Source organism: Pecten maximus, chromosome 10 (genome assembly GCF_902652985.1).
Source record: "Pecten maximus chromosome 10, xPecMax1.1, whole genome shotgun sequence".
Classification (NCBI taxonomy): domain Eukaryota; kingdom Metazoa; phylum Mollusca; class Bivalvia; order Pectinida; family Pectinidae; genus Pecten; species Pecten maximus.
In genome coordinates, this window is record NC_047024.1 from 37667972 (window position 1) to 37740060 (window position 72089).

The window sequence follows — 72089 nt, forward strand, 5'->3', positions numbered from 1 at the left end:
AAAAATATCATGAACTTTATTTACCATTTCTGGGGTTGCAACATTGACAGGCCTTCCAGGACGGGTGTCATCCTCAAGGCTCTGTCGGCCGCGCTTAAATTTCGCCACCCACCTTTTCACTGTAGCATATGAAAGGGCTTCTTTCCCTAGTGTTACTACCGTATCATTATGGATATCCTTACGTGTTAAACATTTTTTGTGCAAATATTTGATCACTGATCTATCCGCTTGTCTTGTTTACTTTAAAGTGCTACCTCGTCGATATAAACTAACCAAATGAGACCAGTCCTTGGGTACACGGCCCTATATAGTCAGAGAAGAGGACTTAAACTGAACATCGTTGAGTACCTCATTCAATACGAGGCTCACAACATATCAATCATCCCTCGTATATAAAGGTATACGTTTTTTGCTCTACAACAGATATACAGTTTAACCCCAACGAATACTATATACGGTCTCTCATCGAGTGTAAATGTTTTTATCTATGCAAAATAGGTCTCCTTATTGAGTTCTCTATGTACAATCGTGTACCATCATGAACTCACATTTAATGTAAACATTGGCAGATATATTACGTGAACAAAAGTATAAACTACATGTTCTTCCATCTTTGCTCTGTCATTTGTTCAATATGTACAATATTCTAGCTGCTTTCGTGTTTGCACGCCGAGAGACCACCAAAAACTACAACTTGATCATGACATAGCTCAGTACATTAGACCTGGAAAAAAGAATTCTATCTAAAATTGTGTGAACATTCATATTCAATGTTTGAAATAATTTCTGATACATGTATCTTTAATGCTTACATGATATATCTAAAACTGTCTCACTTAGAGCTAATACATTGTATTCCTAGCTTTCTTCCTGGTTTCTTATCTCCTTGTCTTTGATAAACAACAATCCCTGTTAAACACCGATGCCGATATCCACGTTCTGTCGAGATAGGACATTACGTAAACAAGAAACACTGAGTCATTGAGAACAGTGTCGGATCGGTTCTTGTTTATGGATACAACGTCATTCCTGTATCATTTCGAAATTCCGCGACAGTAAGTACATTTTGATCAGTGCTTGTCTCATCCTTGTATCATTACGCTGTGAAAACATATTACCAACACCTCAGCGTTTACTGTATATGTATTGCGAAATTCACATTAAGACACTGCAGTTCCATTTTTTCTCTTCCATATAATTCATCTGTTTCGCCTTCAAGTGTGCTTCACGTTATTTTAATATCTCGGACTGACACTCTGTAACATCTCGTTAGAGTTTGTTACAGAATATCAGTCCTCGACTGAGATCTGGAACACACAGTATTCCTGCAATCTATGATCAGACACAAATGTGTTGATAACGCAAGTAGTGTAGAGTTTAGGGGATGGGTAAGCAATAAAAAACGATCATCCTGTCGCTACCAATATATCACAGATTGACGTGCAATGCGACCCACAAAGCCACTCATCTTCAGGATAAAGGGTGATTTCCCTTGACATCTTGTTAAGGAGGGAACCCCAGATTAAAAGCCAAGGCGACCCTAAACTCTCACCTACTCTACAGGCCAGATTGGGATGGTTACTCCTACGTCTTTGAAGGGGACGGTGGAGAACCCTAGAAAAAGGTCTGCTGTATTCTACTGCATGTTGATCGGAGGCAACTAATTATAAATTGGGTACACCGGCGGAATCGTGGGTTTTCTTCTGTGTCTTCCGCTTTGGGACTTCAAAATAATCAAAACTGATTTGCTACCACCATTGCAAGTACTTAACTTATTTCTTGTGCGTTCTCTCATGTTTTCTCTTTTCCCGACCATTTCCATTCTTTCGTTCCTGTCTTCGTTTTTTTTTTTTTTTTTTTTTTACATTTTTCCTTTCCTGTATTTTTTCTTTCCCCTTTCTGCCTTTTTCTTGTTTTTCGTCCCTTTCATTCCCATTTTTTTCCTTTGTCCTACCTGCTTTTTCTTTATTTCCCGCATTTTCCTTTCTTTCTTTTCTGCTTTTTTCTTTTTGTACTGCCTGTTTTTTTTTGTTTTTTTTTGTTTATTTCTTTCTCTTCTGCATGTTCTTCATTCTTGGCTTTATTTTCTTCTATTGACATCTTCTAGACACCCGTCTTCATACGAGCCTGACTGGTGGTGTTTCTAGAACCGTTCTAATATGAACCAGGCTCTTGGTGTCTCATAGACATAAGTCAACATGGCCCTGGCGTTTACAGAATATTAAACCCGTTTATACAAACAAACTCACATTTATATCTATAAATGAATATTTTATTTACAAAATGGAAGACATATTTTATGACTCTATAAACAATGCACAGCATTGACATACACACATACATCATAGAATAGTATTCTATACACAACAGTCCAGTTGTGTTTAAACAATTTCCGTCGAGAACAAGAGCACAGATAGATACACTACCAAACTCGTAATTCGTTTGGCTGTTGTTATAATTGCGTGGTGTTGAACTGAAATTGTGATTTTACATGATCTTGTTAGCGGGGAAGGTGATGATGCTGGTGTGTTTTTTGGTAGCGGAGATGTCGTGTTGCTGGTGTTGTGTGTTAGCAGGAGATGTGGTGTTAGTGGTTTGTTGTTTCTTAATGGGGAATATGTGATTTATTGGTGTGTTGTTTGTTAATGGGGAATATGTTATTGGTGTGTTGTTTGTTAATGGGGAATATGTTATTGGTGTGTTGTTTGTTAATGGGGAATATGATGTTGGTGTGTTGTTTGTTAATGGGGAATATGTTATTGGTGTGTTGTTTGTTAATGGGGAATATGATGTTGGTGTGTTGTTTGTTAATGGGGAATATGTTATTGGTGTGTTGTTTGTTAATGGGGAATATGTTATTGGTGTGTTGTTTGTTAATGGGGAATATGTTATTGGTGTGTTGTTTGTTAATGGGGAATATGTTATTGGTGTGTTGTTTGTTAATGGGGAATATGTTATTGGTGTGTTGTTTGTTAATGGGGAATATGTTGTTGGTGTGTTGTTTGTTAATGGGGAATATGATGTTGGTGTGTTGTTTGTTAATGGGGAATATGTTATTGGTGTGTTGTTTGTTAATGGGGAATATGTTATTGGTGTGTTGTTTGTTAATGGGGAATATGATTTTGGTTGTGTGCTGTTTGGTAGCAAGGATGTGGTTTTGCTGGTGTGTTGTTTGGTAGCGGGGGATATGATCTTGGTGGTGTGTTGTTTGTTAGTAGGGAACATGATGTTGATGGTGTGTTATTTTAGCGGGGGATATGTTGTAATTGGAATTGAAAATTGTGATGTTTAGTGATTTGGTAACAGGGGCTTTAATCCTGCAGATGCATTGCATTATCTTTGTGATATAGGAGTAATTTTGAAGCTCTTTCAAGATGTACTGTGAACATTAGGAACCACCCAGTTTTTATGTTATAGCATAAAATTTAAACAATACAGACACATACCTGTCTCACATATAAAATAATAGCTAGAAAGAAATGAGTTCAAGTATTATTGTAGTTATTGCAATGTATAGTCACAACAGTAAAAAGAAATAAAATAAAAAATAACAGGAAAAATATGTCAACACATTTTGCATTGTTTAACAACAATCAGACATTACAACAAGTCTTGATACACAAACACCATGTACATGCTGACCCTGTTCTCAAATAAGTCATTCATAAATTCTTCTTCAGCTTTTATCAAATTATTCTTATATTTCATAAAAATGCCCACAGAAAAAATATATATAAACAAAAATACAGCAGAATCTTCAATCAGCTCACTTGCACCAGAAAAAAAGATTTGCAATAGCACTTTAAGCAAATTACAACCGCCAAGATCATAAAAAGATTTCAGAGTGGATTTTTTTTCAAAAATGGTTCCAGCAAGCAGTTGTGGAATGAGGGTATATTTTAGTTCAGTGTTTTCTTTTCTACAACAACTTTAGATACCATAAAATCAATGTATACATCAAAATCAAAGTGATTTATACCATACTCTAACAACGTAGGTATTTCTTTATAAAGGCCAACACTTTTATCATAAACAATGAAAGAAATTCATGTCATCATTTAAATTTAAATCAACCTGTGATAAAAAAAATGTAGAATGGATAATTTCAAAATTTCCAAAGCATCATGGGAAAATGTCTGATGGAATGTACTGGCGGCCATATTTGTTCATCTTTAAGTTAATAAGTCGTGAAATAAAATTAGGACAATCATAATTTTTTCAATTAATACATTGAACTTAAACAAAATTGCTAATGTAAATTTTAAATGGTTAAAATAACATCAGAACTATAGTTAAGTAGTACATTTGACCTAATAAAACCATGTAATCAAACATTAGGAATGATATTTTATATTATCATGTAGATTTGAAATAAATAATTATTTCAAATTAAAAAAGATTCAGACAATAAAAATTCAGGTTAACTTTATTCCAATTTCTTGACCCTCTGGATATATTATGAATGGCCATGATACAGTTGAACCTGAAGTGTAAAGGGAATGTTGATGGACCCAGGCTATGTATTTGTTGGGAATTTAAAATAAAAAAGGTGAGGAATATAAAAGATAAAACAAGATAAATGGTGGTAACACATGTTTCAGGTTTGTTTTTCAAAATTGAATTAAAACAGAAAATACTGATGAAAACATGTTAAGCCCAAAAAAAATGAAATTGACTTCATCAATGGAGCGAAATGCCAAATGCAGAAACTAAGGAATACAAAAAAATGAATGGTCAAGATAAAGTACATTGCTAATGGGCTGTTCTCTAGTGATGGAAATAGTATACGTTGTAAAAAAAAACCTGTTTACTGTCTTATTTACTTGTTTATATGGAGACGCTAACATTCTAAATGTTAAAAAAATACTACAAGTACCTGTTAATACAATAACAATATATATAAAGCATCAATAGCTTCCTTCTAGAAATTTCTAAAATCACACATAAAATGTGAAAAAATATCAAAACAATCTAAGTGCTAAGATTGTAACAATTCTTTCTTCTACTTCCTTTTATGGTTATTCCAGGACATAATCATGATACAGTCAAACCTGTCTATAAAGACCACTATACAGGGAGCAGATGGCCTTTGTATAGAGGTTCCTATAAAATGGATTGCATTAACTGGAAACTGAAACAGGTGGTCTTCATAGCCAATTAAGTTTTTCTTACATAGAAGATAACTTTATAAACAGGTTTCTGTTATAAAGGGGGTGGCTTTTATAGAAAAGTTTGACTCTGTACAAGTGATAACAGAATTGTGCCACAACACAGAACTCGACATCCCTCAAAACTTAGCACTGAGTTAAAAACATATTATAAATGTGTCAGTACTCATTATATAAACAATGTAACTTAAATGTTCATGTAATATTGTATTTTTCAAATGAGTACGATATTATTACAAAACATTTGTTTCATAATTAGGATTTGCAATTTTTGCAACCATAAGATTTATAGCCGTTGAGTGCCAATCATAGTTATGAGATCTACTGAACAACTGACTAAATTCAACAAATCATTGATAAAAAAAGTCAGCATTTTGTCCTTTTTTAACCAAAATAAAATGTTTACAAAATGTATTATATATTTAGTGACTGTTTTTCATTGATACAGAAACAATTGACATAAGGCCACATACATTTTTCACTGCTGTTTAACAGGAGTGTGACATGCTATATGTCTTTAACAAATATACGCAATCGTGTTATAATAGCACATTGTTCTAACAGAATGGCAATACAGCTACTTATAGTCTTTCCTACATAATGATTATGAGAATGTGTTTAATATCAATGACAATATATATCCTATTATTGTGAATATTATTCTCTTGCAAGATTACCACGTATCTCCTACACAAAATATTCAAAACTGACCATCTATAAGCAAATATTTACCATTGTATGGCACTGCCACTATATAACCCTACCAATTCAGTTGCGAGTTCACCAGCCTATGAACTGCCAACAGGAAGTGATCCCTGCTACTGGTAAGCGCGGGAAATTTGAATTTGAAAATTTCAAAACAAAAATCGCATGAAAAAATAAAAAATCGCAGATGGTAAATAAAAGAATTGAACGGCTTTCAGTTGGCATTCATAGAATGCCAACTGAAAGCCGTTCAATGCTTAAGTGAACAGCCTCTTAACAATTCAGTCACAATCTTTGGCAATCATTGTAAATTTCATTCCATGGAAATGTAAAATCTTCATGAAAATGTTTCATTCATGAAACCAACCATTCAAGTTTTTATTCATTAAAAACACTTATTTTCATTCTACCAATGGCACTTTATGTGTTTTAAATTCTCAGCAGATTGTTCATCACAGTCATGGCTAATTATACAACAGCATTGACTATACATATGCTATTATAATATTTTGATGTGTCTTTAGCTGTTGTTTCTACACACATATACAGATGTCAATGTGTTCACATATTCCCTACAAGGCAATGGATACAGATATCCTACCATTTCTGCAGATATCTTCACATTTCAACAGATATGATCTTAACATTTCCATAATAAAACCAGATGATAAAAACATATACAGAGAGAGTTCTGACAAGCAAATGGAAAGAACAATAGTCATGTTATCTTTCAATACCTTTGCCATAGATCGAACTTACAACCTCTGGCTTTCAACTAGATTTATATGGCATTATGTATGCTGTACTGAATTTGCTGAAGAGAAATTCTCCCTTGCGGAGTCAAATGGAAGCAGCTAGTAAATAAATATACAAAATGTACCTAGTGATTGCAACAGTTTTCTTATTATTATGTATATCATAAGATCTTATTAAATTACTATGATGATACTAGGTAAAAATGCCATATTTATACTGAAACTATTTCGTTTTTATCATTAGTAAAAAGACATGGATATCTTCATCTATATAAATATTGCTAAAATATCAATCTTATACTGGTACACAGATAAGGTTTTGTCTTATAATTACAACAAAACTATCTTGAAATATATCAGAATGTCCATGTAGAGTTATCTACCAGTGGAGCAATTCATTTCTTAGATCCCCTTTTCTTGTTGATGAACACATGTTGTAGCAGCTGAGTGGCAGACAACCTCTTGGTTTGATCCCTGTAACAGAAAATAGCAGGTTATATGATCTTTAATTTTGTATAGAAAGACATCGCTAAATATTTTTGCATTATCAGTCAGTGTTTCGGAAAGTGATTTCCATTTCTTCTGCTCAGTGTTGTCTAGTTACAACATAATCTGACTGGATTTATTAAGTTTACATAAACTGACTGGACTTATTAAGTTTACATAAACTGACTGGATTTATTAACTTTAAGTGCTCACTTCTATTTTAACTGTAGAACTGCACTAACCTTGTCAGACAAGCATTCACAAACGAAATGGCATCTGTTGAAAATTTGTTCGGTAGCTGGGGAACTGGCTTGTCGGAGCCAATTGCAAAGATGGCTGCCATAGGATTCATGTCGGCCCTTAAAATGAATGTTATGTACCTCATGTGAAAACATTTTAAAAACATCCATCAGACATGTATAACATGGTATAACTTTAAGTCTCTTTAATCTTTTATATAATATCATGTTCACCACCTCTCAGCTAAATACTGTATCCATCCAAAAACTTTCTGAGATGTCATTCCATTAATTAACTGTTACAAATACAATTACATATGACATAAATATATCAATAAGTCATGTCTAAGCAATATTACAAATGGAATGATAAAAGAATGTTAGCTCTGCATTCGCAAAATCATGCCATATATCTTCTGGAAGCAATAGCCTGATAACTAGCATACCATGGTGGTTTCCTTGTAGCCATCTCAAATATTGTACACCCAACACTCCAAATGTCTGACTTCTTGCCGTGCCCTGTCTCGTTGACGACCTCCGGAGCCATCCAGAAAGGTGTGCCTTTCATGGACTTGAGGATCTGCGACTGGCCCATACTTAGGTTGATACACAGACGTTTGGCACATCCGAAGTCTATGAGCTTGATAATCCCATTAGGCATCAGCATCACATTACCTCCCTTGATGTCCCTGGATGATATAGAAATGTACCTTACAGATTTGTGGGTAGAATGTAATCATTTACAGAAGTTTTTGTCACTATAAAAATCTCCAGCAAGTTTGAATGAAAATGAGATTAAGGTATAAACAAAAAGAAATCATGATTTGGTCATTCTTGAAGATTTCTCATGTGTGCACAAGGTGCCAACTGCCCTCTGGTGGATAACTTGAAACAATGACTTGTTCAGACCAAAATATAACTAACTTAGTATAATTCCATTTTCTTCATCCGTAATTATGTGCACATACATTATTATCCTAAATCTGCAATAACATACCTGTCCATATCCTAAATCTATTATAACATTTTTACCTTTAAATATCCTCAATCTGTGTAAAAATTTTTTTTACCTGTGAATGACATCATTAGCGTGAAGGTACTCCACGCCCTCTAGCACCTGTTTGGTGTAGCGACGGAACACAGCCTCATCTAGAGCTCCAAACCTTGCCAAAATGCTTGCAATGGATCCACCAGGGACAAACTGCATAAAGATGCTGACAATGTTCTCCTCTAGACTTGTACCTAGGTACCTAAACATAGTAAAGGAAGGTCAGATCATGTGTATTAGATATATGATATATATTAACATTTCTAGTAATTCGTATCCTGCAGACAAACCTTTGCAAGGATTCAGTGTTACCCGGATTATTACCATTAATATTGCTTCTTTGACCCATATAATATATAGTTAGTTTATATAATATAGTTTGTATATATAATATATAGTTAGTATATATGATAATATAGTGAGTCAAAAAGTTGTCTTCCTTCATCATTTGTGTTACTATGTTATACATAATATATAGTTATTATATATAATATGTACATTGTGTAGTTAGTATCTTTAATACAAAGCTAGCTAGGGCAATATTTTTTTGGGGGGGGGGGGGGGGGGGGCTGAGATTTATGATAACTTAAAATGAACCTGACAATTTGGTGTGGTTTTCAGGAGATCTACATGAAAATATTTTGTGGTTTTAAGGAGGACTACTTGATGTTTATTGTGGCCTACATTCAGGATATGACTTACCCTACAATGTTTTTGTGGTTTAAGGTTTTCAGCAGTTCCACTTCCTCCTGGACCTTCTCGTACTCCCTCTTGGCCTTGTCCTGGTTCCCAGTGTTTAGCTCGATCTGTTTGACTGCTATCAGCTGGCCCTCACTAGTCAGTCCACACCATACCTTTGTAATGTAACAATGCAGATCATAAACAATCACTGAATACTGACATGTATACAAAATCATAGCTCTAACTCAAAATTGATTAACGAGGGAGAACTATGTATAAATAAAGATTTACATGGAGATTCTCTAAATAGTACAAGGAGACTAAGACCAGGTGTTCCATGAGAGTAACCATCCCCTGCTTCATCGAGGACACGGGCCATAAAGGTCAAATCCAGGTAATATAATATCCCCCGAGAACCAGGCTTGTGACTCTCATTACTTTGTTGCCATCATGGACATACATATTAAATTGAATTCTTAATCTCCAATATTTGATCATCTTCTCATGACGGCATCCATTTACACATTCTAAATAGGACATAGTCGGACCTACAACAGTGTGGGACCCCTAATTTACTGACTGTGAACAGACCCTATAGATTACTTACTGTGCCAAAAGCTCCCTTGCCTAGGACGTTGCCCTTCTTCCATTGGATGGTATCCTCAACACTTGACTGGGTACTGATCATGGTACAGGCACTGTCTGGTCTACTGATGGTCCCTATAAAGCTCACGATAGTCTAGATAACACAAGAATTATGTGTTATTAAGTGTCTTGTCTGTCCTGCTTTGTCAGTACATTAAGTTTTAAGCAAATTCCAAATTTCACTAAAATTTCTGTATTTTACGAGAAAGAACCCAAAATATCTCCATGTTAATAAGATCATAGTATGGTCCAAAGCACCTTATATCTGTTATAGACATGGGAAAATACTGATGCATTGCAAAGAAATCATTGCACATTCATTTAATCTCAAAATTCATCTTATATGACATTTTTATCAAAAAATAACTCTTTCTGAAAAATGACTGGAAAATGATCTGATATACATGTATTACCAGAACTTGTTCCCATTTGACTATAAACTAATTTGTAAATCAAGTGGAGAAGCAATAATTAAAACGATCATAATATATCAACTTAAGACTCTAGCTCAAAATACACCAAAATATTAACATTCATGGAACTGATATATGATATGTTGAAAGGTCTGTACTACAATGCAACTATAATCCAGATTTGTTGGGTTTATAACACTCAAAAATTGAAAGTCGGCTACTTTTTGAGAAACTGAGCTTAACTCAAAACTTTTAAGTCCCGATTCCCAGCACCCCTAATTATCAGCCACTGAACCATAAATTCTGGATGATAATCGATAAATGAAGAATGTGTTGAGATGTCCAATATCTGATTTAACCAAAAATGTACATACCAAGTTTGGGTAAAGTTGAATCTATAAGCCTAAAACTTACTGAAAAGAAAGTAACGCTGTAGTCTCACTTTCCCGATATTACCAACCTACATTCATTTAGGGTCCCAACCAAGCATGCGACATGTTTGTCCATTAACTAGCTATAAACTACCAATGCTTTTACCTATATAGTCAATGATAACTCTCAGATCTGATCAGTGATATCACTTGTCTATAAGACAATACTTACATCACCATCAGCTGTAGCATCGTTTAGGTCCTGATCACCTGTGTCTCCAGGTAAGACACCACTCTCCTGTACCTGTAATAATGACAACCCAGAGATCTAGAGTGAGAGATATAACATATTTAAGGGCTTGGAAACTGAATTTTATTATCAACTATTTTTTCTGAATATTTTTTTTTTTTATTTTTAAATTTTTTCTTTTATAATTACATCTTATTTTTTCCTTTTTTTTTTCTTTAATTTTCAAAATGTAAATTTCAACATTTCTGTCAAATGTTTTGATAATACTGAAACACTTTTTTAAGTGTTTGAAGCTATCACACATACAAGACATGTAAATTCATCTTGTGATCTGTTTGTGATCATCAACTTACCCTGTAGTCTGTGCTCCGCCTCAATGATTTGTCTTTGGAAGCCGATACATTTTTCTCATTCTTGATCTCTGTGAACCTTCCAGCGGACCTGACCTTTCCAGCCCCAGCAGAGTTTGGTCTGGTCATCCCCAGAGGAGGCTTTCTCCCTGGAACTGGCTCCATAGAACTTGTCTCTGGTTTAGGGATATGCTCATGTGTTGCTGGCGACCGAGAACTGCCCGCATACAACTCCATTTGTTTAAAACTGTTCATGATTTTTGCTATTTGTTTGGCCTCATTATCAACATCAGCCATGGCCTTGACCTTTGACCTACTTGCTCCTGCATCAATCATTGCCTTGACCTTTTTCCCCAGGTTAAAGTTTTCTGCATGAAATACATTCAAGAGATTTGGATTTGTTGGATGAGGGACCGAAAGGTCCTCATATGATTCCGACTGCCTGACTGCAGACAGAGAACTCTTGGCATGGAAAGGAGAATTTTGGGGTGCTGAGGACAGTTTCCTTAACACTGCTGTATCTGCCTCAGAGAATGTACTGGCCAAAGACTTCGAACCTGATTTCAGGGATCCATGTGACTTCAATGTGGAACAAGCTGACGGAACCGTATTACTCAAAATTTCCTCAATTACTTCTTCAATATTCTCATGTTCATTATCATTTCTTTCTTCACTCTTTGTTTCAGAAAATCTCCTCTCTCTTCGAGTGGTCCTGCTTTCTCTTTTACTGTGACCTATGGTGAAGTCAAAATCATCATTATCTGAGTATTCAAAGTTATCAAGGTTTTCTAGTCTTGGAACACGAGGGGTTCTACGGACACTATCCACTACCTCTATATGGACTTTTTCAGGAGAGTTAGGTTCTTGTGGTTTTTTGTCTTGTGTTTTTGTAACAGTCCTTTGACCAGAAGTCTGCCTGTTTTCTGGTTTTTCATATTTCTTTGAGGTTTTCCTACTTGAAGAAAGAGATCCGGAATTCCTGTCAGACTGTTTAAATGAAGAATCACTCTGTGAACTTCTCAAACCTCCCATAACAGAAGAGTCCCTTCACAATCCTATCCTCTAAGTCATTTATACTACTACGGACTGTGGCTCCAGACATTACCACTGACCTCTCCTCTAACCCAGCATTCCTCTCCTCCAGCACATTTCTGCTACGTACAGAATTTCCTGATGTGACAACCACCCGTTCTTTAGAGGATGATCTTGTCCCTCTGGTCTCAGAGCTTTGCTTACGACTGCGAACTGAAGCCCCAGACATGACTTCAGCCCTTTCCTTTGAGGAAGAAGGAGCACTCTTTTTACCATTACTGTGCCTCCCACTTTGTGCAGAATTTGATAAGGAAACACTTTCAGGTGGATGTTTAAACATATCCACATTGTTTTTACTTTTGGCACCTTTGAAAGGGAGATCAACTCTGGGACTGGGCTCAGAACCGTCCTGTTTTACAACTCCAAGTAAATTACTTAACACTTCAGCTTGAATATTGTGATCAAATTTCTCTATAGCTTCAATTGTCTTGTGGAGAACATGACCACCAGACTTTAGTGAGGGTGACTCAGGGATAGGTGTGAGTTTACCCATCAGAATATTACGATGGATTTCTGCCATAACTTCATCATGCTCTGAGGGTAAAGCATCTGGAGGTTCCATTATACTCCCGTCCATTTTATTGAAGTAAGCATTCATATCTAATTGCACAGATGACGGAGGAAGATCTGACCCCAGAGCATTATACAGGCTGAACCCAGGAGTGAAGGATGCCTGTGTCATGTCTAAATTCATTGGTCGGTAGCCATCTTGTAACATGACAGGAAGTTGAGCTTCAGCACCCTTGACCTCTGGTTTGACCTCTAGGAACCTGGGCGTGGAAGAGTTGGACGTTGGATCAATAGGATGATTTGGTATCCGGAGCTTGTACGTCATTCCTTCCCTAGGAGTGTCATTGTCAAGACTGTCACTGTCTGAAGAATCTGAGGAATCTGTGTCTGTTCGTTTGACTGCTATCACATCCGAAGTGTCCACACAATGAGTTGCCACATGCCACCCGATCCCAGAGATCAGTGCCACATCCGACTGTGCTGCTTGCTTACTGAGTACCAGGTCAGCCTCATTCCGTTTCTTCCTCTTCCCCGATTTTGTCCGTTTTGTTTTTCCACTTTTAGGCCTACCACTTGTCCCTTCATCAGAGTTCTTCCCTTCCTTACTTTTATCCCCACGTCGCCTTCCTTGTCTGTTTAGTCCAGCAGATGCAGGTTTGTCCTTTGAAGTTGGTCTTTTAGCACTTTTCCCTCTACTTTTCATTGAGGTTTGAGTTTTAGACCGATCATAAGCAGGTTTTCCAACAGTATACCCATAACTTGTAGCTGACACACCCCTCCCATTCACCTTCCCATTGTTCACTTTCTCCTCAGACTCTGTCTTGTAAGGCTTCATGTCCTCAAATGGGTTTACAATGACAGGTGTCTGTACAGGGGCTGTTAGTGGAGACACCACATGTTTGGGTTTTGATACCCGAGGTGAATTTTCTGACACAATCTCCACTAAGGGTCCTTTACCAGCACTGGCAGGTTTGTACTGAAATGTCTTTTTGTCAGATAGCCCATTCTCTCCACTAGATGACCTTTCCTGGGGATCTGTTCTGGATGTTAATGAACCTTTAGTATTTCTGTCCCCATTTTTCACTTCTTGTAGCGTACTTAATGATGATGATTTCAGTGTTTTTGAAGTATTATCTTTGCTCGACTTGTTGACATTATTACTTGCTGTTGATCTAGGTTCCTGTGGAACATTCGTGTCACTTTGGGACTTCCTCACTCCCGATGTTTGTCTTGACCTTGAGGCTGAGTTGCTAGGTTGAGAATTATTCTGAGAGGAGGAGGTAGGCTTTGAAGATGATGATGACATAGGCTGTGGTACAGAGGCTCTTACAGAAGCATCAGACCTCGGCTCTCTAACTGAGGCCCCTGATCTGACTTGTGTCCCCCTGCTAGAGGGTAGAGTTGTAGCACTTTTCCGTACATTTTCAGACACAGCACTTGTTCCTCTGTTAGAGGAGATAGATCCAGCACTTTTCTTTACACTATCACTGACAACACCAGTATTCCCCGACAAGCTTGAATGAGATTTTGTCACTTTAACATCAGAGGTTTGCCGACGTGTAGCTGATGACTGTGTTGGATTTAGATAAGAAGGAGTAGGGTTATTCCCCTTGTTAACACTTCCTGTTGGCAGAGTTTCAGACTTTCGAGCTGGTGAATGAGATGCTTTCCTTGGGTTTCCAGCTGCTAGCTGTCTATTTCCAACGGAGTCATTTATATTTTCCTTGCCAACAAAATTACTAGATGCCCGTGATGCTATGCTCACATCTCCTTTCTCCATTCTCTGCTTTTTTACCTCTTCCTTGACATTTGATAACAGTTTTGTGGACACTACATGCAGTCCAGTAGCATTAGGAGAGGAGCTTACCACTGGCTCCTCCCTCAATGACTGTGGACTATATCCACGTGACCTACGCTCACCAGATCTACATCGACCGTCTGATTTGGCACTTTTGGCATCCTTCAAAGACTTCTCCGAAGCTTTGGCATTTAGAAGGTTTTGCATCATCACTTCCTCTGTGAGTTCACTACTTGACGTTTTACTGGGAAGTGATGTACAAGTCCCTATTTTCTGTGTATGGACCACAACCCTGTCTTTCACAGGCTTTGTGGATGGCTGATCCTGCTTGGCACTATTTTTTGAACTTGGACTTTTTTTGGAACCGGGACTACTTTTTGAACCAGGACTACTTTTAGGTTCAACTGTTCGTAGATTTGACACTAGTTTGTTTTGTGTATTAACACTGACAACTGAGTATGACGATGGCACCTCCATTGTCTCTTTGTTAGATGAGATTCCTTTTTTGTTGTTGACTCGTTGCCGTGGTTTCGCTGCAGTTGGTCGTATGACTTCTGACATCACCATGTCATCACTGGACACAGACGACCGATCCTTGCTTCCAGTTGATGATAAGTCACTTCCCGATGAGTGAATTAAAATGTCTTTAGGACGACTTTCCTCCAAAATAAACTCCTGTTTGAAGATGGAGGGACTACGTAGAAGCTGTCTGGAGGGATTCTGGAATGCCTGCTTTATTTTTTTGTGATTATTCTCATCATCTGATCTGGGGGATGGATCCTGTAATATTAAAAGTTACTTTACATTAGTTATTTACTTAAATGTATCCAAAACACTAACATTATCAAAATATCATGAAAATTAAACAATACATTTGAAATTGCTTCTTCTGTAGAAAAAACAGTTTGCTTTTATTATGTAGTGTATGTCAGAAAACATCTATCTACAAAATTGAAGAATTTTCCTTAAATCATAAACTTAATGGTTAAAACATGACTTTTTACAAAGATATAAAATGTCCTTGGGCCTTATATATAAGGTCATCCTAGTAAGTTCTGCTATATATTTCAGTCAATTTGACCCATTTTGACCCTGCATGCCCATCACTGATCAGCCCCTGGCACTCCAAAACTCACTCAAAACTCAGATCATTCTAACAAGGTTTGAATTACTTCCAATTGCAATTAAAGGAATGAAGCTTAAAAATGTGACTTCCCTATATAAACTGGACATGTTCCCCCTCACCAGGAGGAACTAAGAGACCCCAGGGTCATGTAATTAACAATTTTGGTAAATAACCTTTTGACCCTTCTGTCTATGAAGAGTAATTGATTCTACATGCATATCTGGGTCTTGAGAAGAAGATTTTTGAAATTTCAGTAATAATACTATTTTTGCCCCACCTCTCTGTCCCCTAAAGGAAGTGGGGACCATACTATTAATACCTTTTGTTGAGTTTTGGCCTTGGAACATTTCTGGAAATTTTCATTGAAATAATATAAGCTCAAGAGGTTTTGAAAAGAACGGACAATGGATGACAGACAACAGGAGACAATGGACAATAGGCAATTGCATACCTGTAGGTCACTTGAAATTTCATCTCAGGTAGTTTCTATAATTATGAATATCATATTTATTATAATAATAATTTTTTTTATGTTTTTCAGCTTTTATTGTCACCTTAATTTTTGTAAACAAATACAAAATTGTATAAAACCTGATTTTAATGTTACAGACTTATTAATAGGAGTTCCAATAGTAAATACTTGAATATGAAACTTTAAATTGAACATTACTGACCTTGGAATTCCAATCAGCATTGGCCATACACGACTCCAGACAGCTGTGGGCTTTCTCCCCCATCATTGTGGGGGTAGGGGGCAGCACTTTAGAGGAGGTAGGGAATAGCGGAGCATTCTGTACAGGTGTTTGGCACTTGTTCAACAGGCCCATTCGATCTGACATAAAACAACACAGGAAATGTACAGACAAAGAAAGACAAAGCTATAATGAAATTCAAAACAAAGTACCTTGTTTACAACATTATATGTACATTGTTTACTGGTTATGAACAGGATTCTCTACTGAGAAAAGGAAAAGAGTTGTAAGTCTACAAACATATTATGTCATTGAAACATGATCAAAAGCCAAACTAATATTCTTGAGTTATCTCCCTTAGTTAAGTAGTGTTGAAAGCCAGTTTGTTTTCAGTTTTTGAAAATAATATTTCCTGTAAGTTGTAAAATTAAAGAAGATTTATTTAGTAATAACATTTCTTGAACAAAATATATTTCTTAAATAACCCAAAACAATGCATTATCTGAATCAAAGCATATCTCTCATTACAAGCAAAAAGTTTGAATACAATTCTTTTACTGAGTGATTAACCTCAAAACAAAATAGACTTTAATAACTATGCTATCATTTTTATGTATATATATCTACTGGTGTAGCATTTACAATTAGTAAATTCTGTGTTATAATTTGAGGTATCAGCTGGCACATATCTTGAATGTTGTAGGAAATCAAAATGACACACTGGAGAAGAGACACATCTAAAAAAGGATATTAATTCAAAATGCATGAAAATTAATTAATATGATGAAAATTGTTACCTAAATCCAACACAAGGTTGTTAGAGCTACACACACGTCCCTCACACGGCTTTGTGTGGCCAGTTGTGCCCCTTTCCAAGGGAGTTCTCAATGGTGTTAGTCTCGGGGAGTTTAAACAAGCATCACCGAAGTCATCTGACTGACTTAGCGGCTGACACATAGATACAGATCGACCTGGTGAGAAACATAGACACAAACATGGCCGTCAGTTACAGGGGAAAAACACCGAGGTAATTATAGTAACACAGAACACACATCAGTTACAGGGAAAAACACAGAAGTAATTATAGTAACACAGAACACACATCAGTTACAGGGAAAAACACCGAGATAATTATAGTAACATAGAACACACATCAGTTACAGGGAAAAACACCGAGGTAATTATAGTAACACAGAACACACATCAGTTACAGGGAAAAACACAGAAGTAATTATAGTCACGAAGAACACACAACAGTTACAGGGAAAAACACCGAGGTAATTATAGTAACACAGAACACACAACAGTTACAGGAAAAAACACTGAGGAAATTATAGTCACACAGAACACACATCAATTACAGGGAAAAACACCGAGGTAATTATAGTAACACAGAACACACATCAGTTACAGGGAAAAACACTGAGGTAATTATAGTAACACAGAACACACATCAGTTACAGGGAAAAACACTGAGGTAATTATAGTAACACAGAACACACATCAGTTACAGGGGAAAACACAGAAGTAATTATAGTAACACAGAACACACATCAGTTAAAGGGGAAAACAACGAGGTAATTATAGTAACACGGAACACACATCAGTTACAGGGAAAAACACCGAGGTAATTATAGTAACACAGAACACACATCAGTTACAGGGGAAAACACCGAGGTAATTATAGTAAAACAGAACACACATCAGGTACAGGGAAAAACACTGAGGTAATTATAGTAACACAGAACACACATCAGTTACAGGGAAAAAAACAGAAGTAATTATAGTAACACAGAACACACATCAGTTACAGGGAAAAACACCGAGATAATTATAGTAACACAGAACACACATCAGTTACAGGGAAAAACACTGAGATAATTATAGTAACACAGAACACAATTCAGTTAAAGGGAAAAACACAGAAGTAATTACAGTAACACAGAACACACATCAGTTACAGGGAAAAACACTGAGGTAATTATAGTAACACAGAACACACATCAGTTACAGCGAAAAACACAGAAGTAATTACAGTAACACAGAACACACATCAGTTACAGGGAAAAACACCGAGGTAATTATAGTAACACAGAACACACAAAGTCATCAGTTAGACTCAAAACACACTCACAGCTATCAGTTACAGGAAACACACACAAAGATAAATGTGACAGGGAAAACACAAACAACATTTTTAGGGAAAATATATAGAGACAAGAGTTACAGGGAAAACATACAGTGCCAACAGTTACAGGGAAAACATACAGAGACAACAGTTACAGGGAAAACATACAGAGACAACAGTTACAGGGAAAACATACAGAGACAACAGTTACAGGGAAGACAGACAGACACAACAGTTAAAGGGAAAACATACAGAGACAACAGTTACAGGGAAGACAGACAGACACAACAGTTACAGGGAAGACATACAGACACAACAGTTACAGGGAAAACATACAGTGACAACAGTTACAGGGAAGACATACAGACACACCAGTTACAGGGAAGACATACAGAGACAACAGTTACAGGGAAGACATACAGACACACCAGTTAAAGGGAATGACATACAGAGACAACAGTTACAGGGACAACATACAGACACAACAGTTACAGGGAAAACATACAGAGACAACAGTTACAGGGAAGACATACAGAGACAACAGTTACAGGGAAGACATACAGAGACAACAGTTACAGGGAAGACATACAGACACAACAGTTACAGGGAAGACATACAGACACAACAGTTACAGGGAAAACATACAGTGACAACAGTTACAGGGAAGACATACAGAGACAACAGTTACAGGGAAGACATACAGAGACAACAGTTACAGGGAAGACATACAGACACACCAGTTAAAGGGAATGACATACAGAGACAACAGTTACAGGGACGACATACAGAGACAACAGTTACAGGGAAAACATACAGACACAACAGTTACAGGGAAGACAGACAGAGACAACAGTTACAGGGAAGACATACAGAGACAACAGTTACAGGGAAGACACAGAGACAACAGTTACAGGGAAGACAGACAGAGACAACAGTTACAGGGAAGACACAGAGACAACAGTTACAGGGAAAACATACAGAGACAACAGTTACAGGGAAAACATACAGACACAACAGTTAAAGGGAAGACATACAGAGACAACAGTTACAGGGAAGACACAGAGACAACAGTTACAGGGAAGACACAGAGACAACAGTTACAGGGAAGACAGACAGAGACAACAGTTACAGGGACGACATACAGACACAACAGTTACAGGGAAAACATACAGAGACAACAGTTACAGGGAAAACATACAGAGACAACAGTTACAGGGAAGACATACAGAGACAACAGTTACAGGGAAGACATACAGAGACAACAGTTACAGGGAAAACATACAGAGACAACAGTTACAGGGAAAACATACAGACACACCAGTTACAGGGAAAACATACAGAGGTATTAGTTACAGGACAACACACAGCTATCCATTCCAGGGAAAACACATACAGCCTTCAGTTACTTAGATAAATCACAGGTATTGTTTACAAGTGCATTAATTGTTATAGACATGTAGCAGTTAGAACTTCAAGGTTAGACCATTTAAGGCAACAAATTAATTAGTGCAGCTTCAAAATGAGGATTAACATATAAAATGATTTGTTATAGAATCACATTGGTATGTATTAAGTATATGGTTTTTTAGTGGGGATAGAAATAAAGAGAACCACTGGCATTCTCAACTTTTCTGTGGTAGAAATCACACATTAATGATATACAGGTCACAGATTGGCACCATTTGTTACCTGTAGTATAGTAGAGGTCATACAATTTGTTACCTGTAGTGTGGTAGAGGTCATACAATTTGTAACCTGTACATCATACATTACCTGTTTTGTGAAATGGGTCACATGAAGCAGCTATCTCAGCTAAGTTTGTTGTGGGTAGGGTATCTGAACCAGAACGCTGGTGTCTTGGTCTCTGGCCCAGAGTGGGGGAACACTGGGTTAACCTGAAAGGGGATATATTAACAACAAATTCAATATACTGATTTTAATACTGTAGTCTGGAAACACTTAAATACATGGGGATATTATACAATTATCATCTGTGGCTGAGGAGAGTAAAGAGAAGACTATCTATTAACTCATATATTACAATATTGACTGACGAGAAGAGTTAGTAATCTATCAGGGAATAAAATATCTACATGAATATTCACAAAAGTTCATTCAATTAAAAGATTTTAATTTACGACCAAAAAAAAACCAACAAAATGAAAATGAGTCATATCACTCTCTTTTATGATCTTTTCAAAAATATATCCAGACATCTATAGCGTGCATTAACAACAGTATAATAATGGATGCTTTACGTATAATGTCAGATTTATTGTAGGAAACATGTGAACATATTATGGTCAGTCATGTGTGGTGGTAGTTAATATACCATTGTCGTCTAACTTGTCAATCCAATATAGTTTGTTCATATTTCACTGTTAGCATTTTTTTATAGTGAGTAAAAATTATAATTTGAATGTCAGTATAATCTCTGTTTTTTTAAAACATCATTATTATACTTACTACTAACATTGAATTTTCTTCTTGTCTTACCTGCTACTACCTGGCCCACTGTCATAATCACAGCTGAGAGGGGTGAGGCAGCCATCTTTACTAGACAGGGGTGACACCCTCCTCTTGGATGGTCCAGGATTGGGAAAGGAGGCTGTAGCAGAGATTATCAATTATTATAGTCAAACACACAATTATCTTTTACCACTGTGTGACTTTAAATTTTAATTTAACACTTATTCCTTATATCATCACTGACACTTAGAACAACATGGTTTAGATAATCATCTTCTGAATTTAATTCCTTTTAAGTCATTATTGCATACCCATATTTGGAGAATTTCTGGAATAAGAAAGCCTCGTTTCGTCTAGAGATCTGCGGAAGCGACTGTTACGGGTGAAAGGTGAAGGACAGTCCTGGTTACGATCAATACTCATTCTATCTGGACTAATGGCAGGAAGTCTCTGATAACCTTTACCCTTAGGTAAAGGTGTCGGCTGCTGATTCCTTGTCAGGCCCAGTCTCCGCACACCCTCTCTGGAAATAGTTGACAAAAAGTAAGAAACAAAAAGGAAACAATTTCTGACCCTATATACCAGTGGTCTAGGAAATTTTTGTCATCAATAACAACTTGATCCTATAATAAAGTACCCAAGAGAGTAGGGATTACTAGAGAAGGAGAGTAGGAAGTTAAGGACACCCGTGGTAATTTTACCCTCTGATAAGAATATGTAGTCATCAATATCCCCCTCACCCCGCTAAAGAAATTGAAACTACCTAACACATGAACAAATCCTTTCAGTTCTTTCTGAGAAATAACGATAACAATCTTCAATTGTCAAAATCCAAGATGGCTGCCTGTCGGCCATGTTGTTTTCTGATCGGTCCCAAACTGCAATATGTATAACTACAGACTAAGGGGAACCTACATATGAAATTTCAGAAAGACCCCTTCAGTACTTTCTGAGAAATAGCACTAAGAAACTTCAATTGTCAAAATTCAAGATGGCTGCCTGTCAGCCATGTTGTTTTCCAATCGGTACCAAAATGCAATATGCATAACTACAGACCAAGGGAAACATACATATGAAATTTGAGAAAGATCCCTTCAGTATTTTCTGAGAAATTGCGATAACAAACTTCAATTGTCAAAATCCAAGATGGCTGCCTGTCGGTCATGTTGTTTTCCAATCGGTACCAAAATGCAATATGTATAACTACAGACCAAGGGGAGCCTGCATATGAAATTTGAGAAAGATCCCTTCAGTGCTTTCTCAGAAATAGCGATAACAAGAATTGTTTACAGACGGACGACGGACGGACGGACCACGACCAAGAACGCAATGATCTGATGATGGTGGGCTAAAAAACTAAAAAACACTTCATAGCAAAAGGCACCAAAGTACTAGAGCAATGAGTTTACCAAGTTTCATTAAGTTTTCTCTTACCCTGGACAGGGATATCCGCAGTTTTACCAGGGTGAGATTTTCATATCTCACCCTTGGGAAAAGACAAGCTACACATGCTCTTTGAATGTGCTCTTGTTCTCGATAGGGCGACATCACTATGACCTGACCCGGAACGTTTGAATGTTAAATATTAATATTATTCACAAAAGAAATTGAAATAAGTATTAATTATCAAAGTTAACAGAGTGTTTAGTGTTCTTTTTGACAAGCTTATCGGAACTGTATTTTGTATGAAATCAACATCGTAAGGTGTAAAGCGTTTGCTGCAGCCTTATCACAACAGTCATCTAGCTGCCGTCCATGTGTTGTCGTTTACATACGTTTGGATTTGGTTCACTCTATGATTGGAAAACTTGGTAAGAGAAAAATAATCATTCACCCGTTTTTGGGGTGAGATAGGGGGATCTCAACCTTTGGGGGAGATTGCTAAGTTCCCAAACACTCGGCAAGCCTCGTGTTTGGGAATTTAGCAATCTTCCCCTCGGGTTGAGATCCTCCTATCTCACCCCAAAAGGGGTGAAAGATTCTATTAATCTCACATAGTTTTAGAGTGACACCTTGGAAACTGCAATATTTAGGGTTTTCACCATTGATTTTCATAGTAACAGGAAATAACGAAAAATACAAAGCAATCCATAACAAGAAATACTACTAGACCACTTGTCTAAGAGCAATGTGTGTACCAGGTTTTGTAAAATAATCTTGAATGATTTTGGAGTTAAACTTTAATAATGTTAATATTCTGGGCTTTCATTGTTTCCATGATGGTAACAGAAAAATTATGAAAAATATAAAGCACTGTGTACCCATTAAGGCAATACTCGACCTCTAGAGCAATGCTTGACCCTGAGGTTTAAGAATCAAAGAAATTATCTTGAACAGTATTGGAGTTACATTTCAGAAATGGTCGGACAGATGCACAAAGCCCAATTCAATACCTCCTGCAAAGGTGTCATTTACACGGGGGATAGTTAAGTTAATCTTTGAAAGTTGGGGACACCAATGAAAACCTGATCCCAGCTAGAGGAGGTATTCTAGAAACTTACTTAACATAAGGTCCAGGGGTAACACTATTGTTCATTGCCTCCTCTGCCCGCCTGGCCTTTTCTTTGTCCTTCAGACTCAGGTGACGAGACACCAAACGACCCTCTGCAATAGATAGTGACAATGAAAGAACAAGACAAAAGTGTTGTTATGGGTTTTCTGTTGTACATGGAAGTCTTGGTTTTTACCTTTCATGATTAACACACAATAAAACAAAGATGAACTTACTGCTAGGTGTATTCTTCATGTTGGCAAATGGATTGGATGGCATATTCTGAAGAAAGAAAAAAAGACACATCATTTTGGAGGGGAAACTGGGATTGAATTTTTCATGAAGATTTAGGCTTTAATTGTCTGCATGATGTCTAATCCTGTTGCATTTGTTGCAATAAAATTTATTGAAAGTTGAATATCCTCAATGGCATGCTTCTGTACAATTTTAATTCAACAATATATATAACAAGGCATCGCAAACGATACAAATCCCCTCGCGTCCTAACACATGAACTATGACGCAAAATGGGGGGTGGGGTTATTGCAGGACATTGAAATAACATCAGTTGTCATTTGCACTGAACTGCAATAGACATGGATGGGCTTATTATCAGGCATGGGCTCATTGCCAGATAAATATGGTATATATTGTTATGCATTCAACAGTATCTGGTTACGCATCACACTAGCAACTTCATTTCCTGATAGTTATTATAATTATGGTCAGGACCCATTAAAAAATGAAGTCACAACAACGCTGACAAAGATTTTCTATAAATAGTAATGCTGACCTTGACCTTAACCTTGACGCCCTGAAACACGAACTTGTTTGAGGTATTGCCATGCTTGACCCATATATGAAGTTTGGTCAGGATCCGTTCAAAAATGAAGTCGCATTACAGCGCTGACAAAGATTTTCTATAAATAGTAACGGTGACATTGGCCTTGACCTTGGCACCCTAAAACACGAACTCGTTTGAGGTATTCCCATGCTGGACCCATATATGAAGTTTGGTCAGGATCTGTTAAGAAATGAAGTCGCAAGAGTGCTGACAAAGATTTTCTATAAATAGTAACGCTGACCTTGACCTTGACCTTGGCACCCTGAAACACGAACTCGTTCGAGGTATTCCCATGCTGGACCCATATATGAAGTTTGGTCAGGATCCGTTCAAAAATGAAGTCGCATTACAGCGCTGACAAAGATTTTCTATAAATAGTAATGCTGACCTTGACCTTGACCTTGGCACCCTGAAACACGAACTCGTTCGAGGTATTCCCATGCCGGACCCATATATGAAGTTTGGTCAGGATCCGTTTAGAAATGAAGTCGCAAGAGTGCTGACAAAGATTTTCTATAAATAGTAACGGTGACCTTAACCTTGACCTTGGCACCCTGAAACACGAACTCGATCGTTCGAGGTATTCCCATGCTGGACCCATATATGAAGTTTATTCAGAATCCGTTCAACAAGAGGCCCAATGGGCCTGTATCGCTCACCTGGCTCTACAGCAACTTTGAAGTTGATTGAGGTCATTTCTACAGATACTATGCTGATTATCATAGTAAGCTAGGTTTATTCATATTAATAAATTTTCTAGTCCTTCATTCCAGCATTTTATTGGCCTAATATCTGGTCTAGGAGGCTCTTGGCTATCACAAAATTATTGTTTACAGATTTAAGCCGATTTCACCCCTGTGACCTTAAATGTAGGTCAAGGGTCATTAATTTGAACAAACTTTGTAGCCCTTCACCCCAGCATGCTACAGGCCCAATATCAAGTCCCTGGGCCTTTTGGTTATTAAGAAGAAGTCATTTGAAGAATATAGCCTATTTGACCAATATGACCTTGAATGAAGGTCAAGGTCATTTATTTGAACAAACTTTGTAGCCTTTTACCCTAGCATGCTACAGGCCCAATATCAAGTCCCTTGGCCTCTTGGTTATTGAGAAGAAGTTGTTTGAAGAGTATAGCCTATTTGACCCATGTGACCTTGAATGAAGGTCAAGGTCATTTATTTAAACAAACTTTGTAGCCCTTCACCCAAGCATGCTACAGGTCCAATATCAAGTCCCTGGGCCTCTTGGTTATTGAGAAGAAGACATTTGAAGATTATAGCCTATTTGACCAATGTGACCTTGAATGAAGGTCAACGTCATTTATTTGAACAAACTTTGTAGCCCTTTACCCTAGCATGCTACAGGCCCAATATCAAGTCCCTTGGCCTCTTGGTTATTGAGAAGAAGTTGTTTGAAGAGTATAGCCTATTTGACCCATTCGACCTTGAATGAAGGTCAAGGTCATTTATTTGAACAAACTTTGTTGCCCTTCACCCCAGCATGCTACAGGCCCAATATCAAGTCCCTGGGTCTCTTGGTTATTGAGAAGAAGTCGTTTGAAGATTATAGCCTATTTGACCCATGTGACCTTGAATGAAGGTCACAGTCATTTATTTTAACAAACTTTGTAGCCCTTCACCCCAGCATGCTACAGGCCCAATATCAAGTCCCTGGGTCTCTTGGTTATTGAGAAGAAGTCGTTTGAAGATTATAGCCTATTTGACCCATGTGACCTTGAATGAAGGTCAACGTCATTTATTTGAACAAACTTTGTAGCCCTTCACCCCAGCATGCTACAGGCCCAATATCAAGTCCCTGGGCCTCTTGGTTATTGAGAAGAAGTCGTTTGAAGATTATAGCCTATTTGACCCATGTGACCTTGAATGAAGGTCAACGTCATTTATTTGAACAAACTTGGTAGCCCTTCATCCCAGCATGCTACAGGCCCAATATCAAGTCCCTTGGCCTCTTAGTTATTGAGAAGAAGTTGTTTGAAGAGTATAGCCTATTTGACCCATTCGACCTTGAATGAAGGTCAAGGTCATTTATTTGAACAAACTTTGTTGCCCTTCACCCCAGCATGCTACAGGCCCAATATCAAGTCCCTGGGTCTCTTGGTTATTGAGAAGAAGTCGTTTGAAGATTATAGCCTATTTGACCCATGTGACCTTGAATGAAGGTCAACGTCATTTATTTGAACAAACTTTGTAGCCCTTCACCCCAGCATGCTACAGGCCCAATATCAAGTCCCTGGGTCTCTTGGTTATTGAGAAGAAGTCGTTTGAAGATTATAGCCTATTTGACCAATGTGACCTTGAATGAAGGTCAAGGTCATTTATTTGAACAAACTTGGTAGTCCTTCACCCCAGCAAGCTACAGGCCCAATATCAAGTCCCTTGGCCTCTTGGTTATTGAGAAGAAGTTGTTTGAAGATTATAGCCTATTTGACCCATGTGACCTTGAATGAAGGTCACAGTCATTTATTTTAACAAACTTAGTAGCCCTTCATCCCAGCATGCTACAGCCCCAATATCAAGTCCCTGGGCCTCTTGGTTATTGAGAAGAAGTCGTTTGAAGATTATAGCCTATTTGACCCATGTGACCTTGAATGAAGGTCAACGTCATTTATTTGAACAAACTTGGTAGCCCTTCATCACAGCATGCTACAGGCCCAATATCAAGTCCCTGGGCCTCTTGGTTATTGAGAAGAAGTCATTTGAAGATTATAGCCTATTTGACCCATGTGACCTTGAATGAAGGTCAACGTCATTTATTTGAACAAACTTGGTAGCCCTTCATCCCAGCATGCTACAGGCCCAATATCAAGTCCCTGGGCCTCTTGGTTATTGAGAAGAAGTCGTTTGAAGATTATAGCCTATTTGACCCATGTGACCTTGAATGAAGGTCAACGTCATTTATTTGAACAAACTTGGTAGCCCTTCATCCCAGTATGCTACAGGCCCAATATGAAGTTCCTGGGCCTCTTGGTTATTGAGAAGAAGTTGTTTAAATGAAAAAGTTGACGCCGGACGGCCGGACGGCCGGACGGCCGGACAGACGGACGGACGACGGACGCCGCACCATGGCATAAGCTCACTTGCCCTTCGGGCAGGTGAGCTAAAAATGAAGTCGCAAGAGCGCTGACAAAAAGTGAACTTACGTACGAACGTACGAACGGAACGCTATATCCCCTTCCCGACTTTCGTCGCGAGGGGATAATAATAGGTATTTCAATTGTTCAGTCCATAGAGGATCCAGTAGTAGTTTGTACAATAACAGATAATATTCTTTTCTGTGATATATTATATAATATAATTAGTTTCAATCTCTGTTATCACTGCAGACCAATAGAACTGGCAATAAATTATTTTCTCTGTAACCTTTGACCTCTAAACTTACATCAAAGATGACCTCTCCTCCCTTCCTTCCCTTCTTGTTCAGCTCTTCCAGTGATGTCCTTGTTTCCTGGCGAGAGGGAGCCTTGACAGGGGCCAGATTTGTAGGAGCATGACCTTGAGTGGCTTCCGCCCATGCCTCCTTTAATGTTGTCTTCATCTTCTTCCCACGAGCTAAGTCCACTGGAGTGAGTCCACGGTCATCTGTCAAAGTCACGTCAGCTCCGAGCTTCAGTAGAGAGCAAGCAGTTCGTTCGTTGTCATTGTAAGCTGTGATGTGGAGAGGTGTGGTCCCAGCAAATCCTCGACAGTTCACACACGACCCACCATTGATAAGGACTTCCACACACTCTGTGTTTCCACTCTGGGAAGCACAGTGAATTGGGGCAAACAGGCGCTTGTCCTTAAGGTCTAGGGGAAAAGCAAAATCAAGAAAATCATGATTTCATTGGGGAAAATGCCCTTATCTACATCTAATAGAATAAGTGTATTCATAACAAATACAATTACTATCACATCAATATCAACAATAAAATTTTTATAGCTAATCCAAATGGATTCCCAACCCATGATAATATTAATTAAATATCATTTTTTGACACCAGCTGAAAGTTATTTCCATTTAATACAAAACATACAAGGAGTTATTGAATGTTGAAGGACCTTTGTCATGTATTAACACTCAATAAATTCACTGGATCAACACAGTACCACAGAATACTGAGCAACAAGTTACCACAAAATATAGAGCAACGTGGTACCACAAAATACACAGCAACACAGTACCACAAAATATACAGCAACAGCTGAGTACCACAAAATATACAGCAACAGCTGAGTACCACAAAATATACAGCAACACAGTACCACAAAACATACAGCAACACAGTACAACAAAATATACAGCAACAGCTGAGTACCACAAAATATGCAGCAACACAGTACCACAAAATATACAGCAACACAGTACAACAAAATATACAGCAACACAGTACAACAAAATATACAGCAACACAGTACAACAAAATATACAGCAACACAGTACAACAAAATACAAAGCAGTGCCTTTTCCCCCCAGTCATTCAGTTTATGTTGAAGGGAATATTCTTATATATATGAGTTAAGATGTGTTGTAAGAATGACAGGAAGTTGAAGAATATACTTTAAGTAAATGGATTGGTACTGTAAATCAGACCATACCTATATCAGGGCCCCCTGTGATGAGGGCTTGGACCACTGTCTGGGCCAGGGAGGCCTTGGACTGGGAGGCGTAATGCAGACATGTCTTCCCATCCTCATCTACAGCATGGATGTCCCTAAAACAGCAAACCTACATTATTGAAAATTTTTGTTATTTTTAAAGGCAAAATATTTCATCTTGATCCTCGTCCTTAAGAGTAACAATCAAGCAAGCTATAAGATTGCTACTGTCTATTCAAGATCAGAAACCCCAATGTATTCAGCTAGCTGTCCAAATAATTTTCAATAACCAAATCTCACGAATGATAACTTACGCCCGGTGAGCGAGGAGGGTTGTGACAACTTCTGCAGGGTTGTAGGGGCGGTTCTGCTGTATAGCCTGGCGTTCAAATAGCTGGATGTCCCGGGCTACCAGCAGGAGTGGAGTCAGGCCTTCTGCATTCTTACAATTTATGTCCTTCACCTTACCCTCATTCTAAAAATAGCAATATAAAAGTAAGATTATACTAAAATAAATAAACTTCTAGGCTCTATGATTCCAAATTCTGCTCTTAAATAAGGGTGGCCTGGTGCTACAAGGCCTTGAAAGTTGGTCAAGGTCATTGAGTTGAACAAACTTTTACCCTTCATCAGAGCTGGCTAGTAAAATTTCATGGCCCTGTGCATCATGGTTATTGAATAGAACTCGTTTAAAGATTTTAGTACATTTGACCACTGCGACATTGAAAATATGTTGAGGTCATTTATTTGAACACTGTAGGCCTTTATCCCAGCCAAATGGTTTTTTTTCTCTGGATCATACTCCTGTTTCCTCCCACAGTTTAAGACCCCTCAGGTGCTCCCATCACGACCATCAAGAGTGCATGATTTAGATTTTTTTTTTCATAATTGTTGTAAAACAAAGTTTACACTAACATTCTAAACTCTTCTTTTTACTCCTGAAGGTATTTGTTTTATGATCTTAATCACTAACTTAATCACTAATAAATGTTAACTGATTATAACAAGACCCTCATTTTTGGTTAGTAATGACATATTTTTACAACTTTGACAAGAGTTATAAGCTTTAAATTCCTCAGTTTATATGTGGATAAGAGAACAGGTCAGTAACAACATCCTTGCCCCAGTTTCACGATCATTCCATAACTAATTAAGTTTGTCTACTGGAAAGCATTGGAGTTCAGGAAAAAAGGACATGCATTTTAATTTTAATTTGTCCTTAAATTAATTATGGTTGATGTTGAGAAAACCCTAATTAACTTCAGAAATAGGTCCATGAGACTGGGACCTCAGGGCTAGAATTCCTCAATCCAACTGGCACTAACTGTTAAACACTTGTGTGTAATATTACTTGCGTCAGCATATCTGGAATAAGGAAATACAGTCCAGTAGAAACGTAACTCTGTTCCCAGATCTAACCCAAGTCTGAAACCAGGCGGAAAAATCTATTTCCTATAGATCCACAATGGAGTGGAATGATTACTCTGTTAGAACCGAGTCATGCGTAAATAAGACAAATTATACCATGTCCTTATATGGTGTATCGCCTGCTATACCAAATAAAGGTAGAGCACTTACCGGTAACATGCTACATTATAAAAACGAAATATGTGTAAGGTGCAATATAAGAAGCAATTTGGTACATATTGCAAATTTTTTGTGATTAAATTACAGAATACATTGATGTAAATAATGTTATACATATGTATATGTTACAAGTTAAACTATTTAACACCTGGTGCACATGCAGAGGAAGCAAGTTCTTTGAGGTCTTTCTGTTGGACGGTCTTTTGACACTTAATACAGTTACATTTTAACAGTAATTATTTCACACTTTTTCACTTGGCTTTGAGTTTTATGATGGCAGTAAATTTATTTCAGTGCTTTTCCTGTAAATATATATCCTATGGTTGCTACTTAATATGCAATATCAAAGCTTCTATTTTATATCAATTGCTTAGCCTAAAGGAAAAGTGACTAATTTATAACTGTGTTAAAATATCAGAGCCTATGTACAATATTCAATAGGAATCATGTACATGTATATACCAGGGAGGTTATCGACATCAGACGTTGACCGTCTTAGTTGACCACATTCCACATTAACCTAGAGAAAGTTATATGATAAAAATGTCACACTCTATCATACAGTAACTCACTGTTTTATGGCTAAAAATAAAACCGTATTTCCCTGTTTTAAACCCAGATGGCCTGCATCCCAATAATAATCAAGCAATTGAATACAGGAACTTTTGCTTTATTACCTTAATACTATAACATACAGAGACATACAGGAAATACAAACTCCCCAGATTTGTTACTGTTACTTGGATTTAACTTTCAATTGTTTACAAACGTATTAAACACTTCATCAACTGTTTACAACGTATTAAACATTATATGTCAAACTACAAAAATGTACACAATTTTGACCCTGAAAAAGGATTTTTGTGATAAATTCATGTCTACTCTAGATCTTTAAATACAAAAGTCCTCCCCTTTGGCAGATATTTAAGGGCTATTAACATTGATCAGTCTCCTATTGATTTTTTACCATATTAGGGCAGACAGAATAGGGTTTTATCACTTGAGAAATACAGCAATGTAGAATCAGTTTGATAATGATCAATAATCTTACATCATAATAAATATTTCCATACAACTTTCCTCTGTGTTTATCAAACTAAAATCTAAGCACGTCAGGAAATCTATAAATCAATACCCAGCCACTGTCGAGCACCATTTCCCAGTGTCTACATGTAAACACGTTATTGACTGTGGTCGGGTATATATATCAAACAGTGGATCACCAATTATCACCGGCATAAGATGTCTCCTCAATTAACAGCCAAGTAATAAACGCTGGTCACTGCCCAAGGATCTGTGATAACCAACCATTAAAAGTCTATCACATTGTGTATTCCTTTGTACACGTTGAGGTGAATTTCACAATTTAAATGTCCTAGTCTCTCTATTAAAAATAACATACAGCTGAAGACATTAAACCATTCAGGTCCTTAGAAAATTGACCTCTTATAGACAATAACATAGCTAGAATTTTCCGTCATGGTCAATACTACTGAATTTATCTTCCCAGACAATACCACTGAATTTAAACATCTGAAAATGTTTTGATTCAGAGAACAAAGGCCATAACAAATAAAGTGACACCACTGTGTTTAAATGGACTTGGTGTTTTATCTATGTTTAAATGGACTTGGTGTTTTATCTAAGTAGGATATTTTTACATGACAGGGGTTTCCAATCCATTGACTGTACATGTACTGGGGTAGTCTACCCATTAAAAACATAAACATGTCTGGGAGCAGGCAACAGGTACAAGCAGTAATGTTTAACCTTATTAATAAGTACCAGCAGTGCTAAATACAAGCTTAGGCAATTTGAGATTTGTTAAAAGGTAATTATAAAAATTCCATAGCAGCTGCTAAAATAATGCTACTTGATCCAATGTTCTGTTCAAACTGACGAACTCCTGATAACAGTATAACCTTGCACCTTTAAGCCATACTTTGTCAAAATATCCAAATTTGTTTAAGGATGGTACAAACGATACACACAACCTAATTTAGCATCTTTAAAATATAAATTTAAAGTTAGATAAATAATGAAGGATCTATGAATTAAACGGTACGTGCATCATGATACTACTGGTTTGTCTGTCTGGACTCATCAGTAAATTGCTAATTAGGAACTAAAGAATTGATACCTGAACTAGCTAGGAGGTTGAGGAAACCGACACTTTAGGTGGAAAGAAATGTTAAAATCTGAGTAGGGAGATGCAAGAGACCCATAATTCAATACCTTCTTATTCATGTAATTATTTGTGAAAGGTAAACAAAATTTGCTGATGAATATGTTAACCATTTATTGATATATCGTATCAAGTTGAGAGAGCATTTTATTAGTTTATTAACCCACTTACTTAATGTGATGATCAACAATCTTAGTGTAATCCTCACAAACCGTAGTCTACAGGATAACTCTAGGGTAACCATCAAAGTGTAATCCTCACATACAGTAGTCTACAGGACATTTCTAGGGTAACCATCAAAGTGTAATCCTCACATACAGTAGTCTACAGGACATTTCTAGGGTAACCATCAAAGTGTAATCCTCACATACCGTAGTCTACAGGATAACTCTAGGGTAACCATCAAAGTGTAATCCTCACATACTGTAGTCTACAGGATAACTCTAGGGTAACCATCAAAGTGTAATCCTCACATACTGTAGTCTACAGGACATTTCTAGGGTAACCATCAAAGTGTAATCCTCACATACAGTAGTCTACAGGATAACTCTAGGGTAACCATCAAAGTGTAATCCTCACATACAGTAGTCTACAGGACATTTCTAGGGTAACCATCAAAGTGTAATCCTCACATACAGTAGTCTACAGGATAACTCTAGGGTAACCATCAAAGTGTAATCCTCACATACTGTAGTCTACAGGATAACTCTAGGGTAACCATCAAAGTGTAATCCTCACATACAGTAGTCTACAGGATAACTCTAGGGTAACCATCAAAGTGTAATCCTCACATACCGTAGTCTACAGGATAACTCTAGGGTAACCATCAAAGTGTAATCCTCACATACCGTAGTCTACAGGATAACTCTAGGGTAACCATCAAAGTGTTATCCTCACATACTTTAGTCTACAGGATAACTCTAGGGTAACCATCAAAGTGTTATCCTCACATACAGTAGTCTACAGGATAACTCTAGGGTAACCATCAAAGTGTAATCCTCACATACCGTAGTCTACAGGATAACTCTAGGGTAACCATCAAAGTGTTATCCTCACATACCGTAGGCTACAGGATAACTCTAGGGTAACCATCAAAATGTAATCCTCACATACAGTAGTCTACAAGATAACTCTAGCTAGGGTAACCATCAAAGTGTAATCCTCACATACCAGAAGTTTGTTGAGGACCCGTGCATTTCCCTGCCAACATGCCTGGAGCAGCAGTCTGTGTGACGATTCTGTTGATCGGTCAATGGAATCAAGAAGAAGAGTCCTGATAGAGGTGGATGCTACCTCGACAGCTGTTTGGCCATCGTAGTTCCTTAAAGTTATATCTGCACCATGTTTTAATAACAACTGAACAATCTGAAGAAGAAAAAAAACCCAAAATATTGACATCATCTATGACAGAAAATTAAGTCATATCTTTCCAATAAACATCATAAAGGAACTGTTTCAATATTATGATAATAAGGCACAAATTGCTAAATTCCAAGTCTTTGAAGGACTTATACAGATAAACTTGCTATACATACAATTTGCTACATATATTTCTTAGGGTAAAAACAAGTTTTCCAAAATATGTAACACTTAATAATTAAATAAATGGCATTCCTGCTGTGTGGAACATTTTTTTGAAAGTTGACTGACCTTAGTATGTCCACGCTTAGCTGCCCAGATCAGGGACGTATTTCCAGTCCGTTTGTCTTTGACATCAATACTGACTAAATGATCCTTCCCACTCCGTAACAAAAAATCCTCGATCCTGTCATAGTCACCATCCTGAAACAGCAAGTATTCTTGTTTTATCAGCCTGCACTATTACATTGTAAAAATATTCCACTAAATTTTTACAGGTCGGGCCGGAGTGCCTTTCGATCTAGAAATATGATCAATTTACTTTACTAATATCAAAATAAAATAGCTAACAATACATATATATTATTCCTAACAACAAATATAATTTTTATGTGTTTGTTTTATTTACAAAAGTTTAAAAAAAAATTGAATACCCCCCCTCCTATATATCAATACATACTCTAGCTGCTGCAAGGAAGAGCTCCTCAAGGTCACCTGTGTGACCTTTACCCATGAGTGTAGATGCAATGTCGTAGTATTTAGCGGATCCAATCCTCTTCCTGTTTGCCTCTAGCTGAGCACCAATATTAGCCTGGGAAGCAGAATTGGGCGTGGCTCTACTTCCTGAGCCCAGTCTACTTCCCCCACGTTCTTCCTCGGCAGATTCTGGCATGATACAGATGGGAGTGGTCTAGCGGTCTCCATTGGCTTATACCAAGGGACTTTGTCCTGCAAGCATAAATAAATAGAGACCTATTATAGCTAATTGAGTATAAATGTTTTAAAGGGTATTCAAGGTTTACATAGTTCTCAGTAGGAAACTATTGGGAAACTTTCATTGATCTTGAAGCATCTGTTTGTTAAAATCTAAAATATTATGAATCTTCAGCATACATGTACAAGTGTTATCTAACAACGAAAAAAACAGCTAGTTTATCATACTTAATCAAAGACAAAAATTAACTTATCAGACAAATATATACTTTTTTAATATTTATAAACTACAGTCAAAACTTTGTCATTTCAAACTCTGATTATAACTCAAAGAGTCTACTAATTAACTCAGAGTAAACATTTAAATTCCACAGTAAAAATTCTACATAAAATAGATTTGGTTACTTTGAATATTCGGGATATTTCATGTGTTTTTTCATAATCCCAATGACTCTTCAAGATAATGAAGTTCTACCAAATATCTTGTACATTTGCATGTACATTATAATATAGTTAATACCGTATATATATATACGTGTGTATGTATACATACGTATATACATGTAGTATAAACCAATCAATGTAATCACAGTTTTATCCAAGGTCTTTTTTGGGCCCCAATATACACAGGCCAATTCACAACTGAAACTACTTCGTTTTAAACCAGTAAATCTTTTTTTTTTTTTTAATTTACAATCCAATTAACTCCCTTGAAATTGCTATCCCAGTTCATTAATTTTCCACAAATGAGTTAAAAAGAGCCAGGTGATAATGATGTACAATCACGTGAAGGAATGTTGTACTGTACTGGAGGACATCAACGATACCTGTACCAGTATCCCCATGAGTACTGGTAGAATACTGCTAATATACATGTACCTTACATAGACCAACAGACTGCTACAAGAATTATTACTCAATAGCACTAAATGTACGTTCAGGTAAATGAACTGTTACCGGAACTTTAAAAATAATCAATTTATTTTTATATTACAGCTTACCCCCAATCCTTTCAAACCAGCACAAAACCTTTCTGTATTGAAATTGATTATAATTATATATATTTATGGTGTTCTCTAGTCATCCTGACAAAGGGGCCATAGATCTCAATTTTATATGTCAACAGGTATAGGGTACGTAGGACACGCAGGGAGGACCGGGTCACATTTACACTGGTCACAGGGACATTATACAGGTAAAGGTTACCAAAATTCACTCACATCACATGTGTGTGGGAGATTAACCCAGCATTCAGAGATTTATTCATTTTCAAGTCATTACTTCCCAGTATTCAAAGATGTACATGTATATTTTATTGCCTGACATGGTACTACTAATAATGTCAAACTCATCATGATATAAACAAATTAACGCACTGCTTATTTTGAATTGAGATTCAGCAGTATACTGGTTCAGCAGACAAAATAAAGATTATTTGACAGCTACATGTAGACCTTTAGGATTTCATTGACAGCCTTTTGAGGGTAATTATTTGACAGCTACAGTATATAGACCTTTGGGATTTAATGACAGCCTTTTGAGGGTATTATTTGACAGCTACATGTAGACTTTTGGGATTTCATTAATTGACAGTCTTTTGGGGGTAATTATTTGACAGCTACATGTAGACCTTTGGGATTTTATTGACAGCCTTAATTTTGAGGGTAATTATTTGACAGCTACATGAAGGTTTCCTATGTTGATGGTCTGCTATATCATTCAATAAAATATAAGGCTATAATATTAATGATGGTCATCAATTAAATCAATATGGAGGCATTAAAATATATATAATTATATTTTTACATTAATATACAATTTAATTATCATCAGTTTCAACAGTGACTTATGTTAAATCTTATAAAATTATAGATAAACTGTTACACATCAGAGTAGGGTCATTGGTATATATATCTGTGTTAATACATTGTATAGGTATAAAAGATATCTCACAATAAGTTACATTGTATTTGGCAACAATGTGTGTTGTTTTTTCTGATCGCCATTAGCTATTGTTTTGATGTTGAACCATGTAATGACTCCTACACTGAAATGACTAGACTAGAATAGCTCGGTAATGTTTCAGTTGAACGGACAGGGATGACGTCATGACATACCCGTACAAGACTGTGAACACCTACAGTGTATACCATATATAAATATCCACACTAGATGACACAGCATACACAATGGAAATGTTGGCATCGTGTCAAAGAGCCAATCAATTTCATATTTATCCACCAATATTATAAAACTCTTATTCTAGTTTCACAAAGACACAAGATTAGTATCATCAATCTGTTGGATATTTTCTGTATTGTGATCATGGTGGAACCCAAATTAACAACAAGTACAATACAGTATGCACAGCTAAATGTTGCTACACAAAGAAAATCAATAAGGATTCAATAAAGATTAAAAAATAGAACGGTAGCATTAATAGCCTCAGAACGGGAATTCCTATATAATACCACTGGGAATATTTCAAAATTGATCACAGGGAATTTCCCCTGGTATGGAAAATTACAAACACTTTCATTAAAATGAGGACTTAAATATAATACACCGTATAATTATAATATAATCATTGACTACCTAACAAAGAAGATTCCATTAATCATAATATAAGGATTTGAATTTCATAGAAATTACAAGCTATAATGTATGAGTATGAGTATGCATGAGTTCAAGAAAATATTTTTTCAGCAACTGAAAAAATATAAAATACTTTTTATTTATTCAAGCAATTAAACCTTACTCACACATGGGCAGATATTTGTCAGCAATCTTTAACTTTCCAACAGGGCATGTGACTAAATTTAAGTATAAAACTGACTCAAACATTCAAAGAGTAAGCAACTCTCTATTGATTAAATTGTCACAATGAAAAAAGAGATGATACAGTAGACAAGATATCTCCTGGACAATGTCAACAGGTGATACAGTAGAGATGTCTCCTGGACAATGTCAACAGGTGATACAGTAGAGGAGATGTCTCCTGGACAATGTCAACAGGTGATACAGTAGAGATGTCTCCAGGACAATGTCAACAGGTGATACAGTAGAGGAGATGTCTCCTGGACAATGTCAACAGGTGATACAGTAGAGATGTCTCCTGGACAATGTCAACAGGTGATACAGTAGAGATGTCTCCTGGACAATGTCAACAGGTGATACAGTAGAGATGTATCCTGGACAATGTCAACAGGTGATATAGTAGAGATGTCTCCTGGACAATGTCAACAGGTGATACAGTAGAGATGTATCCTGGACAATGTCAACAGGTGATACAGTAGAGATGTTTCCTGGACAATGTCAACAGGGGATACATTAGAGGAGATGTCACCTGGACAATGTCAACAGGTGATACAGTAGAGATGTCTCCTGGACAATGTCAACAGGTGATACAGTAGAGATGTCACCTGGACAATGTTAACAGGTGATACAGTAGAGGAGATGTCTCCTGGACAATGTCAACAGGTGATACAGTAGAGGAGATGTCTCCTGGACAATGTCAACAGGTGATACAGTAGAGAGATGTCTCCTGGACAATGTCAACAGGTGATACAGTAGAGATGTCTCCTGGACAATGTCAACAGGTGATACAGTAGAGGAGATGACAGGACAATGTCAACAGGTGATACAGTAGAGATGTCTCCTGGACAATGTCAACAGGTGATACAGTAGAGATGTCACCTGGACAATGTCAACAGGTGATACAGTAGAGGAGATGACAGGACAATGTCAACAGGTGATACAGTAGAGATGTCTCCTGGACAATGTCAACAGGTGATACAGTAGAGGAGATGTCACCTGGACAATGTCAACAGGTGATACAGTCGAGGAGATGACAGGACAATGTCAACAGGTGATACAGTAGAGTATTGTCTCCTGGACAATGTCAAAAGTCAGTGGGCCATTCATACTCTGTTAGAACATATGTTGATACTCCATCAACCAATGAAATACTTAGTTTGGTACGTAGCTCAAGGTGAACTTGTAATTAATACTAAAAAGACAAATCTTAATTTTTTTTCTTTTGTGCTTTTGAATTAAATCCAATTGGCAACTTAAATTAACAATATCATGTAATGAAATGATAAACACAATCTTAGAAATTCTCAAAGTAAAATTTCCAATACTAATGAAAAAAAATCAGTATTTTTACGAGAAATGATCTCGATTTTTAACCCTCTTGGTGACCCGAGTATCATATTGTACTGCAGTGTGTAGATACAATTTAGTTAACTGTTGCCAATGAGAAATAAAAATCACACTTTACCTTTCTCTTGTCACAACCCCGGGAGGTTCTGGGCCGGATCGGTAAAATCAATAGTCAAACTTATTTGTCAACATGTCTGTCTCTACCTACATGTATGCACACCTATATAGAGGTTTACTGAGGGCATGAGAGGATTGTCCTTTATAAAGACCCTTAACAATGTAACACTGAATCTATTCATACCTGGGGAGGTCTCCAAATGTCCAATTTCTCCCCAGCAAGCAGGTCAAGTAAAATCAATCATTATCATTGTTTTCATTCATGTAATTTTTATGAAGGATTTTACATCTATGACTACCATGAATACATTTTCAGTATTGATCAAAATTCTTTCCAAATTACTCTGTGTTTTTTTCGAGAGTAATCAACTTTTAAGATTATGGTGTTATTTTAAAACCATTTCCAAATCTATATCATACATGTACATGTATCCAGTATCATTTAAATATAATGGTATTGGCTGACCAAGCTTTTGACACAAATCTATGTCAGGTATATACACATCATGCAGTATATAAGGGACATACTGGATGTACATTGCATCAGGAACTTTTCAGAATGTATATATATTGCATCGAGAATTTTTCAGAATGTACATTGCATCAGGAATTTTTCTCGAATGTTATATTTTCTGTGATAGCATTTTATTTCAAAGGAAAGAATTATGCTTGAAATATTGATGAGTCAGATGAAAGAACATTTGGAAATCAATACCAACCTGCAGGCCGCTGGGCCACAAAAACAGACAAAGGGGTAGATTTGTGTCAGCACAATACCGCTCACACTGAACGTGTGTACACATTTACCAGGTACAAAATGTGTATTCTCCTTTTCACTTGATGTGTATAAGTGAGAGTTACATTGTAAATACACAATAAGATCTGGGGTAGATTAACCCTTCATTCCCTTATATATAGGATGGATCTCAATGTTCACTCTTCAAGAAATAAGTAAATAATGCTTAAAGATCATACAGGTGTTCTTGGTATCTTATAGCTACCTATACCTTGATATACAAATACATATACAAACTGTATATATATGTACATTTCTACGGCTTTGGTGATTCTCTAAAATACCTAACTCAAAATGAAGCACTTAATCTTCACTGTATTTAAAATTTGTGAAGGATATAGAATGTGTTATGATATGAATTCTCAAACCATCCAAAAATTTTCAAAATTGATTATTATTAACAATATATTTTAAATCAATATTCTTGTCCTGATTTGAGTTGTATTAAAAATTACTATCATCTTACTTTTAAAAGGTCAAAGTTGGTTGGCTGCTATGTAATTTAATATACTTTCTGGGAGACTGGTGAACTAATTAAATTGTAACAGTGCTACAAATGTAGATTTTTTGTTTTATATGGCCCTGCAATAAGTAAAGCTTTGATTAAAATTATAACATCAAGAGCTTTTATAAAAGTAAAGGTTATTATACATATCAGCACAAAGGGAAGACAAGGAAAACAACTGGACACGAAGAGATTTCTGAAGCATATATTAATTTATAATTATATGGCCATCTACACATTTTAGCATTATGAAATCTTAAATTACAGGCTTCAATCAACACATTCAATATTGTCATATACATAAAAACACCATTGGCACCAAACCAATTCAAAAAGAAAAACTCACCTGACATTTGTAAACACAAAGGAATTCTTATCCATATAGGCAACCAGAAAAAATACAGCAATCGCTTATTTCCTCCTATACATCACTAAGTTTAGATATAAAAAATCTTCTTCCTTCTGATTAAGGAATGACTGTGATCTGTGTTGCAACAAACAATCTACTTCACGAGAGCTTTTGTACCATTTTGCGTGCTATATTTCTGGGTCAGTATTATTATTGGTGTCGAGTTGGCATCATGCCAAGGCACCGTTCTGATCAGCTGTTTATAGGCGTTTTGAGTCTCCACTCCATGTGACAAATGCCTTTGTTCATACGACATACAGGTAACACACTGGGTATATAGACAAGACACTGCCGATAGCTCTATGTCTATATTTGAACTTCACATTATTGATATGTATACACTAAAGCAATAAAATTCTTATCAAGCTCAAAACTGAAACATATAGAAGACTTTAATAGATAATGATATTACGTCTGAAGGACTAATATGTACATGTACATTTCTGTAATTCAGTTTTAAGTAATCCTGGTCATATTGAATCTTTCTCCTTCACTAAGTATACACCCGAGCTAAGTAATCAATGATAGTTAATAAAAAAAACCTCAATTCTATTGACTCAAATCAAATACACTGTGAATCATTCGGTCTGGTTGCAAATCTGAAGGCCGACATAACAGAATCAATAAATGATATATAAACTGAAGTTGCCTGTCAATATATGTGTGGGACAAGGCATTACCTGTCAATGTATGTGTGGGACAAGGCATCGCCTGTCAATGTCTGTGTGGGACAAGGTATGACCTGTCAATGTATGTGTGGGACAAGGAATCGCCTGTCAAACTATGTGTGGGACAAGGCATTACCTGTCAATGTATGTGTGGGACAAGGCATCGCCTGTCAATGTCTGTGTGGGACAAGGTATGACCTGTCAATGTAATTGTGTGGGACAAGGAATCGCCTGTCAAACTATGTGTGGGAAAAGGTATTGTCTGTCAATGTATGTGTGGGACAAGGCATTGCCTGTCAATGTATGTGTGGGACAAGGAATCGCCTGTCAAACTATGTGTGGGACAAGGCATTACCTGTCAATGTATGTGTGGGACAAGTCATCGCCTGTCAATGTCTGTGTGGGACAAGGTATGACCTGTCAATGTAATTGTGTGGGACAAGGAATCGCCTGTCAAACCATGTGTGGGAAAAGGTATTGTCTGTCAATGTATGTGTGGGACAAGGCATTGCCTGTCAAACTATGTGTGGGACAAGGCATTACCTGTCAATGTATGTGTGGGACAAGGTATGACCTGTCAATGTATGTGCGGGACAAGGAATCGCCTGTCAAACTATGTGTGGGACAAGGCATTACCTGTCAATGTATGTGTGGGACAATGCATTACCTGTCAATGTATGTGTGGGACAAGGCATCGCCTGTCAATGTCTGTGTGGGACAAGGTATGACCTGTCAATGTAATTGTGTGGGACAAGGAATCGCCTGTCAAACTATGTGTGGGAAAAGGTATTGTCTGTCAATGTTTGTGTGGGACAAGGCATTGCCTGCCAATGTATATGTTGGACAAGGCATTGCCTGCCAATGTATATGTTGGACAAGGCATTACCTGTTACTATGTATATGTGTGACAAGGCATTACCTGTCAATGTATGTGTCGGGCGAGGCATCGCCTTTCAATGTATGTGTGGGACAAGCCATTGCCTGTCAATGTATGTGTGGGACAAGGCATTACCTGTCAATGCATGTGTGGGACAAGGCATTTCTGTCAATGTATGTATGGGACAAGGTATTACCTGTCAATGTATGTGTGGGAGAAGGCATTGCCTGCCAATGTATGTCACTATGTGTTGGACAAGGCATTGCCTGTCAATGTATGTGTGGGACAAGGCATTGCCTGTCAATGTATATGTGGGACAAGGCATTACCTGTCAATGTATGTGTGGGACAAGGCATTACCTGTCAATGCATGTGTGGGACAAGGCATTGCCTGTCAATGTATGTGTGGGACAAGGTATTACCTGTCAATGTATGTATGGAACGAGGCATTACCTGTCAATGTATGTGTTGGACAAGGCATTGCTGTCAATGTATGTATGGGACAAGGTATTACCTGTCAATGCATGTGTGGGACAAGGCATTACCTGTCAATGTATGTGTGGGAGAAGGCATTGCCTGCCAATGTATGTCAGTATGTGTTGGACAAGGCATTGCCTGTCAATGTATGTGTGGGGAAAAGCATTACCTGTCAATGTATATGTTGGACAAGGCATTGCCTGTCAATGTATATGTGGGACAAGGCATTGCCTGTCAATGTATATGTGGGACAAGGCATTGCCTGTCAATGTATATGTTGGACAAGGCACTGCCTGTCAATGTATATGTGGGACAAGGCATTGCCTGTCAATGTATATGTGGGACAAGGCATTGCCTGTCAATGTATATGTTGGACAAGGCATTGCCTGTCAATGTATATGTTGGACAAGGCATTGCCTGTCAATGTATGTGTGTGACAAGGTATTGCTTGTCAAACTGTGTGTGGGACAAGGCATTACCTGTCAATGTATGTGTGGGACAAGGCATTGCCTGCCAATGTATGTCTCTATGTGTTGGACAAGGCATTGCCTGTCAATATATGTGTGGGACAAGGTATTACCTGTCAATGTATGTATGAAACGAGGCATTACCTGTCAATGTATGTATGGGACAAGGTATTACCTGTCAATGCATGTGTGGGACAAGGCATTGCTGTCAATGTATGTATGGGACAAGGCATTACCTGTCAATGTATGTGTGGGAGAAGGCATTGCCTGCCAATGTATGTCACTATGTGTTGGACAAGGCATTGCCTGTCAATGTATATATGGGACAAGGCATTGCCTGTCAATGTATATGTGGGACAAGGCATTGCCTGTCAATGTATATGTTGGACAATGCATTGCCTGTCAATGTATATGTGGGACAATGCATTGCCTGTCAATGTATATGTGGGACAAGGCATTGCCTGTCAATGTATATGTTGGACAATGCATTGCCTGTCAATGTATATGTGGGACAAGGCATTGCCTGTCAATGTATATGTGCGACAAGGTATTGCTTGTCAAACTGTGTGTGCGACAAGGTATTGCCTGTCAATGTATATGTGCGACAAGGTATTGCTTGTCAAACTGTGTGTGGGACAAGGCATTGCCTGTCAATGTATATGTGGGACAAGGCATTGCCTGTCAATGTATATGTTGGACAATGCATTGCCTGTCAATGTATATGTGGGACAAGGCATTGCCTGTCAATGTATATGTGGGACAAGGCATTGCCTGTCAATGTATATGTGGGACAAGGCATTACCTGTCAATGTATGTGTGCGACAAGGTATTGCTTGTCAATGTATGTGTTGGATAAGGTATTGCTTGTCAAACTGTATGTGAGACAAGGTGGTTAATATTTTATATAAAAAAGAACAAATAGCTGTATTTACCTTAAATGTAGATATCAGGTCACATGACCTAAGAATTATATATAATTCTTGTGCACAATTAGCAATAACATTTGACATGATTATCATATAAAAAAAAATATGCCCTAGAGTTAATTAACATACTGGATTAAGTACCTCTGGCTAATAAAACAATTAGACTTACAGTGTATATTGCTAAATGCAATGTTTTCTTCATCACATTCATTATTAGAAGGATTAACATATATTAAATTAGTAGCTAAGATGCCTACCGTACATAGGATATAATATCCCCTGTTGTAATTGTCCTCGGACAGGTTTGTATGTCCCTACGTGGTGAATATCTTTATCATGACGACCTGTCAATGCCTCTCCAGATCGGGCATACCAAAACATGTCTGTATCTACACTATAGATAACAACCACTTGAACATTTGAAATCTATATCTATATATACTGTATATTACAATGTCTGTTACTCAGTGTATACTCAGTTAAAGTAAGTAGTGTATTGATTAGTACACATGTACATATATTATAAAAGTAATATATCATATGTATTGTACAATGTAACATGCTGTTTAGATATGTAGAACCTTGACAGTGATAACCTTTCAGTGATAACCTAATTCCAAAGTAATGGGAGACCACATATGTTTTATAATTATAGATTAGGCTGGTCACATGACCCATAAGTGCAGATAGCCTGATTCTGAACGAATAATTTGAGGATATTTGTTAACCTCATGCAAAGACACTGATACCATCTTTGACTAAAAACACTTTTATAGACATTTTTAAGCGAAAAATGATTTAATTCCATTTTAATTGCTGCCTCTATATATTACATATAAACTTCTTCTAAACAGTTCTAATTTTTAGGATGTTGATGTATTGTTATATCTGTGTGGGAGTAAATATTGTATATACATTGGATTATTTCTACTGTAACAGCGTCTTAATGCTAGCCAAGGCTTCTGATTATGATACACTCCACGAACTCTTGGCAGATATAGTCATGTTTAAACCATCGCGCCTAGCTGGATCATCATAGGGCATCCAATTAAAATATCACAGGGCATCCAATCAAATCGCATTTAACATTCAGGCTTGGTTTCGCAGAAAACAAAAATTGCAGCGCCCAGTACAGAGCTACCTTGTTGAATATGTCATGATATTTTACCTAATCACTAGAGACAAACAATATTTGGGAAAACCTTCATAGTGTTTGATCAATTGATAAAAGTCATTGATCACATATCTCATCAAAATGACACTTTAAGCCTCCAATTATTTGTGTGATTGTTAAACATCACCAATGAAGTAAATAGGTAATGCTCGTTGCCATTGGTTGAAAATTTCATTTGTACAGGGTGGTAATTTCGAATCTCCACTAGAGGGTCAGAGCTGACGTCTATATCTGCCAATTAAGGGTTCGTGGAGTGTAACATAATCAGAAGCCTTGGCTAGCAAAGATGCTGTAACAAGGGGTACTATTTAGCAAATCTTATAAAATTATACATACCTATGGTTATATAAGGATTATAAAACCTTTCTGTGTACAATAATTTTAACACTTCTTCAGGAGGAGTAGACTTACTATAATATTTGTCACAATATATATTGATTTGAAAGCCTATACAACCTAAATCCCTAAGGAGTACATATCAACAGTACAACATATTTTTTCTTAACAAATCACATTTGAATTCTTAATTTATACACTATGTACCAAGTTTCACTAAAATCAAGCAATTACTAAATAAAGTTATCTTCAGAAACCAGTGAAAGCCGTGAAAAATTGATGGACGTGTACTCAGACATCTTCTCATTGTAGAAAACCAATTCTAGGCTAGCTGAGTAAAAGATGTGAATACAGCTATCAATCTTCCTTGCTAAACTATTTCTCTTTAAACGACACAAGAAATTGTGATGCTATAGTATTTTCTGACTCCTGTATTTGGCCAATTTCATGGTCAAGCATAAATCCTGCCAACAAAGTCTAATCTAAAGAACAATTCGCTTAAAAATAAGATTTTTTTTAACATCACCTGACATTAACTTTAAGTCTTAATTGCGCTTCAAGACAGAAACTTTTTCAAATTCCCCCAAATTTCCAACTTGAAACCGTTATTATTTTATTAATTGAAGTGTTCAAACTTGGGAATCTATGATGTATCCAAAATGCATTGTTATTATTCCAGTAATTTTTCATAATGAGTTATTTTTTATTTTTACCTTAAATAAGCTGGTATTATTGTATCTATTATAATTAAGTAAAGTATGTTATTGTAAAAAGTTACTGTGTCAATATACCTGAAACAATTAAGGTCACTGTTAGTCTGTATTATAAAAGTAGACAAACCTAAACCAGGTAACATACTATATATAGTGTCAAATACATGTTAAGCCCCCCTCTACAATAAGGCACTATACTAAACAGGCACCTGCTGATAGCTCAGGAATCAGGCGGTCAGTTCTAGGTGAGATACTGATTATTACATTATAAAGGTCAAGGGATAGGTCAGTTCATCAGCCTTTTATCAAAACACTGGACGCTGGCCAAAAAAAGTCTAAACAGTAATAAAAACAGTTACAAAATGTGTTGTACATGTATAACAGTTATAAATACCATCCTTCTATTTTTTTGTGGATTAAACAAATTCACTGAATTTAAGTGCTTCATTTTCATGTTGAATAGAACCTGACAACTCATATCTACTTTATTACACTACTAGTATCACATTGAGTGGGTTAATTATGCTAATTCATAAAAACTAATAAAAGAATATGCTATATATATATTTACAGCTGGAAAGTGCAATAATATATGTCCCTGACAAGAGATACCTGTCAAATCTGACATCATGTATAGAATATGATATATATTAATCATGGCTCAGTCTGACTTAATTCATTCTATCACTAGCTATGCAGTGAGTATAAATCATATTATGCATTATTACATTTTAATTTGCTTATATACAGTAGTATCACAATACTACCAGATCTCCAAACGTAGTCATTATTGCTACATATTAATCATACTTATATGAGTATAAGTGTCGATTTAACAAATACATGTATCAGATTATATAACTTCCTTGCTAATACATACAGTATTTAGTATATATATATCATTCAGTAAGGAATCTAAGGGTAGTAGTCTATATACATGGATTCATTTAACCTGGTGTATCTACAATCCAAACACCAGAGCAACTGTTTCTTTTTTTTTCTGAGTTCTAGCAATAATTCTCATTTAGGGAAATCCGAATGATCGAGCATGTTTTGATTAAAGCAGTGGAATGCCAGAGGAAACTTATAGAGCAAACTATTGTGATAAAAGTAAAAAGAGTATAAACTGCTTATCTTGGCTAATTGGCTTTGAGTGACTAATCGGGCAATGTGTTATAATTAGGACATTTAAACTTAAGTCTGAAAAATGTAACGATAAGATAAAATCAGTAAAATATGTACATTTAATTTGTAAGTTGCAAAATAATTGTATATTATAATATTGTAATTATACAGTATGATCCAGTTTGCATTGAACGTGTACACTATTTTGCATTCGTTTTAAATGAAGAAAAAACTGGGAAAATACATACATGTACAACCCTGATAACCAAATAACAAGTTGGCGTCTCCCACTTTAGCGAAATGGAGGAATATACACTGTACCGTACACGTGGTGTTGTTGTTGTTATCAAAACATGGGGAGAACATATGGCCACCAAGATTAAGCTGTATGTACATGTACGTGTAGGTAAGGTTAAAAAAAAGCAACCAATGAAAAAAAAGGTTAAATACAAATGTACATATATTGATGGACGAACAAGACAGTAACACACGAACCTAAAAAGTCGTGTCTAAAACTACATGTAGTACCTGGGATCTTGAGTTGATGTCCAATGGAATATAGTCTTGATTTTTACAAGGTACTCAATACAGGTAATAGGCCTAATTACTAATAGCATTAATTAACGACCTGTTCGGTCATGTCGGCATTCATAAATAGCTTAAAATGGATCGTATGAAGATATTAATGGACACACCACCATAATATTATTTCGTTCAATATGTCCATTTTGTAAAAAGATACTCACAATCTGTCAAACTGCCTTTATAATGATCCTTCATACACAATGTTTACATGGATCCAAGGACTCGGCGGCCATGAGCATTTTCAGTATAAATCACGTGACCAAACAGGAAGTACCTGACGAATGTTAGGGGATGTAACTCGTATTGACCGGAGACAGAATATGAAATGACAAACATTTGCATGATTTGGTGCTCTTTGTTGTACTTTATATGGTGCTGTCTTTGGAATTTCTAATCACCTAAGCCTTTAGCTATTATATCAGGGCTGAATTCCAAAGAGGTTCTGATTTACTGAAACATCCACGCCTTACAAATTCTCTTCTATTAACATCTTTTCACGAAAATTCTTCATTTCTCAATCAAGTAACAGATTCTTTCTCCCGAGAGCTTTAAATTATTTGCAAAGAAAGCGCGCAAACGGCGTTATAAGCACGTGTATACTGTTGTGAACTACATGGAGTATATTACTTTTAAAATATAGGTCAAACAGAGATCTGTCTCTTAAGAGCTTATCGGAATAGATAACAGATACTTTAAAGAGTGTCGTTTTGTAAATGATCATTATATATGTAGATCTACATTGTATATGTGATTTTTTATTGCACATATACGAATTTTCATTACATATAAATGAATTATCATTACATAGATATGAAATCTTACGACATATCGATCATTACATTAAGTTGTATACTCTCGAGATATAGTTGTATGAGCATGGTATCGTGTACCGTACTTTTGTACTTGTCAAATTTTGATGCATTATAGATGTCGGCTTTTGTCATGTTCCTATATTTTGAAATGATTTATCAAACATGGTAATATGATTAAGTGATGATATTGCTTACATACTTTTGAAATGTCTATTCTACCATGTTAGAGCATAACGATAAATGGGTGTTAAATATCAAGAACGAATTTTATAGAATAGGCCTAGGCTACATGTATATATGGCTAACAGAAAATATTGACAATATTTCTTATATTGTAATTAAGGACAGACTTTTAGATATTAACAGACAGGATTGCATAGAACAAATTAGAACAACTTCAAAGGGATTTTTCTTTATAAATGTCTTCACAATGAATTTGGTAGTCAGGGTTATTTGAGAAAACCATTAGGGAAAGGGTACTTAAAAATAAATTACTAAAATTCGACTGTCAGCTCATGATTAGGTCGTTATCAAAATATCCAGCGACACTTGAGAATTTGTTCTGTATGTAATTTAAATGATGTCGAGGATGAATTTCATTTTATTCTAAAATGCCCCGTTTCTGATATTTGTAAGAAATATTTGAAAAGTTACTATCTTAAAAAACCAAGTATGGTTAAATTGATACAATTATTTAACGGACCAAATACCAAAGAATGAGAAAATTTGGCGAAATATATTACGCGGCAAATGTCAAAAGAATTTTTTTAACATAGTTATGTGCTCCGAGTATATTGTCTATGGCACGAATTTATACTTTTATATTGTCAATGTTATGTACATTTGTATATTGTGTGTGTGTAGGATAGTGGTGAGTCGGAAGACTCAAAGTGAATAAAGAACTTGAATTTAACCATGTATATACAAAGGTTTGAGATATCTTACAATTAATACTGATACACTTCAAAATATTGACTTACTGTGATAGTGTAAGTTACATAATCATTATGTAATGTCAACACTATTCAAATAATGTTAAAAAAAGAAAGCACATGTTAAAAAATAATCTTTCGAAAATTCACGAGTGGTCTAATAAATGGCTTGTAAATTTTAATCTTAACAAAACTGTAACAATGACCGTTAGCAAAAAACTCCATTAACCATTCCATCCTTCCCTACTTATGAATAACACATCCTTAACAGAGGTCACGTGCCACAAACACCTCGGCGTGTGTTTCTCTTCTAACGGAAGTCGGACTGACCATATATTGGTAAATCCTCTAAAAACCCTAGTTTGATTAGGAATCTTAAATTCATCATTGATAGGAAGTCTCTCTAAACTATTTATTATACTTTTATAAGACCATTACTTGAATACGGATACATCATATGGGATAACATAACTTTAGGAAAAAAGTCAGATGTTAGAAAATATACAGCTTCAAGCAGCCAGAATCGTCACTGGGGCAACCAAGCTCACAAGTCACAATAAATTATATACAGAAACCGGTTGGGATCCCTTGTCGCCCGAAGAAGAAAACACAAAATTATTCAATTTCATAAGATTGTTCATGGTCTTTGTCCTTCATATCTTACTAACACTCGTACAACACCAGAAGAGCTAATGATAACACATACGTACAACACAAGAGGAGCTAATGATTTCTGTCAAATTAACTGCCGAACTAATCTATATTAAGACTCTTTCCTACGGGTGATAACCCAATCTTTTATTGAAATAAATTCGAGTGTATATTTGTAAATAACCCAAACAAATTAGGATGGAAGCGTATTATATATCAAAAAATCAAAACCGACATCACGTTCAAATATTCCATCTTTAGATAATCCTTGTTCTCTAATAAGCCTTCTGTTATGTATTTGCTAGTACTTTTTTGGCACTATAACTACACGTGTATTCCGGATATATAGTCCATGTCTGGTTTTATAAAGTTACATTGCTTGACTCCGTCGTTAAACGGGCACGAGTTGAACATGGAACTGGGGCCTGTTCGTTTATGCGGACAAACCGGTTCGTCAGTTTTTAAATGTAATATTTCAATCATATATCTTGACGGACCTGCAAATGTTAATACAGGCCTTGGAAGTCTTTGTCAAGGCTCGTCTGAAATCAATATATAATCACCAGGTCCGTCTTTATTTCATAAACGAAAAACACCGGTCCAAGTGGTCTAACCGTTTGGACCTTAAAAACGAAAACTGCCCTGGACACAGGCTCTGCAGTTTCCATCTCCAAAGAAGAAGTTTACAGAAAAAGACTCAATGGTAAAATAAAGAATCTATCTTCAACCGATGCCTGTTTAAAAACATACTCATGGGAACGCAAAGGTGTTGACAAGGTCAATGTCGAATATAATGGTCAGTCAAGGTAACTGGACTTATATATCGTCGAGAATGGTGGAAGGCCATTGTTTGGGAGAGAATGATTTCGACAAATAACACTGGATTGGCAGCAGAGGATTCACAGCATAGTGAGAGGGCATTCTGGAACAAAGAAAACTGTCCAGCAACAGGTAGAGGAAATTAGGAACAGACACAAACCTATTTTTCTAGATGATTGGTGTACTATCAAGGACATTAAGGCTAAATTGAATGTGAAACAGGGATCTAGAGTAAATAGATCGTCTTGCCAAGGTGGGAGTACTAACTAAGGTCAATTACAGTGAATGGAATACACCCATTTTTCCTGTTAGCAAGAAAGGTGGATCTGTCCGATTGTGCGGAGATTTCAAGGTGACATTGCACCCTGTGTTAGAGGTGGACCAGTATCCCTTGCCACGCGCCAGACATTTTTGCATCATAAGCTAATGGTCAGAAATTCAGTAAGCTGGATTTACAACATGCTTATCTTCAAATGGAAGAAGGCTCTAGAGTGTCATTTTGTGGGCATAACATTGATGCTGAGGGCCTGCATAAATCAGAAGACAAGATAAAGGCTGTTTTAGAGGTACATGAACCATCCGACATCTCACGGCTTCGAGCTTTTTGGGGATTAGTCAATTACTATAGGAGATTCCTTCATAACTTGTCCACTGTTCTACACTCCCTTAATCGTCTCCTGGACAAAGTAAGACATGGCAGTGGAATCACAAATGTAAGGATGCATTTAAAGAGGTCAAACGACTAGTTACCTCACAAGAAGTTCTGATACACTATGATCCTAAGAAACCACTTACGCTGGCCTGATACGCCTCACCGGTAGGACTTGGTGCAGAGTTATCACATGAAACTTAAAACGGTGGCGAACGTCCCATCGCGTATGCTGCAAGAACTCTGAGTGCCGCAGAAAAGAATTACTGTCAGATTGACAAGGAAGCGCTTGGCCTAGTTTGGGGAGTAACACATTTCTACAACTATGTTTTTGGTCGCAAATTTACTTTGATCACCGACCATAAACCCCTGGTGTCTATCTTTAACCAAGAAAAAGGAATTCCAGGCAGCTAGAATGCAGAGATATGCCTTGTTTTTGTCAGGTTTGACATATGACATTGAGTATAAATCAACAAACAAACATGGTAATGCAGACAGCTTATCAAGACTACCCCTAGATGTTAAACACTGTGACGATGAGGAAGATATAGCTGTGAATGCTATACATGTTCATCAGTTAGAACAACTACCATGCAGTGAAACAGTCTCAGGTTAGAAGGGAGACAACTCGTGATCATGTGCTCGCTATAGTACTACAGACAGTGATGAGTGGCTGGAAGGAAGAGTTGTCCGATGAGACTTTGAAACCATATTTTGTGAGGAAATCAAAATTACAAGCTCAGGTGTTAGATGAAATACACAACATTGGAGTTGTACGGATAAAAGCAGTAGCTAGAAGCTATGCCTGATGGCAAAATCTAGATCGTGACATTGAACAGATGTGCAAGTCGTGTACAGGATGCCAGAGTGTAAAGGGAGCAGCACATGTGGCTCCACTCGTCTTCCCCATTGGAATTGGCCTACTTAACCCTGACATCGTGTATACATGTACATAATGTACATTGATTTTGCCGGTCCATATCTAGATGCAATGTATCTCATCAGAGTGGATGCATATTCAAAGTGGCCCGAGGTGGTGAAGATGAAGACAACTACATCAAAGAAAACCATGGATGTACTTAGGACAGTATTTTCTCCGACATACCACATCAGCTCCTTACAACCCCAGTACAAATGTGTTAGCGAAGCGATTCGTTCAATCATTCAAGTCAGCAATGAAGGCAAGTAAAAAGATCATGGTTCACAAACCAAGAAACTAGCTAATTTTCTATTGGCTTACAGGAAGTCTCCATAGGCCACTACTAACGAAAGTCTTGCTAAGCTGTTTCATGGAAGACACTTACCTTCAAGGTAGACGTCTTACGTCCAAATGTCAAGGAACGGGTTGCTATCAACAAGCAAAGATGATGGAAACACAAGGAGTTTGAATTAGGACAGCCCGTGACTATTCGTGATTATTGTCGGGGAGGACCAAACAAATGGGTATCGGGAAAAATCACACCGAAAACAGGACCAGTGTCATATCGTGTGAAAGTATTCCCAGGAATATTTTGGCGAAGACATGTAGATCAAATTAGAGATGCGTATGCACAGATTCTGGTTAACACACCAACAGAGTATCCATCTGTGTCGCGAGTTTCAACACCTCAAAACAACTCTCAAGATCCAGTCGTGATTCCGGTTAACACGTGGTGATTCTGAGTCAACAACACCAATCTCTGTAATTTAGTGATAATGCAAGGCAAGCGCCGTAGTCGCGAGCCGATTTTTGTTTTTGGCGAGGGGTCTGGGGGCCTTGCAGGGCAGCGCCCTTGTAGGGAGTTCCAGGGAGTTCCCGGCGGAAGATGAATATAGCAAATTTGCAATAATTCGGAATCGTTTTCTAGAGAGTAAGTTGCACGAATTCATCGATGCGTTTAAAGTTATATCTGACGTGACGTTCATGTGCGGAGTAATATCGAAAGTTTGTAACTTGCTCGCTAACGGATCGGAAATCGGAGATCGCAGTGTGTTATGCGTGCGTGACCGTTTATATATATCAAGCTTCAAATGTCGGCCATATTATTTTTCGATTTGATTAAAACATGTTTTATTTGCATCAATATATACAAAAGGATTGGACAAAGGCTTTCAAACTTATATGAAGCCATTTCCCAATTATATATATGTTTTGAGATCTACCCACAAATGGCAATCACAACATGGGATCATCGCAGGCATACATTAGAGAAAATTTGTTTCGTTACTTTCTGTGAAATCCATTTTTAATTTGATGTCTTGTGTAGGCTGCCGTAGAGATATCCTCAAAAATATGACAAAACCATCTACCCCAGGATTTAGTGACCCCCCCCCCCCCCCCCCCCCCCCCACACACACACACACACACACACACCCACACACACACGGATCCGCTAGTGCCTTATCAGTATTGTTGTTTCAATCATATTATCAGTAATGATAAATGCTTATTTTTGCTTATTTTTTAGCATTTGCCTGCATATTTACTTTGCCAGAATCTGCTTGTATTTAATGATCTAGTCAGTAATCTACAAAGTAACATAAACATTTCATTTTCTAGTACGTAATGGTATTTCAGAGCTAGAGGGGAGGATATGTTATGTATTTAATAGTATTTTTTTATCAATATAACTATTCCGGATATCTAGTCCATGTCTGGTTTTATAAAGTTTGATATTAGTCACGGCTTACATTGTAGCTCTTCAGTCAGTATATACGGTAATTTCTTTTCAATGTCGGGTTACGTTTTCTCTGTCAAGCGAACTACTAACACAACACCTTCTATGCTGAATTGATGGTAAACATGTCTGTAAGCATTTGGGGCACGGATAATATGCAGGTTCAAAATATTGCAGAATTCTCAAAAATACAATGAAGAAGGTTTCTTGGAAATAGACACCATCCATATCGAGTCACTTTCATTTTCCTTTACTCCGTAGTTGATATTAAAACAGTTAATGATATGCGAGGACAGACAGGAATCAAATTTATCAAATGGTGGACGTTATATTAGATAATAGAGTAGACGCGTTCAGGCTTCTGCATTCTGGTCATGCGTTTAGCAAAAGTTGAAATTTTAGAAAGCATGCACTGAAGTGGAAATTTGAAATCTAATAATAGCACACTGTAAACACATAGCGACATCTTGTTCAAGTGTACTCCTATACGTACAAATGTATATGAGGTCTTATTCCACCTGATTACATTGGTGGATATTGCGTTACATGACAGCCTATCAAAAGTTTCCTGTCGTGTAAACCTCTAATATTATTGGAGTAGTTCAAGTGTTGCTTGTTGTCAGCCTCAGCGGACTGTAATCATCACAAACCTCGCAGACATTGTTCAGAAAACCAGGAGAAGAGGCATTACTGAAACTGAAGTAGTTCAGTGGAATATTTCACCTGTAAAATAACACGCCGTAATTCACATGATGCAGAGCAGGAAGTTATATGGTACAAACGGCCTGCTTTATATATTTGTGTTGTTGGAGCATAGCATGTTGTTGACAGTAACAGCAATTTGTGATCGGTACACAGGGCCACAAGGAACAACAATTTCAGAATGTATGAGATTCAAAAACGTTAAGTTTGTGCCCCAATTAGCGACATGTCTTCCAAGCAAGGTCATAAATGAGACCTCAAAGGGACGATACCACTGTGTGGGAGATGATACCTACTGCTGGTACCCATGCATGTGTGATTTGCACCAGCAATGTAGTGGTGGTAGTGTGTACACAGACTGCATGTGTGACCCGAATGAACCTGCCACTGATAAATTGTCGGATGGCTCCAGCACATTACCGCTATCCTGCTTCGAACCGTCCACCCGCGAGTGTTCCTGGTACACATATTGCTTCAGACAGAAGTACCCATGCGAGGACATGGATGAAGCATTGAATGCCATTTCGTTCAACGAGAAATTTTGTGAGCTATATTCTGACCATTATCACAGTTTCTCATTTGGAACGCGATTGTGGATGGATCAGACGAACACGTGCCATACTGCAGTACTAGTGCCTTTGTTATCGATGGCTGAAGAGTTAAGCACCTGCGATCGGGTCGCGACACGCGCATCAGAATCAAATATACGATGTATGACAACAGCACTTTACGCCTGTGCTCTGAACTGGAAGGAAAAATTACAGATATTTTGGACCCTGATTGGATCAGAGAGAGTGACATTTGCTTACCAAATGCAACAGGTATGGGAACTATTTTCTACATCTGATCATATTAATGCTGTTAGTGAAAGGCTTCCTTTAGAATACAGTAACATTTCTTCAATAGAATTGTTGGTACAATTGCAAATGGCAGCAAGGAACCATTTGACAGCGGCGAAAATAACCAACGAACTCGCAGTAAAACGAGACTGGTCGAAAAGAGGCCTGGCTTGGTTCGTTTACAACATGGGGTCCGATATTACTGTTCACGGGACACAATTTAATCGAAAAACTCAAATGAATATGCGCATTCTTCTTGCTCCAAAACAATATGATTTAAACGCACCAGATGCTCCTGATGTTAACATGACTGATATACATGAAGTAACAGCACTTGGCAATGACGTACGTGACAGTCTACAATTGACGATAGATGGCGCCATTGTTGACGTAGTTTCTATGACCGCATGCAGTGATGTTGATTGTAAATTGTGGTACCTGTATGTAAAAGCACGTCCGAAAAAGGTCAAGCTAATTTCAACAGGACAGACTAATGCTGGACACGTCTTTATACCTTCGATTTGGTACAAATTTGTTGGCGCCACTGTGCTTTCGCTATTCCACCAGTCTTGTTGGATCTGGGAATAAGATTTTCTGGAGAATACTCTTACGAAATTGGAATGAATAGAGTGATGCCATCTACACCGAAAAATCAAAAAGGTGAAAATTCATTACTTTTGATAACAAATTTGAATGTAAGGCTGTGTAGATGTTGATGATAATGATTACTCCTTACATATACACATAATGTACATTTATTCCAGTCATTTTTCAAATTCAAATATTTATTCAGATTTTGTATGTACATACACGTTCGAATGATATTCGTATCAGAATTTGGTTGACCTACATACACTTCACAGTATAACCATCCTAAATGTTTTATATTTCAAATTATATGAAATATAGGATACTCGCAATAAACCATTATGTATATGAGATACTCATCTTAAACATTTCATATACACTGTATATGATATAGCATACATTTTATACACACTGTATAGAATATATTATACCTACATTAAACATTTCGTATACACTGTATAGAATATAGGATACTCACCTTAAAGATTTTATACACGGTGTATAGAATATAGAATACTCACTTTAAACATTTCATACACAGTGTATAGAATATAGGATACTCATTTTAAACATTTCATACACAGTGTATATAATTTACGATACTCACCTTAAACATGTTATACACGGTGTTTAGAATATAGAATACTCACCTTAAACATTTTATACACGGTGTATAGAATATAGGATACTCATTTTAAACATGTTATACACGGTGTATAGAATATAGGATACTCACCTTAAAGATTTTATACACGGTGTATAGAATATAGAATACTCACTTTAAACATTTCATACACAGTGTATAGAATATAGGATACTCATTTTAAACATTTCATACACAGTGTATATAATTTACGATACTCACCTTAAACATGTTATACACGGTGTTTAGAATATAGAATACTCACCTTAAACATTTTATACACGGTGTATAGAATATAGGATACTCATTTTAAACATGTTATACACGGTGTATAGAATATAGGATACTCACCTTAAACATTTTATACACGGTGTATAGAATATAGAATACTCACCTTAAACATTTTATACACAGTGTATAGAATATAGGATACTCACCTTAAACATTTTATACATACTGTATATGATATATGATACTCGCCTTAAAGTTAAACAATTTATACACACAGTATAGAATATAGGATACTCATTTTAAACATTTTATACACGGTGTATAGAATATAGGATACTAATTTTAAACATTTTATACAAACTGCATATAATATAGAATACTCGCCTTAAACTTTTTATACACACTGTATAGAATAAAGGATATAAACCTTAAACCATATTCATGTAATTATTAGTATATCCACTGTATTTTTTCAAACATTATAATTATGTATAATTGTATACAGATATTGGCTGATATACTAGAGTGCAGCTTGAGTGCTGTTGTGTTGATGAATCAAGATATCTGTCTGATGTGATATGTAATCTCTGTAATTGTTGCTGAGTGTGAAGTGTTCAACTGATTCAATTCACAAAAAGAATTCCGTTACATCAATACAAATGACGATGGAGGATTATTCTTTTTTCGTGCCCTGCCTGGACCAGTAATTGACTATCTATGATACCATAGATATCCGTGATGATACAATACTCTTCAGACAGGAAATAACATCTTGAACCTAAAGTAGATTTTGTATATATATAATTATGGTACTTTTTGTTTATAATTGGCTGTGATATACGAATTAGGTGGTTGTAGATCTAGATACGAGGGTTAAAGATTGTAATCTCATGTCTTGATTACATTACTAGCTAGTATTGACATGTTGTCAGTAGTTTGGACTCTACACCCCACAAGTAACGCAGTTGTGTCAGCCGCGTATTTCTAGCTACATATGTTATACGGCATTTTTTATATTGTAGTTACTGCCAGATGTGCTATAAATCATAGATTTGTTATTACTTTGTGATTGTGCTATACATCTCTTGTTTGTTATAAATCACATGTATCTTGTAAATCGACACTATGTTGTAAATCAATGAAACTCATGACATGAGACATGTAATAACAGATATCGTATTATATTACATATATAGCCATAGATAAATTATCTTTTTTTATCAATAAGATACCAGATTTTATCAATAAATTAAATATCATGTACAATGAAATGGATATCTTTTTACGAATGAAATAAAATAGTGCATAATGAATTATAGGTATTTAATTTATAAATGAAATATAATCTGTCAATGGATAGTTATATTTTCAAAACAAAAAAGACATCTTTTCATAAAAAACAAATGAAAAAATGTATCCACGAATCACATATAGATATTTTTTCCTAAATGAAATAAAATCTAATATATCAATGCGTTAGATATCCTATGAAATCAAAAAGAGATATTTTTTTATCAATGAAAAATAATTCTCAATAAATTAAATATCATGTAAAATAAAATAGTTATCTTTATTATCAATGAAATATTATCATTAAAGAGATGTGTAATTAAATGCAAATAAATAAGGAATTATATACAGATATCTGATCAATTAAATGCAGATATACTTTAAAGCAAATCAACATTCTTTAAAAAGGAAAGAGTAACATTTAATAAAGAAATGCACATATGATATGAATTAAATCGAGGTATAGTGTAAAAATGAAATATGATTTTTTTTTATATATTGAACAGAGATTCTTTACAAAATTATAATCAATGAATGTTTAAATAGAAATAAAGATAAACTAGGAATTACAAAGATTTTTAAAATAAAATAATTATATCTTTAACTACTTAAAAACTTACTTGTAACCACCCAGATTCATTTAATTGTCTAAATGTCATAATACTCTATATGCTGTTAACGATATTAATGGGTTAATTATGTAAAAAAAAAAAACAACTTTGAATCCTTCCTTGCATTCATGGTAACTGGGGAAGGTGAGTCTATTACTGATGACTCTAAAAACAATGTATATAATCATTGTTTCTTATTGTTCTGATGTCCACCTAAAGAATAAAATATCAATATTTAAAGAAATGTTATTTGTTTATATTTTGATACGGTATACCGCTAATGCACCATGTCCACGTCTCCCAAAAAGAGGGTTTGACACGCAGTGATCAGATACACTGGACATGTCGCGGTGACAGTTTCGAAACCTTGAGCGTAATAAAAATTGTACAAATATTACATGGTAACACATTACATTTACACTATCAATTTTTCTGGCTAGGATCGGAGGTACCGTATCATAAGAATTTCATTCCTTTGTCATTTCTCTAATAACAATTTTAGTACGACAGGAATTATATGACCTTTTCTACAATTTGTCAAATATCTATTGTGATAATGATCGGTATATGTCCTGTGGTCCCTTTGTAACCAGTTTCATATCCACTGTCGCCTTTAAGTTGCAGGATCGTACTGTAACTTCTACGGTATATGCTGTTATTATCAGAGTAAATGACCGTTTATCAATGTTTTGTCACATGAATATCACTCTTTGTATCGATAACGTTGATAAAGATGAATTCTACCAAATGTTTTTACGGATTCTCCACTCTATCTATTTTTTCCATGTCGTGTTAGAGGTTGAACATGACAGATTCTCTCGCTCATGCTCTTCTTCTGTAATGTATTAGTTCAGTGTTTAGTGTTGTATTGTTTAACGTCATATCAACAGTCATTTATGAACGGTTAGTTAGCTAGGCAAAGTGCTCAAGGTCATAAGGGCCAAAAATGTAATTAAAAATACGACCAAATGGGCAAGAGATAAAAGGACATAGAAACAAGAGGCCCAATGAAGTTGATTGAGGTCATTTCTACAGATACTATGCTGATTACCTCTTTATTCAAATATCAGTGTATGGTGGGTTTTTCATATCAATAAATTTTCTAGTCCTTCATTCCAGCATAATATTTGCCTAATATCAGGTTTCAGAGAATCTTGGCTATCGCAAAATTATTGTTTACAGATTTAAGCCAATTTCACCCTGTGACTATAAATGTAGGTCAAGGTCATTTATTTGTACAAACTTAATAGCCCTTCACCCTAGCATGCTACAGGCCCAATATCATGTCCCTGGGCCTCTTGGTTATTGAGAAAAAGTTGTTTGAAGGTTATAGCCTATTACACCCATGTGACCTTAAATGGAGGTCAAGGTCATCTATTTGAACAAACGCGGTAGCCCTTCACCCCAGCATGCTACAGGCCCAATATCAAGTCCCTGGGCCTCTTGGTTATTGAGAAGTTGTTTGAAGATTATAGCCTATTTCACCCATGTGACCTTGAATGGAGGTCAAGGTCATTTCTTTGAACAAACTTGGTTGCCCTTCACCCGGATTTGCTACAGGCCCAATATCAAGTCCCTGGGCCTCCTGGTTATTGAGAAGTTGTTTGAAGATTATAGCCTATTTGACCCATATGACCTTGAATGGAGGTCAATGTCATTTATTTGAACAAACTTGGTAGCCGTTCACCCCAGCATGCTACAGGCCCAATATCAAGTCTCTGGGCCTCTTGGTTATTGAGAAGAAGTCATTTGAAGATAATAGCCTATTTATACCTCTGTGACCTTGAATGAAGGTCAAGGTCTTTTATTTGAACACACTTGGTAGTCCTTTATCTTAGCATGTTACAGGCCCAATATCAAGTCCCTGTGCCTCTTGGTTATTGAGAAGTTGTTTGAAGATTATAGCCTATTTCGCCCATGTGACCTTGAATGGAGGTCAAGGTCATTTCTTTGAACGAACTTCATAGCCCTTCACCCAAGCATGCTACAGGCCCAAATATCAAGTCCCTGGGCTTCTTGGTTATTGAGAAGAAGTTGTTTAAAGATTATAGACTATTTGATCCATGTAACCTTGAATGGAGGTCAAGGTAATTTATTTGAACAAACTTGGTAGCCCTTCATCCCAGCATGCCACAGGCCCAATATCAAGTCCCTGGGCCTCTTGGTTATTGAGAAGTTGTTTGAAGATTATAGCCTATTTATACCTCTGTGACCTTGAATGAAGGTCAAGTTCATTTATTTGAACAAACTTGGTAGCCCTTCATCCTAGCATGCTGCAGGCCGAATATCAAGTCCCTGGGCATCTTGGTTATTGAGAAGAAGTTGCCCTTCGGGCAGGTGAGCTAAAAAACGAAACAAGTAACAAGAGATCCCAGAGGGATCTTGGCGCCCACTATTGAAATATCTTTATAGGTTCCATTTCAGATTGATCTTCTCTCTATTTTTCCATTCCTCTTACTAATCTGTGTAAATTGAGAAACATACCCCCATCACTTTTCAAACAAGGGGAACGTACATATAAAGTTTGAGATTTAGTGATAATGGCTGTCTGTCGGCCATGTTGTTTTCAGATTGGTCCTAAAATGCAATACGAGGGACCAAGGGGAACTAAAGGCCAAAAGTGAGGCATCGTCAAGGGAGACATCAGGAAGAAGAAAGTTGTTCAGAAAGAAGAGAAAAGATAAGATCCCAAATTTAGTCGCCTTTTACGATCATGCCTTGGGGGCAGCAGGTAGAATTCTTACGCCCTTGTGATAGGCCGGAACTTTTGCCGATTTGTAGTGCTACCTCCCTGAAGCATACTGCCGAAGACTTGGTTTGGTTTGGTTTATTTTGTTTAACGTCCTATTAACATCTAAGGTCATTTAAGGACGGCCTCCCGTGCGTGTGGTATGTTCGTGTTAAGTCTCCTTGTGATAGGCCGGAACTTTTGCCGATTTAAAGTGCTATCTCACTGAAGCATACTGCCGAAGACACCCAGCAGCACACCCCACCCGGTCACGTTATACTGACAACGGGCGAACCAGTCGTCCCACTCCAAATATGCTGAGCGCTAAGCAGGAGTAGCAACTACCATTTTTATAGACTCTGGTGTGTCTCGGCTAGGGGACAGAACCCAAAGCCTTCCTCACAGGGGCGAACGCTCAAGTAAAGGCCAAAAGTGAGGCATTGTCAAGGGAGACATTAGGAAGAAGAAAGTTGTTCAGAAAGAAGAGAAAAGATAAGATTCCATATTTAGTCGCCTCTTACGATCATGCAATGGGGGCAGCAGGTACAATTGTTACGCCCTACCTGCAGGGCAGTCGCCTATTTGACCCTACCCTCTAGCCCCTAGGGAGTCAGAATCGTCAATTAATGCAAAATCTGTTTCCTTTTCCACAAGGATCTTTCAGACAAAATGTTTAAATCCATTCCTAACATTACGACTAGTAGCGATGTAAAGGCAGTGCATCTATTTCCCATATTGGGCCTTCCGTTAAGGATGTTTCTGACCAAATTTGGTCAATACCAATCAGAATTTTTTGACTAGTAGCGATCTGAAGCAAATGTTGACGGACGACGGACGCAGCGCCATGACATAAACTCACCGGACCTTCGGACCTCTGGAACTTTTTAAGTGACGTCATGTCAAGGTGAGGATGTCCCATTCATTGTAATTGTCTTCTCAAAGGAGGCATCGATGCCTTACTTGCCTTTTAAGAGGTTCCCCAGCAAGTAGCAGATGTCTAACTCTCGTTAGTTTTTTTTTTTTCAGAAAAGATACAAGCTTTAACAAGAGGTAAATAAACATAACGGTTGTCTGCAGTGTCTAAACAAAATTTCATGTGACCCCATCTCAGGTTATGTTGTTCAGTTGGTTTGGTTTATGAAGTTTAACGTCCTATTAACATCTAAGGACGGCCTCCCGTGCGTGCGACATGCATGTGTGTGGTGAGTGCGGATGTGTGTTTTGGGAGGCTGTGGTATGTTCGTGTAAAGTCTCCTTGTGATAGGCCGGAACTTTTGCCGATTTAAAGTGCTACCTCACTGAAGCATACTGCCGAAGACACCCAGCAGCACACTATACTGACAACGGGCAAACCAGTCGTCCCACTCCAAATATATATGCTGAGCGCTAAGCAGGAGTAGCAACTACCATTTTTAAAGACTCTGGTATGTCTTGGCTAGGGAACATAACCCAAAGCCTTCCTCACAGGGGCGAACGCTCAACTAAAGGCCAAAAGTGAGGCAGTGTCAAGGGAGACATTAGGAAGAAGAAAGTTGTTAAGAAAGAAGAGAAAAGATAAGATCCCAAATTTAGTCGCCTCTTACGATCATGCAATGGGGGCAGCAGGTATCTACAATTCTTACGCCCTACCTGCAGGGCAGGCGAAGACTACAAACAACCATCAGAAATAAAGGAGATCACATACATAATACAAAAGTTTATTCTAGTAAGAAGGATGAAATAAAACTTGGAAGAAGAGAAACCAAAGACTTTGATGTCTCTAGATACGGACCATGTACACAATGCTTTCAATGGATGATTCTAGAAAATGTAAAGAAACACAAAGTAGTCTGCCCATTACATGTACAGTCTCGTGAAAGCTCTCAGACATACCTAGATCAAAAAGATTTTACAAAAGGCTCCATTATTCTACAATACAATTCTGAATAATGAAGTTGCAGATCAAAGCAAAAGCTTGATGTTGAGAGACGAAATATCAGAAACGGCCTAAAATGACACATTAACCGTTGCTTTGGGTGACACTTGGTTAATGAAAAATATTGGAAATAAAAGTAGAAGAAAAAAATTCACAAGCTTCAGAATGATATTGGCAGCCAGACATCTTCTATTAAGGGAATGTTCAGGGAAGAAAAACGTTTTCAGAATTTTTGCGACCAGCCCACTTTGACCAAAATGTAGAAAGTGCTTACAAAGCATGCAATGAAACTGAAGATGATGAACTAAAGAATCCCAGTACTGCAATAAAATTGGGGTATGACTTGTCGCGTTTAGCTTCTGCAAAACTTTGATTTTGTATAAAAAGCAATGATGACGAAGGAAAACAAGAGGCCACTGATTTTTTTAGACTTCTTCAAATGGAATGGTCTGTTAAGTGTACTATTGGATGAAAGACATTTCAATAAGGCAAAGTCATTGCCCATACCGGAAGATATTATGAAACTTGCATCCTTCACAGTGGAGCAGATTAAAGCCATTGATTTGTCTGAGCCAAGTGTAGAATTAGAGAATGAACTTAAACTTATAACGAGCATAAGGCCAGGGTTTGAGACCATGAGTTGCACAAAATGAATGTCCTTGCTTACTGTCACATAATAACAATATGGCTTCTAAATAGCGGCGAACGCTAACTTAAGGCCAAAAGTGGGGCATTAGGAAGAAGAGAGTTGTTCAGAAAGAAGAGAAAATATAAGATCCCAAATTCAGTCGCCTCTTACGATCATGCAAGGGGGGCAGCAGGTTCAATTCTTACGCCCTACCTGCAGGGCAGTTATCGCGTTGAAATGCCACCTACTTAATGCCACCTACTTGAAAAAGGGAGCAAAGCAATACAACACAAGAAGCCAACTTATCGCGGCTGGTAACAAAGGTTCGCTGGATAGTAGGGAGTGTAAATGTTCGTATCAAGCAATTTCGAATGATGGACAAAGTGGTCCCAAATACACGAGACCGTCCACGCTACAGTGACACTTTTGAGAGAGTAAACTGAAACCGTTATATTTTTGTAGTTTACCAATATATATAGGCAATGTCAATGTACATGAGATAGATGATATACAGAGAGATACTATATATAAAATCAATAACTTTACATAAAAGAATAATTGATCAAATATGAAATAGTAATGAAATGCCCTCAATTTGGCGCTTAAATATGTCGTCTGTACAGGGTTCCCGATAACAAGCACTTTTTCTGACGTTACAGCAACGAAAAAAAAATAAATTGGTACATCATTTGCAGAGAGCAGGGCAGTCATCACTGGAAATGTTAATGTTGCTCTTGAGTCATGCTTGTAGTAGAGGCGTAGTTGTATACATCCAACAAGAATCACATGGAATCGACATAACCTGTCCTGAAGTTAGAAGACACCATGGACATCACGCTTCCCAAGAGGGTCTGACGTGGCGCGACGTAGTGACAAAGTTTCGATACAATATTTTGCCCTTGTTTTATCAATTATTAGAGTTATTGTGTAAAAAGTCGGTATGGCTGTTATTGTGGTCTTTGGTCGAAAGTGAAGAAATCGAAAAGAATGAATTAACTGAATAAATTTAACAAAAATCGTTAACATCATTCTTACCGTCATTTATTGATTGAAACGACACTACTATTATACCTCTTGTGTAACCAAGTAAAATCCGAAATGAAATGGAACAAGTGCACACAACTTCACATAACGGTTGAGCCTGTAGAAACACATCAACACTGACTTTGGCAAAACGCACATGTCGTTATGCATACTGCAGAGTAAATCCAAATATGTCGTTTAAACTTCGGTAACAGGACTTTTACAACAATCCAAAAACACCGCTTCGTCAACATACAGATCGAACTCTCGCCAGTATGGGCGTGGCCAATTGACCGACTTTGAAAGCTTCTTTTTGATTGGTCAATCCGCCACAATGTGACACGTCACTAGCGGAGGTCACAGAGTACTTAACAGCGTACTTGTAGGGATGTAAAACAATGTTTCTAACTATATGCGATAGTAAACGTGTTAGAATGGGGATAGTACGTTGTTTTTCGTGGTTATACTGGCGATTAGAACATGAAATTTGGTTTAAACTCTCGACCTATCGGTCTCGAGTTACAACGTACTATCCCCTAATCAAAGTTTGCAAATGTAATAATCAAAATTCACAATATGAATTCATTAAATTTCAGAACAGCATTTACTAACCTTAGGCGAGATCTCCGAATGATATACCTTCTTGACAGACAGGAGGAATAGGGGTAAAACAGTATGTCCTCGACAATGTCGTACAGGACATAATATACCGGTCATTAATAAGTTTTAAGCTTAGTGAATGTTTCGTTTAAATAGTTCTACTACATGATGTAACGCGATATTTATAAAGAAAAAAAAACATTTTAAAAAAGATATTTATTTTTCATATTTACTTAGATAGATAATATAGGATAATTGATAGTTGGCGGACATCATTTTTTTTACAACGTTTAACATAATCACGCATGCAACAGTTTTGGAACACCCGGTTCATGATGAAGAGGGAAAATAGGCCGTCGTACTAAAAATATTTGGTTTAAGGGTACATTTAAAGCTCCCTTAGCGTAAGGACACTAGCTCAGTCTAAAGATGGCCTGTTTGCTACAGAAAACAACTTAATAGGCATTTAGCGGACATTAGTTTGGTTTGCTTTTCGTTTCGTTTCGTGCTGTATCTAACAGGAAATAAGATTATAAAAATCAATTTAACAAACTCCAGTAAAGGCGGATAGAAACTGAATGGGGTTTACAGAAGTGGTGTTGCATTATATTGTTACCTGAACAAGATCCGGGGGGAGTTGTCGAGACGTTTTGCCCGCACCTCACCACTGGACAGTAGTCAACCGGTGCTTGATCGTTAAAATTCTCACATCTGTACAGGGCCATGGCTCTATTGCCGCCATATGGATGTTCTAGGATGTAGCCCATCGGAATAGGCAAAGGTCACTCTACAAAATGGAATCAACAAATTCTCTAAACAAAAAAAATTACAATGGTGAATATTTACACTAATAATGATGTCGTAGGGCACGCTACACAAGATATGGTAAAAAAAAAGACACTAAATTTCTCAACCGTGTAAGTTGCACTATAGTTGCACTGATTTTGTTGAATATTAGAATTTTAATACCAATAATGGTATCGCAAAGCATACTGCTCAGGAGATGGTTTAAAACGACACAAAATGTTGAACAGTGTAACGTTATATTGGACACACGTTCGTATATTGCCCGAAACTTATGGTTATATTTTCTATTCTTGTTTAAAACATGCATGTTTGTGTCTCTTAAACACGAGTGAAAAGTATCGAAATATTCTGTTACACGAGTGACATATGTTTTATTTAACGGGAAACCATTCAATTTTCTTTTCATTTTTGCATTTCATATACTTAAAAACAAAATTAAAAACATCGAAAAATGAGTAATGACGAGTAATGAGTAATCAGTAATGACGTCATCTCTTTGTGACGTTACTCCACGTCAACTTGACGGCGCCATTTTGAAAGGACTGATCAGCGCTATTAAAGCGTTTTCTGCTGTTATATTATTTTATTTATGTTTTATTAGTTTGATCAATTTCTATATGTCACCGGGGTGTGGAAATATTACCAGAGACAGAAGTTGTTCATTTTGATGGTTTAATATCAGATCATGAAACCTACAAAGACAAGACAAACATTTACTCACAAAGTCTTCCAAATCGAACACACTCACCCAGTCTCGAACGCGAGTTCCACACACCATTCACCATTACTACAATGTCAACTTACCAGGCTTCTATGTGGCGACAAATTCAACTCGGTCATCTCTCGATGCTAGCTAGTGCTTTGCGCTGCTGGACCGCTTGCGCCGACGTCCAGCAATAGAATGATAGCTATAGGTAGAGAGATAGAAAGCCAGAAAGGAAGTTACGTAAACAGGTGTGGGAACGCAACGAGCGTGCAAAGCAAGTGCAGGTGTTAATTGCTGAGTTGCGTTCATGCTGATGTCCATGTCACGTCGGACTGGTCCGGCTACTTTGTACACATACCTTACATTCCACAAGACAGGTACTTTGACAGGATAATATAAACAACATGTCACGTACACAGGGACTTGACGCACACATACACAATGAATACTTATGTATACCTGGACAGGTATACAACGTACAATACGTATACTATGTTATATATATATGAATATGTATATAACACCTGGGTTACATACTCCCCCCCCCCCCCCCCCCCCCCCCCCCTTAGGGAAAATGTGTCCCACATTTTAATAATTATCAATACACTAACATATATTGATTATCTAATGACTTGCAGCTGGAAACCAGTTATGTGGTCTACCTGCAACAAAAACAAATATTTGTGCATACACAAATCTAAAAATAAAATAAACAATTAGATATGTAGCGCTGCAAGAAATGTAAATATTAAATAATTACAGCATAACTCTAAAATACCTGTTAAGGTCCTTGGCGTACCTTAACATAATTGTCAAAGCTCCAATATCCAAGCTGAAAAAATAAAACAACTGAAGTTTCAGAGAGCCTTAACTCTCTAAGGTTAAAACAAAATACTGAATAAACTTAGGATTTTCATTATTTAATCCCAGAACCTAACTACACAACACTTTTACATCTTGCGATGAGTGTCCAGGTATTAACCATTGAGAGCTAATCCCTAGTAAGGACAAATCTGGGTGAAGTTCTCCACTGTAATGTCCATATATATATATGAATATACACTGAATTTAATACAACTACACATTTTAAAATAATGATTCACGGTTTTTCTAGTGTAAAATGTTTCTGATATTATTCACACAAATATTTCATCTCTGGGTCCTTCCCTAGCGAGCTGTGACATAACCCAATCTCCATATCTGTCCGGGGGATTACGGGTTCTTTTTGGACGGACTGTCTGTTCCGGACTCTTGGGAGTTTCCGGGGCCACATGGACTGTGGATTCAGAACCGTGATCATCCCTGTGAGATACTGGAGACACAGTTGCAGGTGTATCAACAACTCGGGATACTGACCTTGAGCTAACGTTTTCCGAGCTCCTGGACCCTTCTGGGGTGTTTGGGAGGATACTGGATAGGGGAGACAACTCCTGCCTACGTCTCTGTGGAATAACATATCGCACACTACAACTAACCTGTGAACTGCTCGTATCTGTATCAGAATCGGTATCTGGACTGGATTGTCTTACCTTTCTAGACCGAGTTACTGGAGCTGTGGGGGCTTTGCGGCTCACCTGCTCCTTCAGTTCACCAGTAGGTAGTGAAGTGTAGGGCAACAACATATTCCGGTGCAGTGTACGAAGGGGGCCAGTTCCCTTCTCACCACGCACCTTATAGACCGGTATCTCATTGTCTGAGATACTCACCACCCGGTATGGATCATGCTCCCACCTGTCAGCTAGTTTGTGTTTCCCTTGGAAACCCACTTTTCTGACAAGTACCAAGTCACCCACTTCTATGGTACACTCTCTAACTCTCGTATCATACCTAGCCTTGTTTTTGTCAGCTTTCTTACCGGCTTCCCTGGCTGCGGCATGGTAAGCATACTCGAGTTTCTTTCCTAGTTTGTCAACATACGAGTCGTGGTAAGCCGCCCCGCCGCTGTCCGTACCGATACCTAGAAAGGCATCTACGGCAAGCCTGGGGTGCCATCCAAACATCAGGAAGTGGGGAGAGTACCCGGTGGATTCACTCTTGGTGGCATGGTAAGCATGAACCATGGATGGGACGTAAGTTTTCCAGTCTGTTTTTTTCCTCTACTAGTGTAGCTAGCATGTCAAGAAGGGTCTGATTGAACCTTTCTGCAGAACCATTCCCCATAGGATGGTATGGGGGAGTTCTAGTTTTCTTGACCCCAGCGAGCTTGCATAGTTCCTTTACCAACTTGCTCTCAAAGTTACGACCCTGGTCGCTATGGAGCTTCTCCGGGAACCCATAATGTACAATGAAGTTCTCGTATATGGCCTTGGCTGTGGTATGGGCAGTCTGATTACGACACGGTACCGCTTGAGCATATCGTGTGAAGTGATCTACCATAACCAGTATGTTTTCATATCCTCCTCTAGATCTCTCTAAGCTGAGGAAATCTATACACACTAACTCCAATGGCCGGGTAGTAAGTATTGGAACTAAACCTGCAGCTCGTTTAACAGGGGTCTTTCTCCTGACACACCGCCCACATTGTTCAACCTTAGTTACCACATCTTTCTCAAGACCGGGCCAGTAAAATCGCTGTCGAGCCAGCCAAAGGGTCCAGTCTTTACCTTGGTGACCCACATCATCGTGGACACCCTTCAAGACCTGGGCTCTGTAAGCTCTTGGTACTAACAGCTGCTTAACCTGAGTACTGTCTACCGTAGCTGTCCTATATAGAACACCCTGATCTAAAGAAATGCGCCGACGTTCCCTAAGGTACTTGCGTACTTCAGGCGACTCATTCTTTGACGCTTCTCCCCCTGGGAAAAGGTCGCTACTAAACAAAGTACTCAGTCTAGCAAGAGCAGGATCTTTCCTCTGCTCTAGCACCCAATCAACCCTACAAACCTCAGTGCCTGAACCTACAACCTCCCCGGCTGAAGGAGGGGTCAGTTTCATCTGACACAGAGGCAATCAATGGCACAGAAACCATGGCTGACTGACAAATTGCCTTTACTGCGTCCGAGAATAACTGTGGTTGACGGGAGAGACTATCCGCATCAACATTCAGTTTCCCTGATCTATATGATATGGTGAAATCATACGCTGCCAATGCGGCTACCCAACGGTGACTCGTAGCATCCAACTTTGCCGTAGTGAGGACATAAGTCAGAGGATTGTTGTCGGTGATCACCTCAAAGGACGCGCCATAGAGGTAGTCATGAAACTTATCAGTGACCGCCCATTTGAGAGCCAAGAATTCCAGCTTGTGAGCAGGATAATTCTTTTCACTGGGTCTAAGCCCACGGCTAGCGTATGCTATAACAACTTTGTGACCCTGTTGGACTTGGTAAAGGACAGCACCTAAGCCGGACCCACTTGCATCTGTATGCACCACAAATGGTTTGGAGTAGTCAGCATAGCCTAAGACTGGGGGACTTACCATTTTGCTTTTAATGGTATCAAAGGCATTCTGCTGGGCTTCCTCCCAGGTCCACTTAGTAGGAACTGTTACTTTTTTACGAAGGTTTTCCTTAGCCCTTTTTGTAGTGCCATGACCTTTCAATAAAGAATTGAGAGGCTGAACTATCTTAGAGTAGTCCTTAACAAACCTTCGGTAATAACCAACAAACCCTAGGAACTGTCGAAGCTCCTTGATATTTTTGGGGATGGGCCAATTCTGTACTACAACTGTCTTATCAGGGTCAGTACTAATACCCTGTTCTGACACTATATGTCCCAAATAGGATACTGAGGTCTTGAAAAGTTCACACTTAGATGGTTTTAACTTCAGGTTATGCTCCTCAAGCTTAGCAAACACTGACTGTAACCTTCTTAAGTGTTCATCAAAAGTTTTTGAGAAAATCAAGATGTCATCGATAAATTTCAAGACACTCACGGAGAAGTAAATCTCCCATGCATTTCTCCATCAACCTTTGGAATGTAGCAGGAGCATTGGTGAGCCCAAATCCCATTCTATTACATTCATAGAAACCGAGATTACCCACCGAGAAGGCTGTTTTAT

The 72089-nt window shown here is 37.3% G+C and overlaps 1 protein-coding gene and 1 long non-coding RNA gene across 2 annotated transcripts; one reads left to right on the forward strand and one right to left on the reverse strand.

Annotated features, from left to right (window-relative positions):
* Positions 1-6115: 6115 nt before the first annotated feature.
* Positions 6116-48508, reverse strand: LOC117336675. The gene is made up of 23 exons (XM_033897284.1): positions 48420-48508; positions 34667-34935; positions 34279-34410; positions 33799-33993; positions 29171-29331; positions 28857-28972; positions 27661-28067; positions 23654-23699; positions 23428-23530; positions 21238-21449; positions 20954-21065; positions 20231-20352; positions 17127-17300; positions 16312-16469; positions 12119-15291; positions 11115-12075; positions 10744-10815; positions 9690-9821; positions 9104-9255; positions 8424-8603; positions 7800-8042; positions 7357-7473; positions 6116-7102 (listed from the first exon to the last, which is right to left on the reverse strand). The coding sequence occupies exons 2-23, from the start codon at positions 34877-34879 to the stop codon at positions 7024-7026; spliced, it is 7260 nt and encodes a 2419-aa protein (XP_033753175.1). The 5' UTR covers positions 34880-34935; positions 48420-48508; the 3' UTR covers positions 6116-7023.
* Positions 48509-54460: 5952 nt separating this feature from the next.
* On the forward strand, positions 54461-60430 carry LOC117336292. The gene is made up of 2 exons (XR_004534569.1): positions 54461-55038; positions 58200-60430. It is a non-coding gene; the product is annotated as an uncharacterized LOC117336292 (long non-coding RNA).
* Positions 60431-72089: the final 11659 nt, after the last annotated feature.

What these genes read in the sequence shown, in the direction of transcription:
- LOC117336675 (XM_033897284.1), bottom strand. Translation starts at nt 34,879, where the DNA reads ATGCCAGAATCTGCCGAGGAAGAACGTGGGGGAAGTAGACTGGGCTCA. An exon ending in GGGTCCTCAACAAACTTCTG is followed by an intron (nt 29,332 to 33,798) that starts GTATGTGAGGAT and finishes TGCTATTTTTAG; the next exon opens with AATGAGGGTAAGGTGAAGGA. An exon ending in GTGAATGCTTGTCTGACAAG is followed by an intron (nt 7,103 to 7,356) that starts GTTAGTGCAGTT and finishes TTTCTGTTACAG; the next exon opens with GGATCAAACCAAGAGGTTGT.